Source organism: Bidens hawaiensis, unplaced genomic scaffold (assembly GCF_021521415.1).
Source record: "Bidens hawaiensis isolate Kalapana, Puna unplaced genomic scaffold, B.hawaiensis_p1.1 tig00019791_1, whole genome shotgun sequence".
NCBI classification, from domain to species: domain Eukaryota; kingdom Viridiplantae; phylum Streptophyta; class Magnoliopsida; order Asterales; family Asteraceae; genus Bidens; species Bidens hawaiensis.
In genome coordinates, this window is record NW_027493002.1 from 179 (window position 1) to 72267 (window position 72089).

Sequence of the window (72089 nt, forward strand, 5' to 3'; positions counted from 1 at the left end):
AAATAATTTGTTACATGTACTGAATTAAAAGTTACAATCTAAGTAATTATTTAATGCCTATGCGGATAGCGGATCAGACAGCCACCAGCGCCACAACCAACTGATTTTGGATGTCTTGGTGGTTGTACACGTCTTGGTTCTGGATCTTCGGGTTCATTATCACTTGGTGGACTGGAGCCTTCGGGTTGAGTCAGTTGTAGGTCCAAGCTTGTTTGAACCGAGTTAAATGTTGGTAACGCAGTTGTTGTACACTATGATCGGTATAATCGTAATTCTGGAAGGAGCCCGGCTGGTTTGCATACATCGCATGAATCATATTACAAAAGTTAAAGGGGTTAGTTTGGTTTGTTAAAACTAACTGGGTTAAGTTTGGTCTAACGCCGGTCTCTATCGCTGGTTAAAGGGGATAAATGGTGTTACTCCTAATCCGCTATTGGTAGTGGCGGATTTAGGGACAAAGTTGCGGTGTCAGCTGATCCGCTATTGAGAGACACATATCCAAATTAAGTTACTCCTAATCTGCCATTGCTACCGACGAATACACCTATTTTTTTTTACAACACTGTTATCCTAATTAAATTATTAAAACATCATTTCAAAAAAAATCATGGCAAAAAGAGTTTTGTACTGTAAGACCCTTCGCTATAGGGCGCTGAGGGGGGGAGGGGTGTAGAACACCATAGAGGGGCAGCATCGAAGGGACGCTAAAGGGGCGGCCTCATGAAGACCGACGCTCTTGGCTTTGTTTTGGTGGACCCTCATGCTTTTCACTCTCTCTCTCATATACACATGTGTATATATATATATTATATTTATTTGGGCAATAAAAGGGCCTTAAACCACGGTAAGACGTTACTAAGAAGAACTTCGAAACCCCAATTTTATGTGGTTATGACGTGAAGGGATGGAGGGGCTCCATAGTGAACAACCAAAATTTATCATGCAGTTGAAACTCTTCATAAATATACAGTTTTCAAGGCTTATATGGTCGTATCTCCATACAGAAGTACCATTTATCCTAGCATTCTTATAAAATGATTAGATCTTTGTCATGTTATATCTATCACGCACAAAACTTTTATTTACTCATAATCCATCTAATGAAGTATAAATTATTGGAAACTAAATTTAAAAACTAAAAAATAAATAAATAAATTTTCTATCAAGAATGCTAGTAGAGCTTTACGCATCATCGTTTAGCTATTACGGTATTGTTTTTAATACTATATTTTGCAATGTTTATTGTTATAATGTTAATCGTCGTTTAAAAAAATAGTTTATATAATTCGTTACTCCTTAGGGCCTACTGGTCTTTTATTTCAACTTGACCAAGGTATTTAAATCCTTAGGTAGCGTTTGGTATGCATGAATGACATGAGGAATTGAATGATTCATTATATGGTAATGAAGAAAGTGGTGTTTGGTTGTTTAATAGAATGCAATAATCAATTACACATGGAATCTCATTCCATCAAAACCATTCATTTCCACCCCCCTTCTTTTTTTCATTCCATTCCTCCGTCACCTTACTTTCTCAACACCACCATCACTACCATCGCCACCACCACCACTAACCGCCACCGCCGCCGTCGCCACCACCTCCGTCACCACCACTGGAGCCACCACCGTCACCACCACCTTACTAACGCGCTACCACCGCCACCTGACCATAACCGCCACCACCACTGTCGCTGCCTGACCACCACCTCCGTCGTCGCCACCCTACCATCGCCATCACTACCAATGCTACCACCGCCACCACCACCATCATTTTCGTCGTCGAAGCTACCACCACCACCATTTTCGTCGCCGGAGCTACCACCATCGTCGCCATTTTATTTATTTATTTATTTATTTTTGTAAAAAAATAAATATATTTTGAGATATGAATGTTTTTATTATTTCTATTTCATTCATACAATTTTTTTTGGATACCAAACAACATAAAGTAATTATTCATTTTATTCCCATAGGTTAACTAAACAAGAAAAATGAATGGTAATGATCCATTTCATTCTCTTGTTTATTTCATTCATTTTCTCATTCCATTCCCTCTTCATTCCGTTACTTCCAACCAAACATACCCATTGATGGCCCTGATTGCATGTCCGTTTTCTTATACCCATCCCGTCCTAACCAAACCTCTTTTCTTTACATGACACGGATCATGATTTTCACTTCACCCTTAAAATCGTTAAGCCGTCCATGCTGATCCCTTATCCAAATACTCATCCTGAAGATTTTGTATTTTCTTTGGTTCAGATTCTTTTGTAATCAACCCAACCTTAAACTAACCAATCTAAAAACGTTAAAAATGCTAGCAAATTCAAAACATTCCAGGGTTAACATCGTAAATTTCCACGAGTTGACTTTTTAAACTAGCAAGTCTATTCTCTACAAAGCACACCACCATCTCCTTCCAACAATACAAAAATGGCTTCCGATCACCAACCCAACAACCCGGCACTGGATCCGGACACGGATTCGCCAACCAACCCGGGTCACCAATTGGCCCAATTCGCAGCAGGTTGCTTCTGGGGTGTCGAGCTGGCGTTTCAGCGTCTGGAAGGTGTTGTGAAAACCGAAGTGGGCTACTCTCAAGGTCACGCCCATAACCCTAATTACAATCTGGTCTGCACTGGATCCACCAATCACGCTGAGGTCATTCGGGTCGAGTTTGACCCGAATGTTTGTCCGTACACTAACTTACTATCCCTCTTTTGGTCCCGTCATGATCCCACTAGCCTCAATCGTCAGGTATCTGATTATTTGTTTTAATTGGAAGATAGTTATTGGTCCGGTTTTGACGGTTATTGAAAACCGAAAACCGAACCGAACTGGTACTAACGGTTTGGTTTCACAGTTTGAGCTTATTAGATGAGCTTATATCTTACGGTTAGGTTAGGTTTTATACGGTTTTGAAAATTTAACCGTAAACTAAACTGTTCATTATAGTTTAAACTTTTTGAAACCAACCAATCGAAAGTACATAAAAAACCGACCGGAAAATTACCAGTGTAGGTACAAACACTTATTAGACAAGCTTTTATATTATGGTTCGGTCCGGTTTTATACGGTTTGAAATATGTGAAACTTTAAACCAAACCATTCATTACGGCTTAAATTTTTTAAACCGACCGGCCAAAAGTTCATGGACAAACCGACCGAACAAATGATTGATTTGAACGATTTCATGGTTTTGAACCGAATTGTGAACAACTCTAAATATGAATGCTTGATTAGGTTAAAAAAACACAAATCGATTAACATGTTTGCTGATAATGCGTTCTTGTTTTAGGGTGGTGATGTGGGTACTCAATATCGATCAGGGATATACTATTATACCGAAGAACAAGCTCGTTTAGCGAAGGACTCATTGGATGAAAAACAGAAAAGTATTAAAAACAAGATTGTGACCGAAATTCTTCCAGCCAAAAGATTCTACCGAGCAGAGGAGTACCACCAGCAGTACCTGGAAAAGGGCGGGCGTGAAGGTAACAAACAGAGTGCTGCAAAGGGATGCAACGACCCGATCAGGTGCTACGGGTAAACAAATCAAGCATTATTAAGATCTAAGACTAAGTTACAATAAAGACCAGACTTATGTTGTCTGTCAATCATGTTACTTTGTTGAATCTTTATTATAAGATTATGATCATACACTATAGAAATACTGTGGTTACATCAAGATTATAAATTGTGTGTTTGAAATATGAATTTGTGTTAATTAAAGTTCATCTTTAAGAGATGATGTAAGGGATGATTTGGGGTTGTCTGAAGATTTCTTGATAGGATAAGATGCTTCCATTGCTATGCCACAAAGCCCTCTTTTATCAGATATGTCTCTTTGCATCCTGATGTATCCTTTTTCGCCCCATTCGGCTCCCCATGAGTTCTTCACTATCCAGTATTTAGTTCCGTCTTGAGTTGTGCCGTACCCAACGGCAGCCACCCCGTGATCCAGTTGGGTCCCACACTTACCGGTAAAGACTCCCTGTTACATCACAGAAAAGATTATCTTTACATTTGAATTCTTTGATTCAGTTTCCTTTCTGTTCTTTGGGTGAATGATTGTTATTTCATTATTTAAAATTTTGTTCATAAAGTTTTACATTTGAATTCTTTAATCAAGTTATTGATTTTCAAGAATCTGTGCATAAAATTCTTTGACTAAAGGACTGTTCCAAGTTTCAAGATTTTTACATTTGAACCCGATTATTGAATATCAAGAATCTATGCATAGAGTTATTTGATTAAGTGTAAAAACGGGTTCTTTCAAGTTTCAAGATTTTGTTCACAAAAACCAGTTTTTTTGCATATATGAACTCTTTAATCAAGTTACTGATTGTCAAGAATCTGTGCATAAAGTTCTTTAACTGAATGGTGTTCTTTCAAGTTTCAAGATTTTTTTATATTTTCATAAAGAACTCATTTTAATTAAATTATCAAATTTCAAGGATTTGTGCATAAAGTGCTCTGATTGAATGACTTTCTTTCAAGTTCAAAATTTGGTTCATAAAGAATCCATTTTTTTCATGCAGACCCTTTAATAAAATCCTCTTCTTTAAAGTTTTAAGATTTGTTCACAAGAACCCATTTTTTGCATTTTAATTTTCAATTGAAATTTGTTCTTTCAAGTATCAAAACATGTTTTATTACCTCTGAATAGAACTGGAAATCTTCACCTCCAGCATCAATGGCAACCGAAACAGGTTGATGAGCTACTGCTTTCATTAGTGACTTCTCATTATTCTTAGGTACATCCTCATGTCCATTAATTGACACCACCGGAGCATTCTCCTGAAAAAGTCAGATCGTTAGAATTTACGGTCAACTAGATTGCAAAACTGGTTTATACTTACAAAACTTGTACCTTTTTAGAATCGCATTGCCCGTCTGCAGCCGTGTAAGGATAAACATCCTCCTTAGTTAGACCACCCTTCTTTTTAATAAAGTCAAAAGCCAAGTCCATAAGTCCTCCATTACAACCTTGGTTTTCTGAAGTGTCGCAATCAATTAGTTCTTGTTCAGATAACGACACTACTTCGTTTGTTTTAATCTGGTTTAATCCTTCCACCGCCACCACAGTCGAAAACGCCCAACAACTTCCTATAATACAAAAATCAAAAGGTTAGAACTCTGCATAAAAGTTGTAGTCAAATAGTCAATGCATGGTCAACTATACACTTTATTAAAAATTTACCACATTGGCCTTGATCTTTCACAGGGGTGACTGCCCCTTTTTTTCTCCAATCAACCGAAGTAGGGACATTTTCGACATTTGTGTACATAAACGTCTTGTTACCGATTCAGTCCCCTTTAAGCATTCTTTGATGCTTAATCTTGGAACCGGCGTACAAGCTTCTGAACTCATGGTTAGTCATGTCAGCAAACTTGTTAAGCTTAAGCTTATAAGGTTTATCCATTTTGTTAGTTTCGTGAACATGTAACACATTGGATTTGAACACATTGAACCGCCTTAGCTTCTCGTGGAGGTCTTCCGCCACTTTGTGGTGGCTCCTCCACCGCTCGTACATATCCCATAGCCTATCCTCTGTTTCGAGCTCCTTTTCATGGAAATCAAAGCTCCATGCAACGCTTATAACGAAAGCTAAAGAAAGAGAGAACAAAAGAAACTTACTTATCGCCATTTGATTGAATTCTATTTTGATAAAGATGGTGAAAGTTTGGAACTCGAAGGTTGGTTTATATAAAGGAAAGATTTATGAGTGTTGGATTGATCAGTCTTGATATGGTTACAACTTACAAGATAATCATAGTGGATGAAACGGTTCCTTATGGGCATGAACAACCGTATAATTAGTGTGTAATATTAATTCAAACTAACCATAAATTGTACCAAAAATGCATAGTTGTAATGGTAATTGAGTGTAGGAGTTTGTATGAATTATTATTTGATAAATATTGTTAAGATTTCTAAGAAAATAAAAGATATGATTAGATGAGGTTTATTTGTAATTATCCTTATTGTACTTTGTATATATATTTGATAAATATTTTAATAGGTTTCTGTGTAAAATAAGGATAATTACAAAAGAAAACATAATTAAACAAAACACATTTAAGATAATTGCAAAGACAATTTAATCTAATCATATTTGTTAACTATACTTAAGATAATTGCAATATATATCTCCTCATACATGTCCTAAGTTGAATGGTGTGGTGGATATTATGATGACGTATGCATGGTATACACGTTATGAGGATGCAAATGGGGGGAAGGTGACAAATGGTGTTGCTTTCTTTGTTGTGCACTTTTAGTTTTTCTTGTTTCACATACCATTTTTAGCCTCTTGTTTCTTTCTTTGTTGTTGCTTCATTGTTTGAATCATGTTTGTGGATACTTTTCTAGCGTAGAACAAGAAAACTATTATATTAATAGACATGAATCTGTGAATTTGAGAAGAACCAAAAATTGTGTCGAAAACACAAGAGTTTTCGCTAGTTGACACGAACGCAAGCGTTTAACCAGGATATTTAAATTCTTGAATATAGTACTAATTTTACACAATCGTAATTGTATATAAATAATATATTAAAATTATGAAACATGATACAGATTACTTATTTCTCATTTATTTTCTTTAAATTTTACCACAAAATACAAAATTGGCTTAAATTATCACGTAATAATATATATGTTTATTAAAATTAATAAAGACATGGGCTACAGTGGTCAGCAAGAAAACCTGATTGGTTGATCAAAACACGACATGCTTAGCTAGACCTTTTCAGGTTTAATATCAAATTGGCGTGAACTCATTCTAACGAAACTCTAACCCACCATGTTCGATTTAAGTTCGTGTCGTGTTAATAATACACACCGTTAGACACTCTACTTATGATAGAGTTTTATCTAGTTCGTTCTTTTTTAGTACACCAGTTTTATGACGTGATCACATGAATGTATATATATATATTTTTCTTTCAAACACTTAAAATGGCTAATTGTGTTGGAAACCAAAATGCATTTTTCATCCGAACACCCCTAAATGAGGTCTACAAAAGCGAGATGAAGACCGCATCTAAACCAAGGGAAATGGCTTCAAAATCAACCGAGAGAGAAAAATTTGTTGATAAGAAAATGAAAATAAATTTGGAGGATGTGATGTCAATGAGCAGATAGCTTTAAATAGACTTCGAAAAAGCTCCAACTCTGAAACATTCGGATCTGGCAAGGGAATTAAATCTCGTAACTATGGAATCATATTGATAGTCATTTGGATATGATTGAGATCATGTGCAGTCATAAACCTTCTTGACGGGCGTTTTGTAACACGTGTTGGACACTTTCAATCATTAGACAATTATTATTTTTTTAATGTAACATCCCCAAAATTTCGATCTAAATTTGACAACTTAGAGCATTCACAGTCCATCCCCCATCCTTATCCTTATAATAACACTACAAAACAATACAATTCTCTTTCCTGTTTAATTAAATAATATTTTTTTATACATTTATTATTACAGTTTTCTCTCTCCTCTACTCACAACCAATTCAACAAATATTAAAAAATAAATAGGGGCAAACAATGTTACCCAAATTTATAAAAAATCACTACATTTCTCTCTCCATGCTATAATTTATACTCACAACCATTCAAAACTCTACCCTATAATTTACCAACTCCCCTCACATAATTATGGGGGATGGGTTGGGAATGCTCTTAGGAAACTTGAGAGATCAAAAATAATCTCAAGATAAGTAATGTGAAAAAAAATATTAAATAAGGAGATATAAGAAAAATAAGGAAATAAAAATATTTCCTAAGTTAAGTTTTCATACATGAAAGAAACTCCATCCCACATAGAAGTATGTAAAAAAAATGAAAGCACTTTACTTGGGTATAAATAAGGAAATGGAATCCATCCCACATGGAAAGTGGTAAGGAAATGGAATCCATCCCACATGGAAAGTGGTAAAGAAATGGAAAGCTCTTTATAAGATATATAATTTCCATAGTTATATTCTTTTATGAATATCATGCACCAAGTGGTCCTAGCGGAGGGTGCGTAGCACCCGCACGGGCAAGGGCGATGACGATGGCGAAGGGCGTTGGGCGCAAAGTGGCGCTTTGATGGCGCACTTCGCACGCTCGCATCGCCGCTTTAAGAGCCGCTTTAGTATTGTTGGACAACGAGAATTAGACCAGAAGTGACAAGCTACAAAAGATGAAGGACTGAAAATGAAAAATAATATATATGGACCCATCGCGCTACGCGATGAGTTTAAGAAGACGGCCATCGCGTACCGCGATGGGCTGTGATGACTCAGAGACACGTGTCATATGTGTCAGACCATGTGGCGACACGTGGCAGACGTGTCAGGCCACGTGGCGACACGTGGCATGATCTCAGAAAAGTACTCGTCGCGATACGCGACGGTGTTGAAAAGGGGACCCATCGCGTACCGCGATGGGATCCAAATTTGGCTATAAATAGGAGGGAGTCACGGCTCATTTCACACACACCCACAGCCACTCTCTCACTAGAATTACATTCTCTATACCTCGGTTTGCGTGCCGAACACCGTTTTGCTTGCCACCGACCCGACAATCATTACCTCGTAATCCGTGCCCAAATACTCGGTGTTTTCCTCGAAGTGCGTGCCACCCAAAAGTAACCCGACATCCGCCTCGAAGTACGTGCACGACCCGACGATGACTACACATTGCCTCGATTTGCGTGCCAAGGAAGGTGGATCAAGAACGTCTCGATAAACGTGCGTATAGAGTAGAAGTGTTGCCCGTATAAACTCAGGAATATCTAATTCCAAATACCCGTACGAGGTAAGGGGTTCTGCCTAAGTTATTATTTTATTATTATAAATGGCTTAGACCGTAGTCGAGGGTATAGCCCGAACCTTCATTACAATTAAGAATAATATAACTTTTCTTTAAGCAAAGGTTATAGTTAAAATAATATTTCTTTAATATTAAGAAATATAATATTCAAAGAGTATAGATAAATAATGTTTCTTCTCGAAGAAGAAACTCAGTATAGACGTTTTTTCCTGAAGAAGAAACGTAGCATATAAATGGTAAATAAAGAATGGGACTAAATGTCCAAATGTTTTATATAAACAAATGATTTTATCAAGGTTAAAGCTATACGAAATAGACTAAGGGTCTAAAGCTAGATCGCTGATCTAGTTATTTATACAAAATGTTATTCTCGTACTATAGGTCCGAGGTAACAAAACAAGAAGAAGAATCAGAAAACAGGAATCAGTAAAAGAAACTGATTATAAACAGACAAGGTGAATACGCCCCAAACCTTTTATAATGAGTATGAATGTTTGCATAGGATTTATGAATCCTTAAAACTTTGTGTACAATAATGAGAAACGGACACTCTGATTAAGAGTATACATGTGTCTGGATCCAAACATACATGGTGACTCGGCATTTCCCCGAGGCCATGCATATCATCAACATGCCTCTGAAGGTCTACGGGACTGTTCAGAGAAATGAGATTATGTATATAATTAATTGTACATGGTACTTAGGGTAATTTGATCCCATTTTAGTTGGGTGCCTAATGAGTAGTCACAAAGGTATTATTGTTGGTTTCACAAATGTATTGAAAAGATATTTTTAGAGTCAGCGTTATTCACCAGCTTTGTGCTGACGTATTTTCCCACCCATGTTACAGGGAAACAAGAAATGTTAGAACAGACAAGCAAGAAGGAATAGAAGATTGGAGTTATAGTCATTAAATGCTATCTGGTGGCTCAGATATTTTATTTGAAAATATTATAAAAAGAGTTATGTTTTTATAAATAAATGTATTTGAAATATCAAGCGGGTATTTAAACCCGAGATTTTAATAAGTTTTCAATATAAATATTTTAAAGACTTCCGCTATAAACCGCAACTCTGATATATTTACAAAACAGGTACCAACTATTGGTCACACGCCTAGGCCCTAAGATCGGGGTGTGACAGGTTGGTATCAAAGCCATCAATCTTAGCGAATTAGGTATTTAATTATACCTAGGCTTTGATTAAGGATAAGTTTTGAAAACTTATTATACAAATATTGATACTTAGTTGAAAAGTATCAAGGAATTATTTGAAATTAATACGGATAAGGTATAAAATAAGATAGGAACGTCTTCCTACGTCTCCCTATCCCTAATCTAACCTCGCGCAGATGTCTGTGTAACACCCTTGGCAAACACAACATCGTCCCACTCTTAGGCTATCCCACATCGGCCGTGGACAAGAGAGATCACTGGTTCATAAGTAATGTCCTGCCTCTTAACATCACCAACGCGTTTTGGGAAACCAAAAACAAATCCGTGAGTTCTTCGTGGGCAGAGCGGACAATATTGGTGGTGCGAGGGGCCGGATGTTACAGTTGGTATCAGAGCCACTCTTGTGCCGTTCGGGATGTTGGGACATGCCTCATCGAGGACGATGAGTCCAAAGGGGGGTTGTCTGTAACACCCTTGGCAAACACAACATCGTCCCACTCTTAGGCTATCCCACATCGGCCGTGGACAAGAGAGATCACTGGTTCATAAGTAATGTCCTGCCTCTTAACATCACCAACGCGTTTTGGGAAACCAAAAACAAATCCGTGAGTTCTTCGTGGGCAGAGCGGACAATATTGGTGGTGCGAGGGGCCGGATGTTACAGTTGGTATCAGAGCCACTCTTGTTACAAGGCGTGTCCCAACATCCCGAACGGCACAAGAGTGGCTCTGATACCAACTGTAACATCCGGCCCCTCGCACCACCAATATTGTCCGCTCTGCCCACGAAGAACTCACGGATTTGTTTTTGGTTTCCCAAAACGCGTTGGTGATGTCAAGAGGCAGGACATTACTTATGAACCAGTGATCTCTCTTGTCCACGGCCGATGTGGGATAGCCTAAGAGTGGGACGATGTTGTGTTTGCCAAGGGTGTTACAGTCTGATTGTCAATCTAGCCAAGGATCATGTTAACCTCGATCTGGTAAAGAAAAAGGATTTATGGGAACATATTTTCTCCCAATTCCTATATCTAGCGATGAAAACTCATACCAAACAACAATGGAGGAAGATTCAGATTCATTTGATTCTGACATTCCGTTAGCTCATATAATTCTAAATCAAAACACAGGATCAAGTAGATCCAAGAAACCAATGATGCCAAAGGGAAAAGAAGTAATAAATTATCCGGAAAATATATTCGAGAGCATGAATATTTTCCGGCAACTCAAGATCCATACTTTGCTCTCATTCAAAATGAGAAAACAATGAAAGAAATCAAGAAAGATAGCAAGATTAAGAAATTAGTCATTCGCTGGAAGAAATAGAACCTTAGTAATTATAGAGAGTATAATTGTAACAAATAATATGCACTTTTATAACTATAATAAGATAAATAAAAGATATGTTTTGAATTTTTCAAATATTGAACTTATCTTTTAAAATTTTATTGTAGTATGTCAAGAGAAGAAAGTGCAAACTCTCACAATAGTCCTCCCAAGAAAACTGTGAATGAAGAAAACATTAAGAATAAAGATAAGGATAATGAAATTCTCGCCCAATATAAAGAAGAAATTCAAAAGATGATTAAGGAAGCTATGAAGGACTTTTCTACGAGTCAAAGTCGACCAAAATCTAACAAGAGGAGTCGAAGTAAATCTATTTCTCCAAGAAAGGAAGAAGCTTGTGATAACTTTACAGCTGATAATAATCCAATGAACAAGAAATGAAAAATCCAAAAAGGATGTAACTTTAAGAAATTTAAAGTTTACGATCCTAAAGAATTTTATGGAGACTCGAATGGTACAGCCGCTTTGAGATGGCTAGAAGAACAAGAATCAATTGTCACCATAAGCAAATGCACCGGTGAGGAAGCTATTCAGTACTCCTCACAAATGTTCAAGGGAGAAGCTCTTGAATGGTGGAATACCCTGATTCAAACCAAGGGTCGAGAAACAATGTATAACTTAAGTTGGGAAACATTCAAAAGTCTCATATTAAAGAAATTTTGCCCAGCTCATGAAATGGATCGAATTCAAACCGATTTATGGAATCACAAGGTTATTGGCACAAACCTTAGGGAATATAACACTAAATTCCTAGAGTACTGCCGACTGGTTCCACATTTAGTAACTCCGAAATATAATAAAGTAACTCGTTATATATATATGGGTTACCAAGAGAAATAAGAGACATGGTACGATCCCATATGCCAGAAACAGTTGATTCGGCTATGGAAGTGGCCGGATACTTAATCAACAGTATGATAAGGAATCCAGAAGAAGAAAAGATGAAAGATAAAGAAACTAAGAAATCAAAAGATTCCGGAAAGTTAGAGAAAGAAGAAAGTACTCCCAAGCTAGCATATAAGACTTGTGGAAAGAAACATACTGGAAGGTTTCGACTAGAAAATACAAACAATTGTGCATACTGTAAGAGAGCAGGACACACAATAGAAGAATGTCGTAAGAAGCTAGGAGTATATTTCACATATGGAGAAACGGGTCACTTTAAGACTGAATGCCCGAAAAGAAAAGCTAGTCAAGATTAATGAATGACAAGATCACATCAAGGAAATGTCAAGATAGACTAGCTAACTTTTGTATATTAATTGTAACTCGTTCTTAAACGAGAAATTTTGTAATCAAAGAAGGGTATTTAATACCCTAAGTTATAAATGAAATATTAGCATATAGATCGTGTTAATACACAAAAATGCTTATATTCATTACCTCGAAAAGACAATAAGAGAGCTGGACACCGAAAAGTTTTATTTGGAACTTAGAATGAAAAAGGCTTTTAACCTATCATCTAGGAAGATGATTAGAAGAATTCGTTCAAGAAATACGACTGATGGAATATTATACTACCTAGAAAGGTTGATCATAAAGTCAAAGAAAAAGAGCTTGAAGATATTCAAGAAATATGATCGCTAAGTATAGCAAATAAGGCAAAGTACAAGAGTACTGTTTATATCGAACATCATTAACCAAGATCAAGGATAGAATAGGTTCGATAGATTGAATATAAATAACAAGTTATTGGAATAGATTCGACAGACTGAATCCAAACAACAAAGTAGTTAACATCGGTAAATGTTTAGAATACAAAATGGTAAGGTAAATAGTTAAACACAACTGATCACTGTGTTTATCAATTTATATTTACTAATGATATTCTGAATTATTGACTGGTTACATCACTCAAGGATGTAAGTTAATAACAAAATAAAGACCCTAGTCATTCTGTATTAAGATTATAACAACAAGAATCCGATTAGATAGACTCTAATCAGCAAACGAAAAAGTAAGAACCATTCACTCTTAAACCAACGAATCTCGAGGACGAGATTCATTCTAAGATGGGGAGGAGGTAACATCCCCAAAATTTCGATCTAAATTTGACAACTTAGGAAAGTTGAGGGATCAAAAATAATCTCAAGATAAGTAATGTGAAAAAAATATTAAATAAGGAGATATAAGAAAAATAAGGAAATAAAAATATATCCTAAGTTGAGTTTTCATACATCAAAGAAACTCCATCCCACATGGAATGATGTAAGAAAATGGAACCACTTTACTTGGGTATAAATAAGGAAATGGAATCCATCCCACATGAAAAGTGGTAAAGAAATGGAAGCTCTTTATAAGAGATCTAATTTCCATAGTTATACTCTTTTATGATGCACCAAGTGGTCCTAGCGGAGGGTGCGTAGCACCCGACGCGCACGTGCACGGGCTCGGACGAGGACGAGGACGAGGAAGATGGCGATGGCGATGGCGAGGACGATGGCGACCGCGACGGAGAAGGGCGTTGGGCGCAATGTGGCGCACTTCGCACGCTCGCATCGCCGCTTTAAGAGCCGCCTTAGTATTTTTGGACAACAAGAATTAGACCAGAAGTGACAAGCTACAAAAGATGAAGAACTGAAAATGAAAAATAATATATATGGACCCATCGCGCTACGCGATGAGTCCAAGAAGACGACCATCGCGTACCGCGATGGGCCGTGATAACTCAGAGACACGTGTCACACTCTGGTGACACGTGGCAGCAGGGCAGGACACGTGTCATACGTGTCAGGCCACGTGGCGACACGTGGCATGATCTCAGAAAAGTACCCGTCGCGATACGCGACGGTGTTGAAAAAGGGGACCCATCGCGTACCGCGATGGGATCCAAATTTGGCTATAGATAGGAGGGAGTCACGGCTCATTTCACACACACCTACAGCCACTCTCTCACTAGAATTACACTCTCTCTACCTCGGTTTGCGTGCCGAACACCGTTTTGCTTGCCACCGACCCGACAATCATTACCTCGTAATCCGTGCCCAAATACCCGGTGTTTCCTCGAAGTGCGTGCCACCCAAAAGTAACCCGACATCCGCCTCGAAGTACGTGCACGACCCGACGATGACTACACATTGCCTCGATTTGCGTGCCAAGGAAGGTGGATCAAGAACGTCTCGATAAACATGCGTATAGAGTAGAAGTGTTGCCCGTATAAACTCAGGAATATCTAACTCCAAATACCCGTGCGAGGTAAGGGGTTCTGCCTAAGTTATTATTTTATTATTATAAATGGCTTAGACCGTAGTCGAGGGTATAGCCCGAACCTTGATTACAATTAAGTATAATATAACTTTTCTTTAAGCAAAGGTTATAGTTAAAATAATATTTCTTTAATATTAAGAAATATAGTATTCAAAGAGTATAGATAAATAATGTTTCTTCTCGAAGAAGAAACTCAGTATAGACGTTTTTTCCTGAAGAAGAAACGTAGCATATAAATGGTAAATAAAGAATGGGACTAAATGTCCAAATGTTTTATATAAACAAATGATTTTATCAAGGTTAAAGCTATACGAAATAGACTAAGGGTCTAAACCTAGATCGCTGATCTAGTTATTTATACAAAATGTTATTCTCGTACTATAGGTCCGAGGTAACAAAACAAGAAGAAGAATCAGAAAACAGGAATCAGTAAAAGAAACTGATTATAAACAGACAAGGTAAATACGCCCGAAACCTTTTATAATTAGTCTGAATGTTTGCATAGGATTTATGAATCCTTAAAACTTTGTGTACAATAATGAGAAACGGACACTCTGATTAAGAGTATACATGTGTCTGGATCCAAACATACATGGTGACTCGGCATTTCCCCGAGGTCATGCATATCATCAACATGCCTCTGAAGGTCTACGGGACTGTTCAGAGAAATGATATTGTGTATATAATTAATTGTACATGGTACTTAGGGTAATTTGATCCCATTTTAGTTGGGTGCCTAATGAGTGGTCACAAAGGTATTATTGTTGGTTTTACAAAGGTATTGAAAAGATATTTTTAGAGTCAGCGATATTCACCAGCTTTGTGTTGACGTATTTTCCCACCCATGTTACAGGGAAACAAGAAAGGTTAAAACAGACAAGCAAGAAGTAATAGAAGATTGGAGTTATAGTCATTAGATGCTATCTGGTAGCTCATATATTTTATTTGAAAATATTATAAAAAGAGTTATGTTTTTATAAAGAAATGTATTTAAAATATCAAGCGGGTATTTAAACCAGAGATTTTATTAAGTTTTCAATGTAAATATTTTAAAGACTTCCGCTATAAACCGCAACTCTGATATATTTACAAAACAGGTACCAACTATTGGTCACACGCCTAGGCCCTAAGATCGGGGTGTGACATTTCTTTCCTAATATTATTCTTTTAATTTGCTTTTGATACATTTGTTTTCTGGTCTCAGAGGCTGTGATTTTTTAGTAAGGTTCAACGTGTCGTACACGAAACCTCTTCAGCTCCTACGTCTCAAAGCTTCGTTTTTAGTAGGATTGACTTTGCTATTTAAAAGGGGGTTGCGACGCAACTTGTTGCCCGTTTGCCTGCCACTTTATTGTAATCACTTTTTAAAAAAGTTATTATATAAAAAAATAAGAAAATAATAATAACATATATAAATGTTTTCAACCAATAAGATCTTTTTTAATATAAATAATAGATAAACAGAGGGCAAGATCTTTTTTAATATAAATAATAGATAAACAAAGGGCGTGATCTAGATAACACCGGAGACCAAAATTGCACCCATAACACCCACGTTGAGAGAAGGGGGCGGTGTTTGGGGCGCTATTGGCCATAGTGTTTCCTCAATCATTGGTGCAACCATGCAAGGAATTAATAAAAGCACCAATGAAGTGAACAGCTGGGCTTGGACCCATGGTGTTCATAACAACTTAAAAGTGTAAAAGATCTCACAAACTTGATTACATTCAAGATTCTCATCAACATCTAATTCAAACTAGAGAAACATTTTGAACCTGGGTTAATAAACAAACAAACACACACAAATTAAAAAAACCCCACCACCACCCCTCCTTTCCTCTACACTTTCTGTGATTTTACAAACTTTTTTATTACTAATTTTGAATTCTGTCAATACAATCAACACTCATACGGGGCCAATCGGGTCTGACATCAGTACTACTTCGCGGTTTCTCAATATACTCCACGCTCCTTCGCGACCGCTCCATATTTCCAACTTTCTCATCATTCATTTCAAACTTCAAAGCAAAGGGTTCAAGTTCATTGATGAAATCCAAACTCTCTTTTTTGTTTGTGCTTTTTCTTGGTGTTTCGTAACAGTCGGTACTCTTTCTTCTACTAGAATGATGGTTGTGGCTGCGGGTGGTGGTTGACTGGTCAACTCTTGAATTGTTCCTCCACGGTTTTTCAATGGCGGATAGGAACTTTTTGAGGTGTTTGATGTATTCTGGAAACAGCTCTAAGTTACAGTGTTTTCCGCCTTGGATCCACAATGGTTCGTATTTCTCTTGGCACAATTCCCAAAGTTGTTTCCCGTGTGAACAATCGACCACCTCGTCAGAAGTTCCCTGCATGTATTTGACATGATGACAGTCAAAGGTCAAACCAAGAATCAGCAAGAATGAAAACGGGTCATCATTAAAGCTAGCAATTTCTGACACGACTCGTTAACACAATACGAACTTAAGCTATTTTGGGTTTAAGTAAACAGGTCATAAAAACGTGACTATACAGGTTCAACCTGCCGAGCCCATTTATCTTGTTATTTGTTAACCATGTTAAACAAGTCAGGTCGGGTCGTGTATGTCATTCGTGTTACTGAATGGATTATGTTTAAACAAGTTAAACGGGTTGTGTCGTGTAATCCGTTTATTAAACATGTTTGTGTTTGTAATTAAGTAAGTGACACATAGTTAAACGGATCATGTTCTTGTTTGGCACTCGTTTTTAATCGTGTCGTGTTATGATATGATTAAAATCATGTCTATACGGATTCAACACTCCAGCCGGTTTATCTTGTTAATCATTAACTGTGTTAAAAGGATCGAGTTGGGTCGGGTCGGGTCATCTTATGTGATTCTTGTTACTGAACTAGATATATTTAATTAACTTAAATGAATCATGTCATGTTGTAACCCATTAATCAAACATGTTTGTGTTCGTATTTAAGTAAAGGACATGTAATATTAAAGGAGTTGCGTTCATGTCTGACCCACTTAACACAACTAAACACATTTTGCCAACCATAGACTCGTCACCTAATAAACAATTATTTTACCTACTGAATCATGGTGCTAAGAAACAAATGACTAATCCTAAACAACCTTTGACTTTCTGGTAAATTTTGGACTCATTTGACCTAATATGCTGATTTTGACAAATTGACAACCCCTTTTACCAAACTATTGGTGATTATAATAAGTTAAGAAAGATAATGCTTACATGGATAACAAGAACAGGGCATTTCACTAATTGAATTTTATCGATGTTCTGCACAATACAATCAAGAATATAAAATTCACAAATCAAAAATCAAAATATAAATAAATCTATTAGAAAAATGAAATGAATTGATACCTTATATATGTCAAACCAATATTTGTGCTTAACAGGGTACATGACTCTGAGGCCCGATAATATAGGACTATGCAAAACAACAGCTCTTAATCGAGGTGAACGAGCAGCAAGATACACAGTGGGCCCACTCCCGACAGATTGACCATACAAGATGATATCTTCTTGCTTTGTGTTGTAAGTCTCTTCTAGACACTTATATGCAGCTTCAATATCTGCATATGTGTTGTGCTCACTTGGCTGCGCAAGAAACCACTTTTAGAGTCATTTTTTATACAAATTAAAAAAACCTCACAGTGGTTTAATCATTTATGTACCTTTCCAGAAGATCGGCCGTATCCTGAGTAATCATACCTGCAAAACAACACAGCAATCAAACGTTTGAATATACAATAAGGTGAGCAATAACCAAACTGTTAACCATAACCAAACACAAAACTGATGAAACAGAACCGAAATAACCAAAAACTGAACAAACTGAAAATCGGTATTGGTTTTATTATACCCTCAGTTAACCGAAATTAACCGAACCGAACCATTCACATAACATTCACAAAACCATAAGTAAATATTATTACTCCATAAACCTTTGATAAAGTATAAATTTCCCATGTTGAGATAATAAAAATTATACAAAAACACAATGATTTGAGCTAAAAAAATCCAAGATTTCACCAACAACTTCTTCAAATTATTATTATCATTTTTCATTTTAATAACTTGAAAGCAAAAAATCTAAGATATATAGTGGAAATTAATTTAACCATATTTAATAACATTAATGTTATAAGACTCCTGGATTAATTCCAATATTTTATCATCAATTTCCCCTAAATTAATTCCACAACGCAAATAAAAAAAAAATAAAAATCAAACCTTTTATGTGAGACTTAAACCCCAAATCAATAATTTAGTAACTAATAATAAAATTAGGGCACGAACGAATAATAATAATAATACTAACCCCATGAGATTAACTTTGAGATGAATACTCAAATCAATAAACAACTCATACATCTGACCAATATCCGCAGCATTCCCATGCGAATACAGCACCGTCCGAGTAGCCATCGGGTACCTTACGTACACCGCCACGATCTTATTACCCCTGCGAGTCTGAATCTTCAATACGTCGACGTTTTCCAGGTGCGGAAACTTGTCCAGCAGCAACAACCCACTTGATTTCTCGGTCACCACCTTGTAATACGGTGGATTTGGTGGGAAAAATGCCAGCTTGGCTGCCATTGATGACGTCACACCTCCCATATTGGTGTTATTATTGTTCAGTCTCTGTAAATTGAACTGGGTTTGTTGCTAATTGAAGTTTGGTTGGTGATTTGAAGGAATAGATTGGAGGAGATGATCGGAGTGAAGTGGTGGTTGCCGGAGAAGTGACGACGGGGATGATATGTTATTAATATTATTAATATTAATAATGAATTATTGGCGGTATAAAGTAAATAGTAGGAGGAAAGCTTGAACATAAAAAAAAAAAATATATATTAATAATGAATTAATATTCGTTTCTTTTAAACTTGGTTTGGGTGTGTGAGCTGTGAATTGCGATGTTTGGAATCCTCAAGTGTTAATAAAACAATTAAACAAGGGAGTCATTGAAAACTAAAATAACTATTTTCCTGTAAAAGATTCAGGCACCAATTATTTATGTTTTTTTTTCTATTAATGGAATTTAATATGTTTAATTTTTATTTTTTAAAATGATGATATTTTTGTATTTAATGCTAAATTTGGAGAGCCTCGTTGCCTTTAATCGACCTCACATTGGCTTCAGAATCTTGGTTTGGGTGTTTCCAAGAGAAACAATACCGTCGTCTGTCACTTGACAACCGTTGTGCATTCACAAGGGTATAACTCTCTAACGTAACATACGATGAGACGAAACCCGGATGAGCTCGAGATTCGAACTGACAACCTTTCAGTGTATAGCTCAAGCCAGTCATTATCATGATCCACCAAAAGTGACACAAGTCAAGATCAAACTCGGGTCTTCACTATGCACTAGAGAGTGTTTAATGGATTTGGGTGGTTATTTGAAAAATCAATTAAATTGATAAATATAATTAAAATTAAATTATTTATGGTGATATATGAAACTTTTAAAGTTAAATATCATTTTATGTTTATAGTTTATTATAGTCTGTAGTATATAACAGTTGAAATTATTTATTGTTATATGTCGTATTGATACAATAGTTTTATGCTTAGAAAGTGTTTTAAAACGGGTATTTAACTTTTAGGGGGTGTTTGGTACAGAGAAAAAGAATGGGAAGAAATGGAAATAGAAATGGGAGAGAAATGGAATTGGAGAGAAATAGAAATGGGTGGAGAATTGACAATCATTTCCTTTGTTTGGTACAATAGAGAAATGGGTGGAGAAACGGGAGCAGAGACGTGATTAGGGTTCCGCCTCGGCATCATCATGGTGGAGAAATGGTGGCTCAGAGACGCGTCGCAACACCGCGAACGGAGTAGAGCGTCATCATCATCGCCGCGCAACATCAACACCGCGATTTAGGGTTCCGCCTCGCAACACCGCCTCGCGATTTAGGGTTTCGTTTTGGCTCAGAGACGCGAACGGACGTGGCTGCGGCGTCGGCCGCCGTGCCGGACGTCGGCATCATCATCACCATCGCCGGTCGGAGCATCATCATCATCATACGCGAACGGAGTAGAGCAGAGACGTGATTTAGAAGCAGAGAGAATTCCATTTCTCTTCCAAATGGAGAGAATTGGATTTCTCTACTTTTTGCCTACACCCAATTCTCAGAGAAAACCAATTCTCCGCCCAATTCTCCGCCTAATTCTCCCAAACAAGAGAAACCTAATTCTCCACCCTCAAATCTCTCTACCAAACACCCCCTTAAAAGGATCTTTTGTTTTTTTTTTTTTTGAATAAAGAAAAAACTTTTTTTCTCGTAATTATCCTTCACATACAACTAATAACTTGTAAAAAGTGAGATTTTATTGTTTTTCCTTTTTTAGTTTAATGTGAAGATATATTTTAGGTATATGATAATGAGAATAGGAAAAATAATTAATAATTGGTTAAGTGATAAAATTAAAAGAATGAAAGATATTTAATCAAAGCAATGAAAGATATTTAATTAGGTTAAAGTGATAAGTATCATACACCCACTTGGTGTCTTGGTGTAAAAGTATCTTAGGTTTATTTTAGATGTTTATGACAAATTATAATTTATAGGCATAGAAGTAGATGTATGTGTGAAAAGATAATAATAAAAAATAGTTATTTTAACAAAGTTTTTTCCATTGTAACCGGATATCTCAATGGTCCAGCTCGTTTGCTATGTGCCGTAAGGGGTGTTTGGTACAGAGAATGGAATTGTAGAGAAATGGAATAGAGAAATAGAATTGCAGAGAAAGGGAATTGGTCTGGAGAATGAGAATTGACTGTTCTGTTTGGTAGTACAGAGATTTCAGTAGAGAAATATAGCTGAGAATCATTTCTCTTGTTTGGTACATAGGAAATAAACAGAGAATTATATCAACTTTATCATTAGCACAAGTATTTTTTTCATAACAAATATTTATTAAAAAATAAAAAACATATAAAAAGATGCATAAATTCCAACCAAAATATGCATTGATCAAGCCAATTCACATACAAAACATAGTTTTTAAGCAAAAAACATCAACCATAGTTAAAACCAATTCACATACAAAACATACTTCAACCATACACAACTATCCCATTGAACCATCGGTATACAACTCGACCATCTCAATTTTCTCTTCTATTGTCAACGCAAGAAAAGAACGTCCTAGATCCACATCTTTACCAATCAAATGAGCTGCTTTGAACCATTTTTTCGTAGTGATACCTGGTAAAGCTTTCAACTCATCACTAACCTTTTCATAGATTTCACGAGCCTCCATACCTTCTTTGCTAAGTTGTTCACCCACCATCTCCCCAAATCGAAGCAAAACTTCCTTGATATCTTTGCAAGACTCTCGATATATCTCATCTGCATCCGTGCTTCTACCTCTTTTGCGCGTGCTTATCTAACACATCAACAATATCTTGCTGGTATATTTTTGTATGTCCTTTTCTCACCTTCATAAATTTTATCATTTAACCAATTAATTCATATAAACAATATTAAGTAAATTATATAAAAAGTAACACTTACAGCCATTATTCCAGCTTCATTGACAAGATTTCTTATATCTGCCCCAGAGTACCCAACAGTGCGAAAAACCAACTGTATATAAAATAAACTTACAAAACTTAAACCTAAAATAAAAAAAAAATAAAAAAAATTCCAAGCAATTACCTCTCCAAAATCAACATCTTCAGCAAGCTGTTTCCTTGTACTATGAACACCAAAAATTTGAACTCTTTGATTTGCATCGGGTAAACCTATGTACAATCGGCGATCGATACGTCCAGTATGAACGAATTTTAGATCCAATTCATCCGGTCTATTTGTAGCACAGATGAATATAACTGCTTGTCTTAATGAAAATCTATCAACCCAAGTTTTCACCTTTCTAAAATTCATACAAAATAGCATATATCAAAACAAATCCAAAAAAAATAAAAGGTAATCATTAAATTTAAGAAACTAACTCTCCATAAAGCTGAGAGATTAATGCATCAAATGTTGATTTCCTTCTTGGATCTTTTCTTGCGTGTCTGCCAGCAATCGCATCAATCTCATCTACAAATATAAAAGCAGGGGCCTGCAAATAAAATAAAAAACTTAGTATTACCCTAACTCATCATAAAATGATTATTAAAATTAAAAATCTATAAAACATTTTACATTTCGTCTTGCAACCGAAAACATTTGATTAATTCTCGCAGCGCCACTTTTTTCACTATCTGTGAACTCTGCACCTGAAGCAAAAATAAATGGCATCCCGCTCTCCTTTGCTAGTGTTCTTGCAAATAGTGTTTTTCCTGTTCCCGGAGGTCCTGATAAAAGTACTCCCTGGCACATGTGAGTAAAAAACTTTATTATATAATACACTTGTACAGTTATGGTTGTGTTTTCAAATTAGGCCTGTAAGTGAACCAAACGAACATGAATTACGCTGTCCATGTATGTTCATCTTCGTTCGTTAAACTTTAAACAAACAGACGGTCGAGCACACGAGTGTTCAAGTTCGTTCATATATAGTATAAATGAACGGTTCACGGCTGGTTCACGAACGTAAACGGACATAACTGTACATAGATGAACGAATATAATTGAGCAAACACCAATTAAAAGTAAATGCTAACAATAACCTGTCGTTTGCTAAATGGAAAAAAAAAGAGTTGTCCATGTTCGTGTGTTTACTAATGAAACGAACTTCCTGCCGAACAAATGACTGAACGTTCAGTTCATTTGCAGGCCTATTTCAAATATTTGATCATACCGAATATGGGCAAGCAGGACAGCATGTGAATACAACTTTAAAATCTTTCAAAAAAGAACTTGTATTTTTACAAATCAAAATGATAAATTAAATGATGAAACTAACAAATTAATACACACATACAAGAAATGAGAATTATGTTTGAAAGACAGTGGTGTGATTAGGTGAGATAAAAAGGCTTCAATTTTAACCTACAGAAAGAAGACAATTCAAATTTTCAGGTTTATATGTACCCAAAACCAATTACCTAAAATCATTTTACAAACATAATTTGTATCATTTACTCATGTTACAACTTTATGTATCAAGTAAGAATGAAAAGTACCTGGGTCATGGGTAATATACTGAAACCCCATATATAAAATGGCTTTCATCCTTGGTTCAAATAGATATACAGAGAAACTGATACGAAGATGAAGAAATCGTAGTTATAAAGAACATGTTAATGTGACGGAAGAGTGAAGGAGCAGAAGCAAGCAAAATCGTAAAGTAGGGTTTCAAAAATCAAAGATATGTTGTTAAAGAAGAAGGAGAGGATGGAAGAATCATACCTAGCAGATCGATGGAGGAAACCCTGGAATGGGACTGAGAAATGAGACCCCAGAAATCCAATTCTCCGCTTTTTTTAGAGAAACAAAATCAGAGAAATGGAAATGGTTTATTTCCATTTCCCACCTCTTTCTTTCCTAACAAACAAGAGAATTCTTTCCAATTCCATTTCTCACCCCTCAATTCCCTCTATCAAACACCCCCTAAAGGATTTAATCATTCAGTTTAATCAATTGCGTATACTAGGTTTTAAAAAAAGAGCTTATTTAATTTTGTGTTTGGAACATCCATATTTGTTTATTTTTTTCATGGTTTTCTTTAGAAGCTTTTTTATAATTTTTTTTGTCAACCATAAAATTTGATCAATCTTCATTTAGAAAGATAAAAGTCTTATATAACACATTTGCCATTTGATTCATTTTTACATAGTTTTTTTTTCTATGATTATATTTTAAAATGATTATAATAAAATATTTTATATGTTGTTTAAATTAGTCCAACGAGTAAAGTAATCGATTCGAATCATTTGATAACGCATTAATATTTTTTTTTTAAATATTGTTCATACATGTATAGTTTTATATCATAATGTGAGGTCTATTAGAGATCAGAATTTGTTGAAGTAACATTAAGATCTTTCTTTTTCATCCGTTCAAAAAGTAAAAAAAGGTTAACCGAACATCTTTCGGTTTTTAAGTTACAATCATAGATACTATGTTTTCTATTTGTTTCTTAAACATTTTTTTAAAAAAGTGTTTTATTACCATTGGTTTGCTAAATTCTTGATATTAAAGCTCTTCTTTTTAAATACATGATCCACCAGGTATATATAAAATGATTTAGAATCTCAATTTACTCAAATTGTTCTGATAGCACGATCACGCAAAAACTGGAAGACTTAGTTTGAAATTGACGCCAAATCTGAGCTCTCGTGGGCCTGCTTACTTCAATGTTTTGGGATATGATCCAACGTTTTTTGGTTTTTTTTTTCAATAACATGTTAACAACCAATTTAGTACACTTTTACACGTGTAAAGACCAGAGACTTTAGGTATAATAACCGTTTATCGTACATTGCATATGCGAGTACGCTCAATGTATATGCAAATTACGCTCAAGGTTAAATTGTTAAAATCCAATTAATTACAATGAAGAGACATTTCATTTTTTACAATCCAATATATTATAGGGATCCATAACGTAACGTTGGAGGGTTGTTTTTATATTTTTAATATTTTCTGAACAACGTAACGTTGCATGTTGGTGTTGGTGATTGTGATTATAAAATAAAGAAAGGAGTTAATGTGGTTTAAGGAAAGAATTAATAAAGTTCATCGAGGGGAAGTGGGCAAGGGACATTTGCCATGGCTGGTGTGTGTGGGGGTTTTTGGGGCGGAGGAAAAGGTGGATGGCAAAAACAGGAGCCACGTGAACACTTCATTCTCATAATTATTTTAACTTTTAATACCAAATATATGTTCTTTTCAAATTGTTGAGGGTCTCGGGAGGTACGGACTCCTATTCTCCTACGATCTTACGATATAGGTAAGTTTTACATGTGTATGGCTTTCAAACTATACGGTAATATCATCACCATGTCATGTATGTAAGATGTATTGATTCTAGAAATGTTGGAGAACGAGTAAGTAATGCCCATGGACAAACAAATCACTAGCAACATCTAACCACAAATACCATAAAACTTTTTGTTTTTCTAATTTAAAATAACTAAACAATTAAAAATAATTAAAATAAAAAATATTACATACTTGAAACCCGGAAAAATAAAATACGACAATTCAAACCAAAAAGTTAATGTAAGAAAATTTAAACTAAACGATGTTTTTTCACGTTCATGTCAAACGATTTTTTATGAATGCTCGATGATATTGTCGTGTCTTTCTCTTTAGCTTGATCACTGAGATATTTGAAAATATTGTATGATAGTATCATTTGAGAAATTAATTATTGAGGATTCAAGTGAATAAAAATGGGGGAAGATTTGAGAAAATAAAAATAGTGAGGTTGGTGGTATTTATTTGTCATATAATGTATAATAAATCAATCATTAGTTCATTTAATTATTCAATCACATAAAATAATTAACTTTATAAGGTAAAGCTTTATCATAAAACGAAGTCATACAACCTACTCATATGGAGTACGGTAATATTATCATGTAATTTGAAAACCATATATCCTACTTATATAAGTGCCCCGTCCCTTATTTATCATATTTCTCAAACCCTATCGTTAAAGTATTGTTATGAGTTAGATTTTACCTTTATTTGTTTGGTTAAATTTCGCAATCGTAGTTCGTTGAATGTTAAGAACTGTTTTTGTTTTTTTAACAGTTGTTAGGAACTGTTTTATAATACTAGTAAATTAAATGTTATTTTTTTAACAAAAAACTACAATTCAAAATATAAGTACATTATGATCTATATTTAATACCTAACCATTAAACCCATGATCAACTGTGACGGGGAGGTAGGGAGGTCAATCGTCTTAGGTTCGATCATCCTAGAGGCCCGAAAATTTTAAATAAATAAATAAATAAATATTTATAAGAAAAAACTGTATTAGACCCGATCCAAAATTTTGTATAAACAACAGCCAATAAGGCAGAACCAAAATCCAAATAATATACAATACTCGATTACTTTTTATATGTGAGTTATCGGATTTATATTTTACTTAAGACCCGAATTTATACTCGCCTTTGGCCCAAATATTTTTAAAAATTTTTTGGAGACGGCCTTGATTTAAGCCACGAATCAAACTAAACAAGTTCAAAAGAGGAAAATTAATAAAACTAATAATCATTGTTTAATCATGGGTCCAGATATATACTTAGGTCTTAAACATAGCATAATCCAACTGATCATCTATCTAATGGTTATAAAGAGAAATTATGCACAAGTCAGTTGTGGGCATGAGACAAAAGTTCATATAAATATCTCATCTTTAGGCATACAATGTTAGATGTTGATATTAATGTGAAAAGGCCTTATATTGATAGACTGAAACATATGTTATGTAATACATATTAGAGAGATTCGGTTTCCTATAATATAATTTGAATTTTGTACTTATTGATTTATAAATTTCCATGCTAATTACTTGTCTTTATTTTGTTTGATCTTGGTCTATTGTTATGTCTTGATCTTAGTCTTTTCTTTAGTATATGTAACATACTAACAACATATTGTGAATAAAATATTTAAGTTGGTTTGATAAACTTATTAATCCCTAGATCTGTGATGGTTTGACGCCTTACATATTAAGATACTCAATTCTCATATAATGTAACGTTCAAACTTGAAGTTAAAGTTAGGTTAAAGTTTAACTTCTTGATGGTTCGTTTCAACATTGCATGACATGTGCAAAAGGAACACAGATACATGTAATATGAGTATGTATATGAGTATGAAGTTTAGCCCCTATGGGTGTTTTGAAGTTTTTCATAATTTTTAAGGGGTGGAACATTTGTTTTGACATTGCTAGTATTTGCCTAAAAACTTTTGGGTTAACTATTTTTTATTTTTTTAAAAATAGTTTCTATATGAAAGACTAGTACAAGAAAAAAGAAAAAAAAGAACTTCTAAACTAAGTTATTGCTAATTTTACTAAATTACCCTATGAATGATGTAGAGGTGGGTAAAAAACCCGGTTCCGGACCTGACCCGCGGCTATGAACCAGGTTTCGGTTTTTCGGAGAAATCAGACTTTGACCCGGACCGGGACATGCTGAAACAGGTTCCACCTTTACCCGGTCAAAACCCGGACCTGACTCAAACAAAATTCGATACCAACCTAGCAAAACTAGTAAAAAATCCGACCATGCACATAACTACTTCCTACCTGACCCACTTGTTGACTTTTGTTACCCAAACCTGAAATCAATTCCTACCTTGTTCTGATTTATGAAAAAAACCGGTTTACCCACATGAAGAAATAATGATGTGATCTAGACATAAAATTGGACCTAAAGCGAGTTGCAAACTATAAATGGGCCTGGTCAACTGGGCTTTAATTATCTTGTTTTAAAACATGTTCTCCCTCTGATTTTGGTCATGGGCTTACGCATATTCTACTAGGCCCATCATATGATCTTAATTCTTATACTAAACGTAGGTCTGGGGCTCTGGGCCTGACTTTGATATGTGTTTCTTGTATCTTGAAGCCCACATCAACTTAATTTTGGGCGAATGGTCTAAATCAGTTTACCAAGTCAACCTTGATATGCTTTATTACAATTTACAATGCTGGTGAGTGTGTGGGCTCAACTATTAAAGATTTAAATCAGTTTACTAAGTCAACAGAGAATTATGACAAATGTGACCACTGCACAGCACTATAACCATCCAACTTGATATGAATAAAAGCATAAAAACCATATTATAATAAATAAAATAAATACACAAATGAGAGTTAAAGGGAAGTCTCCTATGTATATTTTAAGCACAAAACATTCATATGATACAAACATGTTACAGTTACCCATACAAATATTTGGATTAAACATAAAAGATGCACAAAGATGAGAGGACAAACTTTTAAGTTGGATGAATTGTGTTTAAAAGACAAGTCTACCTCTATTAACACATATACATTATGCATTAGCATTTATAAAACTCTTAAAATCAGGTGTCTTAATTTACTCTTATCTCATGTTTTATATATATTATAGATATATATAATATATATAAATATAAATAATAGTTTGATTAGTATATTAAATTAAGAGCAAGTTAAAGCTAAGGACATGATTGAACCAAGAAGTCTATATAAAGCCAAACAAGCACATACCATTTTGCTCATCCAATATTTCTCTTCTTAATTTAATTTCTTCTTTGATCATAAATCAAGAAACATGTCTCTAAGTGGTACTTTGGTTAAGCAAACTACCATCAAGTCCGATGGTGATGTGTTCCACGAAATCTTTAGACACAGACCACACCACATATCCGAAATGAGCCCCAGCAATATTAAAGGTTGTAATTTGCACGAAGGTGAATGGGGAACGGTTGGATCTGTTCTTGTCTGGGACTTTTTTCATGGTAAGTCACGTTTTTTTCAACTGTTATCTGTCACTAAAAGTTAAAATCGCTATGTTTTATAGTGTTTTTTTAATAGTATGTTTTTGTGACGTGTTAATTAGATGGGAAGCACAAAGTGGCTAAGGAAGTGATTGAGGTGATCGACGAGGAGAAAAAGTCTGTGTGCTTCAAGGTGATTGGGGGCGATATATTGGAGGCTTACAAAACCTTCTTGATCACGGTTCATGTGGACACACACGGTGAAGAGAACGTGGTGACGTGGACTTTCCATTACGAGAAGGTGAATGAGAATATTGGTGAGCCAGATAGTTTGATGGAGTTCTGTCTCAATGTCACTAAGGATATTGAGACACATCATCTTCCCAAGAGCAACTGAAAGTAAAAACTAAATCTGGAAAGCTACTGGAGCTACTATATTTTTATATGCATCCTTATTCTAGATTCACAAACTTGCATATCACTGGTGGATTTGAGCCAACATCAACCTAACATTTTTACCATCGGGCCTCGCTTTCGGATCATCGCTTGTACAAAAGCAAGCAATCTTAAGAACAAGAAGCATTTGTTCTTCATACCCGCTGCCCAGCAAACTCGGGTCAATCGCTTGTTGTGGATCCTCACCCGTCATCACATTCCTCATCCACTTCACCAAACTTATCTCAGAAGTCCTCTGAAAAAACTCATCCGACGGAAGCCTTCCCATCACCAAAGTGGCCAACAACACCCCGAAACTATAAATATCACATTTATCCGTAAACTTCATCGTTAAATGATATTCAGGCGCGATGTATCCCAAAGTTCCAGCAACATTGGAACTCGTCATGTGCGTGTCAGCATCCGGGATCGATTTTGCCAGCCCAAAATCAGCTATACGGGCTTCCATGTCATCATCAATAAGAACATTGGCAGGCTTCAAATCTCTATGAACTATACGAGGAGTATGGCTCATGTGAAGATACTCTAGCCCGGCTGCCACTCCTAGCGCGATCTTGTGTCGGGCCAACCAATCCAACACTCGGGTCCCATCTTTAACTTGTTGTAAAATATCCTGTAAACTTCCATTGTTCATGAACTCGTAAACAAGGTAATGACAATTTGGTCGGGAAACATGCGCTAGTAACGGAAGCAAGTTTCGGTGTCTGATCTGACCGACGGTTTGGATTTCCGACTTGATTTGTCTCATCTTTCTATTGAGAAGCTTTGTATCTTCATCAGTAAGCTCATCAGCATCTTTTGGAGGCTGTACAACCTTCTTAATTGCAATTGTTTTAATCTTGCATTCGGGTAACTCACGTTTGTAAACTTCACCACAACCTCCTTTCCCAATAATTTGAAGTGATGCAACTTCCTCATCTTTCTCCAAAAACGCGAGTTCTTCCGCCTTAATCTGTTGACTCAATATCGTCGGGCCAAAATCATTCTTTCGGCCCTTAATAGCATTCAGAATCAACTTAAACAGGACCGACACGATCACCCCGCATATAATTCCTGCTAGTGCCCCAACCGAAAACCCGAGGATCCAACGAATGATTTTCTTTACTTTGTTTTTATGTTGTTGTTTATGCACCGGCCCACCAGCAGGCCCTGGGGCCGATGCAATACTATTACTATTATTATTACTAGACTCGGCGAAAATATAACGTTTTGGAACAAGTTTGTTACTCCCCATTGGAGATTCCAATTGGTTCATATCCGGTACCGGACCTTCCAGGAAGCTATTACCGGAGATATTAAAGAACCGAAGGTTGCGAAACGACCGCAACGAGGCGGGTACTTTCCCGGTGAACATATTATTATCCAGGGAGAGTTTTTCAAGGTTCGGGAAATACTTCAAGAAGTTAAGATCACCAGAAAACTTATTAGACGACAGATCAAGTATCCGAAGCCGAACAAGGGAAGATAATCCGGTGGGTACTTCACCGGAAAACTTATTATTCCGAAGGTTTAAAACTTAAAGTTTCCGGCAATTGGATATTTGTGTTGGTATTTGGTTAACTAGACGGTTGTTGGGTAACGAGAGTTCTTTAAGCTCTGATAGTTTTCCGATGGCCGGAGATATTGAGCCTTTTAAGCGGCGGTGTTTGAAGACAATACGTGTGACACGTAGCACGGTGGTGCCGTTGGAGAGTCTGCGTTCACAGAATATTCCGGCGGCGTTGCAAATGCTGGTGGAGCCGGTGGAGATGCCGATGCCTAAGGCGTTGTGGATTGATAGCATGGAATCATAGTCGGTGGGTAGGAGGGTTAAGCGGGATTGGGTTAATATTATGAGAGTTAAGAGGTGGAGGAGAATGAGGTTGAAGACGGTGGCCATTATCGGTGATAATGGAGATGTGATGGTTTAGTGAAGAAGTATAAATATATAAAATATGACAAGGTTTGATTTGGTTTATAATAAGAGTGTTGGTGTTTGTCAGACTTGTGGAAAATTGAAGTGTGGAGACTTGCCGTGAGGAAAAGTTGATGATGTGTAAGGATTCAAAGACTTAGATTTTTTTTTTTATTGTTCAAAAGTTAAACATGGTAAGTTTCCTGCAGCTTGATGCACTTATAATTCCCAGCTTGCCCTTGCTTTATTGCAAATTAACGATTCTACTACTTGTTGTCCAAGGGGACGAGATTTTTTTTTTGTCTAACTTATAACGTGCCAACTAGGGTGAGTAATAACTAATAACCGAACTGGATTATGCACACCTCTAGTCTTAGCTTCCAAATCATTTTGTTATTGATTTGTTTGAAGAAAATAGTATATGTGAGGTATGTCGTGGTTTCAAGGGAATGATATGGATGATGAATGAAGTGGACCATGGATTGATGGAATGAAGTGAATAATTACCATTCATTTGTCTGGTTTTGTTAACATATTATAAATTGAATGAATTATAGATGACAAACATACCCTATCTCCAATAGTTACCATTCATTTGTCTTGTATGTCGTGGTTTCGAAGGAATGGTATGGACGATGGTTGTTGTGGCGGTAGCAACGGTGGTAATGGTCAAACATGGGCAGTGGTGGTGGTGATGGTGGCGACAATGGTGGCACCTTTGTTGTGACATCGTTACTGGTGCGCGGCGATGGTGACAGTTTTGGGGGTGGCGGTGGTGGTGGTCATGTGTGTTGAGAAAAGTAACGTGAGAGAAATTGAATGGAAAAAAAAGCATGAGGTACGAATTAATGTTTTTGATTAAATGAGATTTCTTGTGAAGTGTTTAGTTCATTCATCGACCAACTAAAAATCATTTTTTTTCTCACAATAATCTATTACATTATGTCTATCATTCTTATGTACCAAACACTACCCAACCATCACAAATAATTCATTAGAAGGTTATAGCTTCGAATTTTTTTTTCTTACTATATTCAACTCTTATACCAATTTAAAACATTTAAAAGTTATTATGATCATTAATTATTACTATTTTGCATTGTAATTTTCTTCATATAAATATAAACCCAAAGTGTTCAATAATCGTAATACAAGCTATGATCAATAAAGTGCAAGATATGAACTGATTAATGGACCCGACTTACTTTATGACTAGCAGTACATTTCAAGTGCTAGTTTCGGCTAGGTTGTTATATATGTAAGAAAACTAAATCACACAAAGCGTGTGGCATGTGCTTGAAATTGAATTAAATCTTTTCACACTCACGTTGATGGCAAACATCCCTCGATGGAGGATCATTATCAGGTTCCACGAAGTATATATCATACATAACACAACTTCATTTATCTATTGGCAAAAGAAAATGTTAAAAAGAAATAATCCTAACTACGACATGTTGATAAATAACCGTTCCAACGTCACATTTGAGTGGTGGCGGTCTTAAGTCAACGTGTATATTTTCCAACGGTTTGCAACTAACGCATGGTTAACTCAGTTAGCATGTTGCTTATGTGGCACGTTTAGTGGACAGTTGGAAAAAATACACATTTAGCCAGGACTGTTATTTGCCAATAAGGTATATTTTGATTTTTTTTAAAAGTGGTGTGTATTTCAAATATTTGATTACAAGGGGTGTCAGGTATTATTATTAATCACAAGAGATGTTTTCGGGGTTAGTATTGAAGAATAAGGGAACAATAGGGGTGTAAGAGAGATCCGACTTGTAAACCACTTATTCGCCACTAACAGTTGCAATTTAACTCTTATTCGCACTAGCAATGACAATTTAACTCTTATTCACCACTAGCAGTGACAATTAACTCTTACTCTGACATAAAGCTTTCCGTTCTCTTATTACTCTCTTATTCGCCAATAATAACCCCCAAAACCCTTCTTGTGATTAAAATAATACCCAACACCCCTTGTGATCAAATGTTTAAAATAAGCCCCACTTCTAAATCTTTTTTCACATACTTTGGATTATTTAAAACCAATTTTATTAGAAAGAAACAAATGATTATTAACGTTGGCGTGCCACGTAAACGTAGATTAACATATGGATAACTTCGTTAGTTGAGAACCGTTGGTAAAAAATACACCTTTAGTTGGGATCACCACTAGCCTAGAGTTAAATTAAGACTGTTATTTGCCAATATAACATATAGTTAAAATTATTTAAAACCAATATTCCATGTTCAAAATCGATACAAACTACAACATTTATTGTGAGAGACATCATGATACAAAGGTGTTGGTATTAAAAATCATTCTTTAATTTTTTGTGGCATGAATACGAACACTGTTTACTAGTTATAGACAACCAAAGTGAACATTTTGTGATGAAAACATAAGATCTTTTAGAACAGTTAAATTTAAACTTTGATGTCTTTTAGAACCGTTAAATTTAAACTTTGATGTCACACAGTCATTTTCCGTACAACATCTAAATTCAGATGATCAACCATCGTCTTCTGTTCATTAGAACATTTTTAATGGCTCCTAGTTATGACGTTTTAGGGCTGAAAACACCAGGGAACACTTGCCCCCCCCCCCCCCCCTGCCATTTGGGGGGTTGGGGGGGTCCAACTCATCAGGAGAGTGGCCTTCACCATAGCTAGTGAGATATGAGAACTACAAGCAATTTAGGTATGCACCTTTAATCAATTAATGCGTTCTTGAATGATATGGATGATGTTCTTGAACCCACATGTGTAAACACATTTTCGAGTCAATACAATCATCAAATGTATAGCTTGTCATATTCTCACACGACCAAACATGCACAACCTCTTGAATCACTACTCAACTGGGAAATTACCCCGTAAAATTGACTACCTTGGTTTAAGAGACACTACACAAACACTTGATCCCAACGCACAATCCTCAGTTTTTTCCTATCTTGTCAAAACTCAAGTCGACCGTCAAACTTCTCACAACCACTACATTCAAGCATCTTTGATTCAATTCTAGTTTTACCTCTACTAAAAAGGTTACCTAATACCACAACCCAAATCACGATAATATCTATAAAGGACAAAGTAAATTTAGATTATTTAACACGGTTCAATATCAACATCAGATAATGAAATATATTACTAACATATAAAAATAAATCAACCAAAACCAATCCATACGGCATCCATGTCATTCACACCCCATTTGTAATGAGGGACAAAACAATCAACATTCAACAGCCTTATTATTATGAAAGCAAAGCACCGAAATTATGAGGTCAAGGTCCACTGAAATTATGAAGTCAAGGTCTCCCGTTTACTCGGTCTATGACTATATTACCCTTCTTGCTTTAAATTAAATACTCTACTCCTACCACACATATATATCTAAATAAATTATAGTAATATTCTTGTTTCTTTTCTTGAAGTATCAGTTTTATCTTATTTGAAACTTTTCATATAATAATGAGCACCAAAAATGCATCAATGAAGTGATGAACCACTATATCCAATACACATAAGAGTATCAGTTTTTTTTTTCCTACTTTGTGTTAATGAACATTTTTAACAAATTCGTATATACGTTTCAAGTGATTTCGATTTTGCTGTCCCATTTTCTTATTCTACATGTATTAAAGATTTTGTACTGTATTGTAATATATTGTGCTTGTTACCAAACCCTGCACGGTTAATGTAAGGACTAGGGTAGCACTTCAAAGTTCAAATGAGTAACCTTCCAAGTTCATGATGTGAGATGTTTTCTCATTTAGTTGGATCACGATGCAAAGTTGCAAACTACAATCACAAGAAACCCGTTATAGGGTCTATGGGCTTGAAGCCCAATGGGTATCCTGACCCTCAAATAAGTCAAGACCCATTGTGAACCATATGTAGGTGTAAATAGCATGAAGTGTGCTATAGGAAGGACTAAGGAGGAAAGAAATAACCGAGTGTTATTTTCTTTTCATTCCCTCTTTCGCCCATCACAACCACCTAGTATCACCACCAATGTCGCCATCCACCACCACCCACTACCATCACCACCACCACCTACCATAAGCAGTCACCTCCGTCACTCACCACCATTTTTATTTTATTCTTCGTCTTTTTTGTCTATCAAACATACAACACAAAATAATGATTAATTTCATTCTCACATGATAACCAAACATCTCAATGGAATGACAATGATGAATATTATTCAGTGTCCATTCCATTAATTATGTTGCCTTAATCAATTCATCGTTAATTCCATTACCTCATACCAAACAAACCGTTACCATTTGAAAAAAAGATAATTGTTACTTTACTTAAAAAAACCAACTATTTAGGGTTAGTTTAATTATAAAAACAAATTTAGTTAAAATAAAAGGACTAAACCCTAAAAAGTTAAGTAGAGTATAAAGATACAAACCCTGTCTTCGACTTCCATTTCTCCGGATGATGGAAACCCTAGGTCAACGAGCAACGGCAAACACTTCAGTTCCAGATGAAATAATCGAAGAGATCCTACTCCGACTCCCCGTCAAATCCATACTCCGTTTCCGATCACTCTCCAAACCATGGCTCACCCGCATCAACCATCCATCATTCACCAAACGCCACCTCACTCGCGCCCATCGCACCGCCTTTTTCATTGCCGCTTGCAATTACTTCACTCGCAATCGCCACTTTCTATCCGCAGCCACTGACGGTGGACCCGTCACTCATCTCATCACACTCGACGGCCCTTGTTATAATTATCCTCATGATCTTACCGAAGCTGAACATTTGAACGGCTTAGTATTTTTTACTCACCTCAACTACTTCATGGGCGCTCACGTCAATCACGCTTTCCTCATTAACCCTAGCACGCGTAACATTCTAAAGCTCCCCGATCCTGATGCTGTCACGAATATTGAAACGTGTTACTTTTTTGGGTTCGACGAGTCTAGAAACGAACATAAGGTTTTGCTCATGAGGAAAGAGCTTAAATCGGTTATGATTTTCTCCACGTCAACTCATGCATGGAGAACGATCCATGCAGAGCTCCCGATTGGTTTTTGTTGGGATCGATTTTGCGTCGATTTTTTCAGCCAAAGTGTTTGTGTTAATAGCGTAGTACATCGAATGCTTGAAGACTCGCTTGAAATTTTGGCATTTGACTTACGAACAGAGAAGTTTTCGATAATTAAGCCGCCTCAAGGTGTTTTGTGCTATGACTTTAAAGGTGAAATATATCCTCTATACATCATTAAAGTCAATGACTGTATTGCAGTTTGTTGTTATGATGAAGTGACGGAAACCGAAATGCATATCTGGATATTACAAGACTATGAAAACCGTGTTTGGGTCAGACAAGTCATAAATATCCCCGAGCCTTCGAATGATCAGCAAGAATTTCCTTTCCCTGTAGCTTCTGTTAATATGGACGAGATTATCTTTTATCCGTGCAAGTTATCCAGGAATGTGGTGAGTGTACCGACTTATAACAAGAAGAATAGATGTTTGAAATCATTACAATTCACTTCGGGTCATCAATTTCATTTGCCAAATTTGAAGTTCGATCAGATCAGGTGTTATGTTGAAAGCATGGTGCCTCTATAGGGAACAAAACAAGACGTTATGATCAAATACAGTTCTATCAGATCAGGTGTTATGTTGCTATTTTTCTTTTGGTCTCTCTTTGATGTGTGTTCTACTTCTTATGGAGTTTCAATTTTCAAATTGTGCTTTACATGTCAAACCTTTTGTATCGTGTGTTTCGAAACAAGTTTTGCTAAACTGTAAAACAAACAGTTTTAATTTGTGTTATATTCTACAAGGATTATCTGTATACTTTTCTACAAAAATTATAAATATGCAGTGCTGCTCATAAAAGCAAATCCTTTCTCTCAAACTGAGTGGAAGGAAACCAGTCTTCTGATTTTTATGAACTAGTTATATTAATTTCAATAATCTTACTGATTAAAGATGTAATATAACTTAAACTTGAGTTTATATATTTAAAAGCAATAAAGAAAAGAGACTTGTTTTTCTAACTAGTCAAGCTTGTTTGTCATTTATTAAAAGAAGTCATTATAGTTATCTACATCATAAAGTTATCTGTGCACTCTTACCATACTGACATGGGAAATTGTTGGAGAAATTACTCAAATGTCTTGAGTTGAGCCTGACTTTGCTCTTGATCTCCATACAACCAGGCTAGTCCTTTGTTGACTCAGCTTTGTTGCCTATTTGCTATTTTGAAATTGTTCAAGCCACTCTTCGACAAAGAATGTGTCGCCAATTGAGCCATCTGCTCTAAATTCAGAATGCCAGTTTTACTACCTGCTTCCGGTGGAGCATTATCTTTATTAGGATTGATTTCTTTGTCTTTATTATGAATGGACAAAGCAGCAGGTAATGCTCCCGTTATTAACCCGTGTGGCTTCATACGACTTGTTTGGGGGCAGTATTGGTGATGTATGTTCCCCTTAGTTTGATGTATGTTCTTATGGATCTTCTGTTGTTAAATAGTGCCTTAGAATCTTGTTTTGCTAAACCATACACTAGACTGTTTCAAATCCGTGTTATGTTTCAAAAGGTTACAAAGATTCTGAAATATTAAATATGCATTTCAAAAGCTAGCCCAGTTCTAGATTTGTTGTGGAAAAGGTCATTAATTTGGCATAAGATTTCCATTTTTGTTCGCCAAAGTCCATAGTCAGCTACGGACTTATGTTGTTGAGATTGGAGCCATGGGACTGGATATAAACGAAACATCGAGTGTCACTGTAATATATTTTGAAGTGACTCCAATTAGAAAGTCACTAGCTGATCTAATGGGGGGTGTCCCCTCCAAAGCAATTCAGCCTCGATTCCCATCCCCCGACGATCTCAGCTTCATTTTCCCACCCCTTCCATCGTTTTCAGATTCGATCATGATGTTTCTGTTACTCGTTTTTTGTGTGTTTTAATACTATTTTAATCTGACCTTCAATGACTTTTTATATATCTTGTATCACCTATTCATTATTTCGGTTATCACTCAGTTTATTTGAGTAAGAGTTTGATTATTACTTTCTAGTTTTTAATATAGTGATTTTAAATTGTGGTTTTCTTAATTATTACCTGAAATTTCAGATATCAAGAGGGCCCCGAAATTATTAAGAGTTTTAAACCCTGAGCATTCGATTGATGCTCTAGGCTTTTCCCTAAGGCTTATTTCCGAGCGTATGATTTGTGCTCAAGGCTTATTTCCGATCCAAAGACCCCTCTGGTCCATATATTTTCAAACACAAATGTATAAAACAATTATCATCCAAATTGATTGCAAATGCCGTTTGTAATGGATAATCAGAGATAAAGAGTACATGAGATTCTTAAATGAATTACTAAAGGACAAAATATTAATATGATATAAAACATGTTACATATTTCCATACAAACATTTGGATAGAAGATTAAAGAGGTAAGATGAATAAAATGATACAATTTTGACATAAAACTTGACATGGATAGCAATTAACGCGGGTGGTATGTTTCATCGTTTTCTTGCATCCTTGTTTGCATATAGCGATTTATCGGTCAACATTTTTCTAGCATCTCTACTACTAGGCCTCTCTGTCGGATTATCAAGTGTACAAGAGCAAGCAAAATCAAGAACAAGAAACATTTGTTCTTCATACCCGTTTCCCCTCAATTTCGGATCGATCACTTGTTTTGGATCCTTACAGTTTCTCATCCACATAATCAAACCCATCTCATAAGTGCTCCTGAAAGACTCATCGGACGGAAACTTTCCCGTCACTAAAGCTGCCAACACCACCCCAAAACTATAAACATCACACTTTTCGTTTATTTCCTTCATTTCAAAATTCTCAGGTGCGATGTATCCTAGTGTTCCAACAACACCGGAAGGCTCAACATGCGTGTCAAAATCCGGCATCCATATTGCAGCCCCAAAATCGGCTATATGGGCTTCCATGTCATCGTCAAGAAGAACATTGGCTGGCTTTAAATCTCTATGAACTATACATGGATTATGTTCCAAGTGAAGATACTCGAGCCCCATGGCTACTCCTACTGCGATCTTGTGTCTAGCCGGTCAATCTAATTCGCGTCTACCATCTTTAACTTGTTGTAATATATCCTGTAAACTCCCATTTTTCATGAATTCAAAAACTAGGTAATGACTAAATGGCCGGGGAGGCGGGGAACATAAGCTAGTAATGGAACTAAGTTACGGTGTCTGATTCGTCCGACGGTAAAGATTTCTTTTCTGATTTGCTTAATTTTTTGATCGGTAACCGTTGTATATGAATCAGTGAGCTTTGCAAAGTCTTTTGGAATCTCTAATACCTTCTTTATTGCAATCGTTTTGACTTTGCTTGCTTGTAATTCGGTTTTGTAGACTACTCCACATGCGCCTTTTCCGATGATTGGAAGCGACGCTACTCCGTCACCTTTCTTCAAGAACGCCAAGTCTTCAGGTGTTATCAAGTTACTAAAGGTGATCAAGCCTAAATCGTTCTTTTGTATGAGTTTATAAAAATCTCTCTGTTTCGCTTTCTTTTTGCGTTGAATAATATTCAGAACCGGACTAACGAGGAGGAAAAAGAAGAGAGAGATGATGGCCATTGACGTGGAAATTAAGATTGACCTCCAATCACAATATTATTGTTTGTTGAAATAGTGGAAAATTTAAGTATATTGTCTGAAGAAATTACAAAGAACATAATGGAAAATGACGAAAGAAAATTGACGATATGATAATGATGATGATGATGATAGGACGAGAAAACATAATGGAAAATTTACGTGTGAAAAATTGACGATGATGGGACTAATGAAATGGTGAAGAAATTACGAAGAACATAATAGAAAATGATTGAAGAAAAGGAAAAACACGGACATACGGAATGGAGGAAAGATAACGTGGGACCTAAGTGTAACTAAGCCAAAGTTGATTGAAGGACTAAAATGAAAATATCTAAAAGTTGGATTACACTCCCGTGTTAGGGCTATATAAGAATGGCGACATCAAAAATTAGCCGGACCGTATGATCATGTCAATAATTTTGTAACGACCCGCTATAGAGGTTGAGCCAACAGCCCAACACTACCATTTTTTGACAGCTTGTTGTTAACAACACGACTTAATATTTAGGCTTATCCGGGGTAAGCATGCGTGTGTTGACCTCACTGGGGTGTCCCCGTTGGTGGGGCTGAGAGACAGTGGCTTCGTACCGGGACATGCGGTTTTGAGAGCGGAGTCTAGGAAGGTTGCTAAGCATGAGACATTGTGTTTGGAGAATCAGCACGTGTTCATTCCATTTGCCTTCGACACTTTTGGATCCCTAGCTCCCGAGGCGGTTCGCTTCTTGGAGCGGGTGCAGAAGGTGGTCCACAGTGACTCGCAGAGCCCGAGGAACCAAGGATTTATATTTAGTAGAATAGGCTTTGCGATTCAAAAGGGGATAGTGGCGCAACTTGTTGCTCGCTTACCCATTATCCAGATGTAGTTCGTTTTGTGTTATATATAAAAGGATCAATATTTTCTCATTACCCCTTCATTTATACCCGTCTTTGTTAAAAAAAAAATGAAATTGCACAACCCGAATCTTAACCCAATAAGTTCATTTAAAAATTTAATTTTTAAAGCCAATTGAAAAAAACACCCTTTTATTTAGGTACTAAATTTTTCTTGCCATTGATCCACGATTTTTTTAACAATTCTCGAGGATAACTCTGACGATACAATTTCACATCGATTCGGGATTCCCATCCCCCGACGATCTCAACTTCCTTTTCCCACCCCCTCCATTGTTTTCAAATTCATGTTTTTTATGTTGTTACTCCTTTTTGTGTGTTTTAATACTATTTTAATCTGACATTCGATGACTTTTTATCTGGTACCACTTATTCATTATCTCTGTTATTATTCAGTTTATTAGATTAAGAGTCTGATTATTACTTTCTAGTTTTTAATTTAGTGATTATAAGAGCAATCTCATTTAACCCTCTATTTTATGTGAGGGGTGTTTTTATAATTTAAAGAGTGATTTAGAGTGTTATGAGTGAAGATTTTTTATATTTTAGAAAACGTGGTTATTTTTTTATTATATTTGAAAAGCTACTGTTCACCCAATATAGTTTTTTTAATGTATTTTGAAAGTGGTTGTGAATAAATGAAAGAAAAATGGTAATGATAAATGTATAAAAAGGTACCATTTAATTGAAAACAAGAGAGAAAATACAATGTGTTTTTATGTAATTTTAAATTTAGGGATAAGGTATAGAATGGGAATGCTCTAAATTGTGGGATACATACACACGGGTAGGGGTGTTAATCGGGTCAACCCGATCGGGTTTTGGGTTAGTCGGGTTCGGGTTATTCGGGTTTCGGGTTAGTCGGGTCGGTTTAGTCGGGTTAATCGGGTTGACCATGTTACTTTATAATTTTAAGTTGGTTTTTATGCTTGTAACTCGTGGATTGCAAAATTTCTCATTCCACTCAATTTTCAAATTCTTTCACAAGTAATTATCTAATAATTACATATAGGTTTGTACACGAACCGGACGGACATGCACAAAGGCATGCCCATGTTCGTTCGTTTAACTTTAAATGAATACGATCACGAACATTTAATCGAAAAAATATTTGTGTTCATGTTCGTTAGTTAAAAACTAACATGTTCTTGTTTTTTTATGATCGTTCATTTAAAATCTAATCGAACAGTTCACGAACATAAATGAACACAATTATACAAATACAAACGGACATGACTGAACATGTACATACGCTAACGAAAACAAACATACATAAACGAACACAAATAAACGCATTTAAATGAACAAAAATAAACAAATATAAACATATTGTGGTGATATAATTTCTAAATGCAAATAATATTTAATAATTTTCTATTAATATGTAAACGAACATGAACGAACGTAAACAAACTTAAATGAACGATCATAAACGAGTGTTCACGAACATAGATGAACGAGTGATATATTTGTTCATGTTCTTGCGCTTATTTTAAAAGAATTTCCAGTCTAATGGTTCATGAACAAGCAAAATAATTAACTCCTCTATAAAACTTTTAGTGTTTATTTCACATTTTCATTATTGTATTTGAAGTAAAGTATTATCACTAATCGGGTTATTCGGGTTAACCGAAACCCGATTTCTTTTCAAAAATGAACCTAAAACCCGACCCTATTAACAATTCGGGTTATTCGGGTCAACTCGAATAACCCGATTAATACTTTTTGACCCTATTTAACCCGACCCTAATTAGCTTATTCGGGTTCGGGTCGGATTAGGTTAATCGGGTTTGGGTATTTTGGACACCCCTACACATGGGTAGAAGTACTAGAAAAAGGATGGTAATCTATTGTAGAAAAGGATGGTAAACTAGAAAAAGTTTCTGGTACTCATAGAATGGTACTGTTGTAGTGCTACTATTGCTAATTCGTGCTGTACAACTCCTTTAAAGCCTACATATCTTGACACGTATTAACTTTGCTTTTGGCGTGTCCTTGTATACCTGCCTCCCATGTTCTTAGTTTACGCACTAATGGCAACCAGAAAAAGGAGGCTCGCAGACCTTCGCCGGATGATCACGGCGGGCTGGGGTTTCAAAGTTTAATAGACTTTCTTATTTCCTGGGGCGTTCAGAAACCAACCGTCGGCGATTCTTAGAAACGCAGAACAACTCTTTAGTCGCTGATTTTATATTCATTTTGATACAGAGGAGTTGAACTCTCGGCTTATGGTTTTGTTCACGGCGAGAATTTTAGGTTTTCTGGAACGGGAAATCGGTGAAAAAATTGGAGGAAAATTGGAAAAGTTAGTTATTTAATTGATTATCTGGATGGTAAGGTGTTTGATAGCTCTGATGTTAGTTGGAAAAGCTATACAAATCAGGTTCTATGCCAAAATCGGTTCCGGTTAAAACCAGCTTCAGCTGTTTCATCAGAAGTAAAAAACGCTTATTATAATGTTTTAAGTGTTTATGTAAGTAGATAATGAAAACCAACCATTTGAAGACAAAAATGCGTTACCCATAGGGTTTTTCTCCTATATTGGTTTCTCTGCTTCAACTCATGTTCATGGATCTGCAATCTGCAAGGAAGGCGGACAGACTATAATATCGACATGGTTGCAATATGGAAGTTCATCAGATGCTTTATGAAAGGAAGAAAGAACTAAGTCAGGCTTCCCATTCATCTTCTTTGCTTCTTTGCATCAGGTATATGAGTATATCATATTGTTAAACAACTACGTAAGTTGATTTACCTTTTGGCTAAGTTATTGCCATGTGTTTGAATAATCTGTTAGGATGTTGAATATTCTAAATTTGGATTGATGACTGTGGATGACAGGTTTATGTGTGTAGTTGTACATTTTTCAATTTGTGTAAAATAATAATGTTTCAAATTTCATATTGTAGAGGGAAACGTGAAAAATAAAATACACACATTGTAACTTTTGAAGAACTTTTGAAACTGTAATTATTGTAGGGTGTTGGGTTTAATCCAGGCTGATTCTACTTAAAACCTTAAGAACTCAAATTTATAAATCTTATCTTAGTTGAAGGACCAATATCAATATGTAGCATCCTAAAATTTTCATATTTAATAAAAGAGAGTCGCACTTAGTTATTGGACATAAATAATTAATTAGTATTAACAAAGAAAAGATCATGGACTTGGATTAATTATGGTGGACTAAAGGGTAATGGGCCTTAGGTCCATGGGCTTTAAGGGATATAAATACCCCCTTAAACCACCCTAAAACCCTAAATCCTCATTCCATCTTTCCATATTTGCCTACACATTCCAAACACACACACAAACATAGCCACTTTTTTGTCGTGAGGGTGAGATAGAGATCTAAGGCTAAACAAACGTTGATTCTTGATAGATTTTCATTATACAAGATAGATACAAGATCTAAAGTTCATAACCAAGATAACCGAGGCCTAAAGAACGCATAAAGGTATATTCTTGATCGTAAAGTTTACATTTTTATAAACGGTTAGTCTCGAAATGTAAACCTAGAGTAGATCGGGTATAAACGAGTATTAAAGTAGCAGACTTGATGTTAAAATGAACTTAAGCCTGCGGTTATGAACGGCTCGTTAAAGAAAGAACCTAGATCTAGTTTTAAACGTTTTTAAGCTTAATGGTCCAACCTTTATGCTTTTCCAGGCCGAGTTTTAACCGAAAATGATCAGGGGAATGTTCGCGGGATTAGTTAGTATCATATCAAAGGGTTACACGTTAAAACGGAGATGATTTTGAGGATTAAGAACAAAACCGTAGCTGCTGCTACAAGTTCGCTGAGCAAGTTCGCGTGTATATATGTTCGCTTAACGTATAACTTCGCCCACTGATAAGTTCGCTCCTGTTAAGTTCGTCTGCAGCTAAGCTCGCTTAAGTTAAGTTCGCTTAAGTTAAGTTCGCTTACATTTATGCCCGCTTACATGTACAGGAGAGTTAAAATAAATGAAAACCCTAAGTACGCTAAGTAAAAGTAATCCAGTACTAGACCACGAATCAGGCTGTCGAATTAGGCTTAATTTGCTGTAACGAATGAGTGGGTGAATAAAATAATAATTTGAAATCCTAATGGAAAATACCTTAAGACAATTAATGAGTGGGTGAATAACCCCAGCCAGGGGCTCTGCCTCTTGGACCCCGCTAGGGGTTGCCGCCCCTAGAACCCCGCTGCCAGGGGCGCTGTCCCCGAACCCTCGTCCGTTGAGAGTTATAATTAAACTAGAAATACGATATGGAAAGTGATAGTAATTAATACGTGTAATTGTTATAAAGTTAGTCGTGCTCAATTAAAGAAAGAGATTACAATTAACGGTGAACGTAACCGCATTCAGGTGAGTTTCTAGCCCCACTTCCTTGTTATGTTTTCAGGGCTGTGTGCATACTCGATGTGATTTGTTAATACACTTACCTTAAGTGGTAAGTGTATGTCTTATATAATTTATGTATGAATGAATGCTTGACGATGCATGAACGATCTTCGGATATTGCATGTATCATTAAGGGATAGTTTAAAGATATGATTGGTATATAGGTATATGATGTGTGTACGTAAGAAAGTATAATTACGAATGTAGAGAAAGGTATGGAAGGTATGGTTAGAAAGGGTACGGACCCTAATACTATCCGCGAATGTAGGGAACGGACCCTAATACTATCCGCGAATGTAGGGAACGGACCCTAATAATATCCGCGAATGTAGGGAACAGACCCTAATAATATCTGCGAATGTTTTAGGACGAAGTATATGTATATGTGTATGTGTAACAAGGTAAGAAGGAAAGTATGGTAGTATCAACGTATGAAGGAAGGTAAAGAACTATGTATGTATATGTACCTACGGGTGCGCATATAAGAATGTGTATGGACGTATTGTATGTTGCCTGATTAACTAGAACTCACTCAGCGTAACTGACTTTTAGTATGCAGGCAGGTGAGTAGGATGAGACAGCTCGCTTGAGGGGAACACGTGGCATCGAATAAGAGGCTGGCATCGGAAGACTCAAGACGTTTATGTTTAATGTTGTTTATTTTGAAAGACAAGATGTTTGATTAAGACAAGTTATGTAATATTTTATGAAAGTTTTTATATTTCGCGAATGTTTTTATTAACTCTGATGATTAGAACTATGTTAATGAGTAAATCCAACGTCCAAATGTGAGGTACCGGTAACAGGGCATTACACAATGTAACACCATGGGCCCAAGAATGAATGTCTACAATAGTAATAGTAAATGGTAGGACATTTTTATGAGATCACATGTATTAGTTCTTTCTGTGGGTTATTATTCAAAACATTAGAAATTTAAAATCGTAATATCTAATTTTTGAGAAATACTAAACTTTCTACCAAGTGCCACGCATATTTACATTAGCCTTTTTATATGAAATTGTTTGGACCTCAAAATAGTTAAATACCTATATGATTTTTTCAAATTCTATTATAGAACTACTTGACTTTATAAAAGACAACTCTGGTTTTTGTTGACGTTGATAACATTGGGCAGCTTTTCAGTTTCGCTAAGGAGACAATCAGATTATTTGTTGTGTGATTCGACATTTATCTTCCCATGTAATTGCAGGTACACTTCGTTGATGTAAGAATGCCAGCTTTAACATTTGGTAACGAAGGTGTGTGCTTCATCAACTATATATGCATCAGTGTTGACATTTTGTAACGAAGCCATGTATGCTTCGTCTAATCTCTATGCATATTTTAAATAAGAAATGCATTATAAATAAGAAGTCAACAACATCTGTGACTTTCCTTTATGTGAAACTATGTATGCAATGCTATCTTTAACATTTTGTAACGAAGCTATGAATGCTTCGTCCAGACATCATGTAACTAAACTCCCAACGCACATTTCAATTAGGGTATGCATAATACTAACGTGAACTAACAAAAACAACTCGCAATTCCATGCCCGCGCCGCGAAGCGCGGGTAAACCAACTAGTTAGAACTATATGTGGTTTTCTTAATTATATTTTCCCTGATTGACGCGAGATTTTCGATATCAAGAGGGGCTTGCAATTATTCAAAGTCTTAAAAGCCTTGAGCAAATGGCTGGTGCTCAAGGCTTTTCTCTAATGCTTGTTTATTTCCGAGCGTATGGTTGGTGCTCAAGGCTTATTTCCGATCCAAAGATCCCTCTTGTACACAAATGTGTAAAACAATTATCATCCAAATTGATTGCAAATGTCATATTATTAATGGATAAACAGATAAAAGGTAAAATGGAATTCTTAGATGAATTATTAAACAACAAAATATTAATATATATGATATAAAACATGTTACATATTCCCACACAAACATGATTTGGAATTTTGGATAGAAGAAAAAAGAGGTACGATAATACAATAACATGTGACACAAAACTTCATGACATGGAGAGATATTAACAGCTGAAGGTACTAGTGTAATTTCATCATCATTTTCTTGCATCCTTGCTCTAAATTCACAAACTTGCATATTAGTGATGGATCTGAGTCAACATTATTCTAGCATCTCTACTACTAGGCCTCGCTTTAGGATTATCATGTGTACAAAAATAAGCAATCTTAAGAACAAGAAGCATTTGTTCTTCATACCCGTTTCTCATCAATTTCGGATCAATCACTTGTTTCGGATCCTTACAATTTCTCATCCATGCCACCAAACCCATCTCATAAGTATATCTGAAAAACTCATCAGATGGAAGCTTCCCCATCACTAAAACCGCTAACAACACCCCAAAACTATAAACATCACACTTTTCGTTTACGTCCTTCGTTTCAAAATACTCAGGCGCGACGTATCCTAGTGTTCCAACAACATCGGAAGTCTTAATATGCGTGTCAAAATCCGGCAACCATACTGCAGCCCCAAAATCGGCTATATGGGCTTCCATGTCATCATCAAGAAGAACATTGGCGGGCTTTAAATCTCTATGAACTATACAAGGAATATGGTACATGTGAAGATACTCGAGCCCCGTGGCTACTCCTAGTGCGATCCTGTGTCTAGCTAGCCAATCTAATTCTCGACTACCATCTTTAACTTATTGTAATACATCCTGTAAACTGCCATTTTTCATGAATTTAAAGACCAGCTAATGACAAGATGGTCGAGGAACATAAGCTAGTAATGGAACTAAGTTACGGTGTCTGATTCGTCCGACGGTAAAGATTTCTCTTCTGATTTGCTTAACTTTTTGATCGGTAACCGTTGTATATGAATCAGTGAGCTTTACAAAGTCTTTTGGAGTCTCTAATACCTTCTTTATTGCAATTGTTTTGACTTTGCTTGCTTGTAATTCGGTTTTGTATACTACTCCACACGCGCCTTTACAGATGATTTGAAGCGATGCTACTCCATCATCTTCCTTCAAGAACGCCAAGTCTTCCGGTTTAATGTTGTTACTAAAGGTGATCAAGCCCAAATTGTTCTTTTGCATGCGAATATAGAAATCGCTCTGTATCTCTTTCTCCTTTTTGCCTTGAAAAAGATTCAGAACCGGAGTAAAGAGGAGGAGAAAGAAGCGAGAGACGATGGCCATGAATATGATCGATGTGGAAAGATTGATCCTCCACACACAATATTATTATTGTTTGCCGGACTTTTTGAGGAAAGTTAAAGTATGGTCAGACGAATATTAATATGTGTGTGAAAAAATGACTTTAGGAGAGAAATTACGAAGAAACTACGAAGAAAATAGTGAGAAAATGACTAGCAGTAGCTTTACTCTTTAAAGTTTAAACAGTGAATGTTAAGATGGGCACACGGAATGGAGGAAAGATAACGTGGGAATGGAAGAAAGAAAATTTTGATGATATATATTGTCTATTGTCGGTGGCTTGCTTAAAAATATATCTTGTGTGGTCTGTATATTTCAAAGTTTCTTTTAATGTCGGAAATAAGAAATCTTTTCATTAGAGTCGGTTGTTTATCGCTAAGTATTATTTTTTTTTCATTTCAGCTCGGTTCGCTCACATGCATAACTGAAAGATAAAATCAATTTTCGGTCAAATTTTTATATTGATAAAGCACATCATTTTTCGCATTTCCTAGATTTATAAATTTAAACTCAAATCAAGCAATGCGTTGAAAAAATAATGGGTTCAAAGTCTTGGCATAATAATCGTTTTTTTGTTATAATTTTAAAAACCAAAACTTTGTTTTTCTAGTTCATTTTGAGCTTAAAACTAACCATGCACAACCCTACAACCGTGCGACTATAGGCATTAGTAATGCCCCGTCAAATTTCGTGCCTAGTCTGAACATTTTTTAAAGTCAAGGGACCTAAGTGTAATTAAGTTAAAGTGGAATTTTAAGAACTAAAATGAAAATATCCAAAAGTTGGATTACACTGTTAGTATTAGGGCATACAAGAATGCCGACCTCAAGAATTAGATGGACCGTATGATCACGCCTACAATTTTGTGACGATTTGTCTAAAGGTTGAGCCAACACACTACCATTTTTGACATGCTGTTAATCGCACGACTTCATTTAGGCTTAGCCTCTCTATTTATACTATAAATAGGACTCCCATGTGCGTCCCATTTTGGTTTGATTATTTGAGTTCATAAGTAATTGAGGGATGGGTTAATTTTTGTGTCAAAGAATCTAGCCCCAACGATTATATATATGAAAGCCCGGGTCAATATGTGTTTTTTTGTGTGTTTGATATGTTTAAATGAAGCTTGGTCCAACAACACATTTTTGGTGTGGAGGAGAACGTCGCTGCAAATCAGACTCGCCAACTGTTAGTTTCCCTGGCCACCTCACCATCCCAAAAATGGAAAGAGCTAAAGTTTATTAGCAGGATGTTTTTTTATGTGCTATTTACAAGGAAATAAACAAAATGTTCTTTCCAAAAAGATGAATAAATAAAAGTACCAAATATCAATATTTGTTTAATATTTAATGCTTATCATTTCACTTCAATATTAGTTATAAAGTATATATCCTTTTGTCATTTGTCTTCTTTTATATCGGCTACCTGTAAATACGTAAAAACACAAGTGCATCGCAACGATAAGATAATTAAGTCGGGCCCACTAAAGAATACAAAAGATGCTTTGTTTATTACATATTAATTTCATTTTTAAATGAGAAATTGCAATTTGCCTCCCTGGGTAATATCGGCGGGAGCTGGATCGACCACTGAAAAAGAATTTGCGCATGTTGTACCATTGGATTTCTTGATCGGGTTTTTTTGACTCCTACCGACAGTTGACTTTTCTTTGACCTGTTAAAAATTATTGAAATGACATATTTACCCCTATATCTTCATCTTCATCATGTAACCCATAAATTGATGAACTCCTTTCTTCATCTTCATCATTTAACCCAGAAACTGATGAACTCCTTCATCGTCTTCAATCAACATCCCAAAAACACAACTCTAATCAACAACAACCCAAAGAACCCTAAAAAGTTACAGGTTTTCCAATATCATGGATTACAACCATTAATCATCAAACAACCATCATGCAGTCTTTCTTAATCACCTTCACCATACTCGCCCTATCCGTCACACCCACCACCCACCGGAGAATCCTCCACCACCCATTTTTTCGGCAAACTCAACCACACCGCCGCCACCGACTTCTGACAACCCATTTTTTCACGAAACCCCAAGTCAACAAACCCCATATCAACCACCACCGCCGGAAGTTCCAGCGACCCACCCAATGGCTTCAGCGCCGACGAAAAAGCCCGGGAAGAAAAATTCTGGGTATGGTCACCGCCATGGCTCAGATCTGTAATATGAAGATCAGACAGATATTTATATCATCATCGCCATCTCCGATCATCTTTTTCATCATCATCATAACATTTGCATTCACAAACAAACACACAGTCACGCATATATGTATGTACAGAGAGAGGGAGAGAGAGATTGAGAACAAGGTGGGTAGGTGGGATTATTATTATTATTTATAACATTTGCATTCACAAACAAACACACATTCACACATATATGTATGTACACACACACACACACACAGAGAGAGAGAGAGAGAGAGAGAGAGAGAACAAGGTGGGTGGGTGGGGTTATTATTATTATTATTATTATAACATTTACATTCACAAACAAACACACATCGCACATATATGTTTGCACAGATAGAGAAAGAGATTGAGAACAAGGTGATGATGAAAGTAGATGATGATGATGATGATGATGATGATGATGATGATGATGATGATGAAAGAGAGATTATTATTATTAATATGATTATTATTATTATTATTGTTAAGAGATGAAGACCAAAATGCCCTTGGCATCCGTCAGTCAACTGATGGTCAACTAACGGTAGGAGTCAAAAAAACCCGCCCGAGAAATCCAATGGTACAACATTCGCAATTTCGTTTTCAGTGGTTAACCCATCCAGCGACGATATAAACCAGGGAGGCAAATTGCATATTTCTCTTTTTAAATTTTCATATATTATATTTATAATATGTTTTAAATATTTTTTTTTCAACCCGTGTGTCACACGAGTATATAGACTAGTAAGCCTATTTATTGGGAAAAGTCAAAAAATGTATCATGCTATATTATTAAGATATTCAGTAACCCTGGTGCCTGAAGCTTCTCACTGCAAAAAAAAAAAGATGAAAATGTTGACTTCAGTCGTAGCGTACTGATTCTGGCAAGCATCGTTCTCTCCCGTTATTGCATCTTCGTCGCAATTTATCTTTTCTAGTTGAACGAGCTGTAAACCTTAGGATCTCCTGTACATTATTATTCACACACGAGTGAGGCAGAGCCATAAAGAATCACACTAGTTGTAGCCCGTGGATATAGTTCACATCGACCAAAACAAGTAAATCTCTTGTGTTCATCCTTGATTAGTTTTTCTCTTGCACTATTATTCGTGTTTTTGTGTACTAATCTATGATCAAATCCCTAACATGCTACACCTAAATTTGTTTTTTCTCATCAAAAAACAGACCGATAAACCATGGAATTCATTGTCCATTCCATTATCTCATATTAAACAAACCGTCACCATTTAAAAAACGAAAATTATTAGTTTACATAAAAAAAAATTATTTAGTATTATTAGTTTAGTTATAAAAACAAATTTAGTTAAAATAAATGACTAAAGCCTAAAAAGTTTAGTATAAAGTCGATCACTTGTTTCGGATCCTTACAAATTTGGATCGATCACTTGTTTCGGATCCTTAGAAATCCACATAATTCTCATCCATTCAACCAAGCCCATCTCATAAGTATTCCGAAAAAACTCATAAGATGGAAATTTCCCCATCACTAAAATCGGGAACTGAAGAGGTAGGTCCCAGCAAGAGCCCAGTTGGACCCGCAAGACTCACCTTGAAGAGGGACGTCTGCGCAGAGACCAACTGGATCCGCAGGACCCACCATGCTCAGAGAGATGAAGACCTTACGCGCAGTACGCCAGCTGTTCCCGCAGGAAAAGCCTCCCAATGGTGAAGTAGCCCGCTTGTTCCCGCAGCTGCGGATACAAGCCATCAGGGAAGGCTACCCGCACTAATAGCAAGGCTACACGCACAAGGCACTCTCAAATAATTCAGTAATGTCACCTGAAGAAGGAATGAGCTAGCCGGGAACACTCCCGCACAAAGCCGGGAATACTCCCGCCCAAATGAGCCAGTCCGTACGCTACTGGAGGATCTTTTGTACTATACCTGCCAAGGTATGGACAAAAGATCTGACCAAAGCAGCGACAGCTCACTGACAACAGTACGACGAGGAGCACGCTCTAGTACTTAATGTCACTATCAGCCGCTGCCTACTCACCAACCCTTGTCGTGGCACGTACATAGCCTGCAGTTGGTGGAAAAGGAACAGTACACAGCCGGCCATGTCACTATCAGCCGCTGCCTACCCACCAACCACCAGCATGGCACATGCGTAGCCCACAGTTGGTAGAACAGGAATATTATACAGCTGGCTGTACCTGCTTGGAAACCTACCTTCGGCTATAAATACTCCAACATCTTGGAACGGTATCATTATCTTATATCTTCATATATTATCTGATATCTGCTCTAGCCATTTCTCTTAATATACACTTATATTCAAGAGCAATCTAGTCTGATTCTCACGCCGGAGGGTGGTCACAAGGAGGTACCCCCCCTTCTCAGTGACGAGCTCACGGTGTCTGTTTTGCAGGTCATCAGAAGAATAACAATCTTGCCGGAACTAACCCTCGTGGGAAACATCTACTTGACCCTAAGATTATCCGTAATCTGCCGGGGTCACTTAGTGTTTCTTCAGGAACAATAGCCAAAAACTATAAACGCCACACTTTTCATTTATTTCCTGCTTTTCAAAATACTCAGGCGCAACATATCCTAATGTTCCAACAACATCAGAAGTCTCAACATGCGTGTCGTAATACGAGATCCTTAACGCAAACCCAAAATCAACTATATGGGCTTCCATGTCATTATCAAGAAGAACGTTGGAGGGCTTTAAATCCCTATGAACTATACAAGGGATACGGTACATGAATATACTTGAGCCCCGTGGCTGCTCCTAGTGTGATCCTGTGCCTAGCCAACAAATCTAATTCTCAAGAACCATCTTTAACTACTTGTAATATATCCTGTAAACTGCCATTTTGAATGAATTTATAACCTAGGTAATGGCAATTTGGACGGGGAACATAAGCTAGTAACGGAACTAAATTACAATGTCTGATCCTACCGACAGTCATAATTTCCATTCTCATTTGATGAATTTTTGATCGAAAAATGATCGATGTACATGAATCAGTGGGCTTTGCAATATCTTTTGAAGTGTGTGTTACCTTCTTAATGCAATTGCTTTGACTTGGCTGCTTTCTTGTAATTCGGTTTTGTATACTACTCCACAAACACCTTGTCCGATGATTTGAAATGATGCTACTCCGTCGTCTTTTATCAAGAACGCCAAGTCTTTAGCTTTTATTATGTTACTAAAGATGGTTATACCCAAACCTTTCTCTTTGCGTTGAATAATGTGATAAATGGTAAAATAAACCTCAACTGTATTAAGAATTGAGTTATCTTATATATACAAATACACAACAATCACTCCATTATGTTAGAAGAGTTAACCAATACAATTGGAAACAAATAAATACATCAAGTATGAATAATATTTTCAAATGTCACACCCCGAAAATCTTATCTTAGCAGCGGAAGACTTAACTAAGTTAACTTCGGGTTATGACAGATGCCGATAGCCGAATCACGAAACAGAACGCTTAAATATATTAAAGGACTTGTTTATTTATCAGAGTGCACATGTCTAAATTTACATAAAGTATTATTATTACAAGTCCACACACGTCATAACATCAAAACAACACGTGTTCTTCGTCCCATCTCCTCCCTCACGACGCCTCCAAGGTTCTCATTTACCTGAAAAGTATGTTAAAATAATTTTGTCAACACGAATGTTGGTGAGTTTCTCAACTAAAAATCGAGATGTAACAACACTCGACTTTACATCCTTTTATACATCATTCTTTTCAATGATAAAAATATCATTATTCACCATTCTTTTCAATGGGAATTTAATTTTCACTTTTCCAAATATAGCTATATATTTCTTAAACCAAACGTGTTAGTTGTAAACGAGTAAAGAGTACAACACATGTATGACTATCAATATGATAAACCTGATACATACCAAAATCAAAATATTCCCACCTTTTCAACAGAGCGACTGGAAGAATGGGGGCGTCGCCACGATAGATCTACTAATATTTTTAGGCCCTTTCTCTCTAGGTTAACGGTTTTTCCTTTCAAAATGACTCATCCCATTTAACACAATTTGTAAAATATATAGCCATTTTCTTTACATACTTCTCCCCCAAAACCATTTATAATCATTAAAATATTTAAAGTGGGGATTTTACGAGAAAACTCATCGTTTTTGGTTGATAATCGGTTATTCCAACTTGACTCATAACCTATTATTAAATGGTACACATTTAATAAAAAATTTTATATTCTAAGTTGTTGCACAACTTAAAATATTTCACACATTTTCTTAAAATTGTTATCTTTTTATTTGTGTGTTTATTTTGGTTTTAACGACACATTGGCGATTCCGTTCAAGTCCAATCACTATATGATCACTTAATACACACAAGGTCTCTAATCTTATAAACTTAACCCAGGTAGCAACAAACACATCTCATGTATAAATATTCTATTTAGCAAATAAACAAGTAATAATATATAATAATATTGTTTAATATTATCTAATAATATTAAGTTTTGTAAAATTATATTTTAGTTGCTGGAATATTTATTATTTTATATCTTTATACTGTTTACGTTTTTAAAATCATTTTCCGGTTCGGTCGGTTTTTGTCATTTTTTTTGTTAATCGGTGAACTGATTAACTTTTTTCTTATAAAGTTGAGTTTTTAATTATTTTAAAATACTTTAAGTGTGAAAATACACAAGTTTTATAAGTTACTTTATTAAAATAGTTCATTTCTTATTTTAGTCATTAATTTCACAAAGCTAGTAATTTTGGCGTTTTCGTGTCGGTTTTCGCGACACGAACCGTCAAGGACCAAGTCTTTATCATGTTTTCCTTTATATATATACATTTACTTATGTAAGGTATATATATTTTTGGGGTTTAGGGGCTGTTTTAATATAGTTCCTATAACCATTTTCGGTTCGCGTTAAAAATCGTATTTTTCGACCGTTAAAGCTACCGACAAGCGATTTAAGCCATATTAAACACATCTAACACTTTGTATACTTAATACACTTATTTATAATGTATAATTTGAACCAAATTTCCATATTAAAACACTAAACACAAAACACAAATCTTTTAGAAATTTGCACGTCTAATATGCACAAGTCCTAACTTACTAGTTTTAGCAATATATAGACATGTTATTTTTACTAAGTCTAACATGAATACAATACTCTAAAATTCCAGATTTTAAGTCACATTATAGAATGTCCCTTTCAACTTATGTGATGTCAAAATTTAGCTTTTAACATATTCCTCTTTATTATACTAAAATCCAATATAGAGCATGCATATTCTTCCAATCATGGGGTATCATATTATCCTTATTTTCTTAATTATTTAATCAATCATTTTCCATGTATGTCAAGATACAAAACTTTTATATTTTCATCATGCATAATCAATATTTAAATGTGTTTACTAACATGCATCCTAAGTATCAAAATCTTCATTCAACAAGTATATCTTTCAATAAAGTTTCTATTATTAGTAACTTCACTAAGTTATAAAATTTAGAAATTTGCCTAATGCTTTTGCATGTTATCATTTTCCATTGTAATAACATTTTTATAACAATCTTCCAAGTATTTATATGCTAGACATTCAAATCAATATACAAGTTAATTATGTATTTAGCAAAAAGTTTCCTTATTTAGCAAATCTCTACCATTTTTTTACATTGTTCATTTCTTAAATATAATAACACACTTGCATGTACTCCTTTCTCTCTCATGAAACCAAGGACCTAATAATCATTTTTTTTTTAATTTTTAGCCTTTCACAAGTATCATAGTAAACACATATTCACAACATCACCAAGTTTCTTTCTCATTTCACCTAATTATTACATGCATGTCATTATATATTCATATTAGTCATTAAAACAAAAGAAGATATAAATATCATATGACTATTGCATGTACCTAATTACAACTTTAGATGTTATTCATATATGCATATAAATGTTGGATATCCTTTTACACATATACATAAATATTTATTTTTTGGCTATAAATGCATACACTTAAAATTTTCATTTCCAACTTTACTTCTAAATCACATGTTTATTGACATCAAGTTCCATAAGTAAGTTACCACTTATTTAATGTCCAAAAAGTCCATGGGTTCTCTTGCATGTGAGTATTTTAGTCCATAAAAGTCCATATTTGTCATCTTCTGATCATTACTTTATGCATGTTACTTAAATTCTTTAAAGAACTTTAATATAAAGTCAACTCTTTAGGTAGGTGTGTATGCATGTATGTGGGTTTTAGGTTCCCACACACACCCACAAACACTTATGGTTTTGGATACCTACACACACATGCATGCACTTTTTAGTCCACAATCTTGAGTTTTTAGTTTATTTCTTGAATGTGTGAAACATTTTTATTGCAACATTAGAAAGAAATAAACATCATAAGTGATGTGCTTAAAACAATCAATTAAATATTAACTAAATTAACAAGTAATAAAAATTAGACTTAAGACTCAACTACACAAAACACCGGCAAGTGAACCGGTCAATTGTACTAAAGCTAAGTAAGTCCGGAATATCGAACCCACAGGACTCTATAAATTACGTTAATTAACTAATTAGGCTTGACTTACGACAAAACTATTTATTATTAATGTTTTAAGGGGGATTTTTAAACTAATATTAAACTAAGATTAAACTAAGAAAGTAAATAAACAAGCAAACGAGAGACAAGCAATTAAACACAAGATCGAAACCAATCAGAGAAAGAATCTACCTAGGTAAGAATTCCATGTATCAACAATCATCAAGCAATGGACAAATAACATGATTATGGAAACTGATTTCTAAACATATTCATCTAACAAAACCCTAAGGACCTTTGACTGAATCAAATGAAATCCCAAAGAACAATTATTAGATTATTAAGCAATCAGTATTATTGATTTCCGCAAAGTCATCAATTAGGGTTAATTAATAGTATCTAAAGCAAACAATCTTACGAAACACTAAACCTTAGATAACTTGATAAACTAACATGACATCATGAACATGGATCAACACAATAAGCAAGAATATTGTCACTACTATCCTAGCATGCAATTGACCAAGACACATGAACAACTCCTCACCTTACAGCTATTGGAATTTAGCAAAACATTTAAAACCTTAACCAACTATCAACAAGCTTCTATGATCTAATGGGCCCATTTAATCACAATAATCAAAACACCAAGTAATGATTTAAACATAAACCCTAAATCTAAAGAACACAATCAAAAGATAAAAGATTTATGTAAAGCTATAATTAACAATCAATCAAGATAATAAACATTCATATGCATCATGAAAGCAAAATCAAGTCTTTTACTATTAAATCAACAAACCATAATCAGCATAAGTCCAAATCAAGAATCAAGTCTCAAACATGTTCATCAAACCTAGGTAGACATGAAGTCTAGCCTAGAATCATTATTAAAAACAATTCTAAACAAGTCTTAAAAACAAAGAGAAAAGACATCAAGAATAATGAACAAAGAACGAAAGTTAGAACGATAAAACCCTTTGCGATTGATCTTCAAACACCCGGATGAAAGCTCTCTCGATCCTCCTTAGTTCCTAGCTTCAAATCACCTTCAAAACATTGGAAAAACTCTTGAAATCAGCTGCCAAAAAGCTTAGGATCGGCTAGGGAATGAAGATGTTTATATAAGCTAGAATGGGCTTGGGCTTGCAATTTTTGGCTGACCAGAAGGCCTAGGCGCCCGGCCTAGGCATCCTAGGCATTTGCCTAGGCGCGGCGCGGCGCCCTTTTTAGGGAATTTTCGTTTTTTGCTTTTATTTCTTGTTTATTCATGTTAGGTCCCTTTCTTGAACTCCAAGTAACGATGAGAAACTTCTAGAATTTCTTTTCCTTGACTCCAAAGCCACCATCTACATGAAAACAAATCGAAACTCTAAGTGAACTAATCATGTAGTCATTGACGAGTAAAACGAACAAAACGCGAACTTAACCTTCACATGAAATGATAGAAAGAATTATAGCTTAACACTCAAGACACCAAAAGATATAAAACATAATAAATAGATAAAACTTGACTCAAAACCTTAAATAATAAAATATTACAAAACTCGAACTTAAACGAACTTAAAACATTAAATAAACATAACTTTACAAGGGATTCGAGATGTATAAATACACGTATATCAATAAGGCTTCAACCTTAGGTAATTGGATGGAAAGAAGTGATTAAGAGGAAAACAAATAAGAGTCTTGAGCTTCCAAGTTCTTTTAAAAGCTTACTAGACCTTTAATGCTTCTTTTTCCTTAACCCCTTTAAGCTACTTGGTCTTAAGATACTAAAATGAGGATGAAGATGAAGTTGTAAGGTGAAATGAGGGTGGTGGTGGGTGGTGACGGCTTGGTGGTGGGTGGTGGTAGTGTGTGTTTTTGATATTGGGTTTGTTGTTTTAATGATGAGTGGTGTGTTCTTGTGTTTAAGTAAACTCCATGGATGAGTGTTCTTAAGTTACTTAGAAAAAATAAATGATGGAAGATGAAGAGGATATTGATGTTGATATATATAGAGAGAAAACATGTGCAGGGAGTATGAGTTGTTATAATAGAATAGGTATGTGGAGGATGAAGAGTTTAGTTGACTTGGGTGGCTTTAATGTACCATCTCCAACCCACCATAATAGGCAATCATTGAATTGCATGCAAAATATTGGAAAGAGAACGGATCCTTAGGGGATTTTTGGAAAAGATTTGATAGGATATTGGACATTTAACACAATATCCTTAAATGTTAATTTAACATTTAATGAATTTTAACAATCTAATGATCTCCGTTGCTAATAATTTTTGTCAGACTTTTTCCAATTTTAGATTCCTGATGCAACGAGCCTAAGAACATAATTTTTGGTGATACTAAGTTTCTGGCTCACACGGTGTCCACTACCGGCTTGTAACTGTCAACTTATTGATTTTCGCGTAATGAAAAATTCTAAAATTAAGTTTATCGCTCATGTCAACTATTTTCGCTAGTAATATAGTTTTTCGGGTCGTTCCCGACTATTTTGGACTTTTCAACTTTTCAGGGTATCGCCTGTGTTCGTTACGCGCAGTGTCCGCTACGCGACAAATTTAAACTTTTTGAATATAAACAATTATAACACACATATTTTAAAGACTTTGTAATAAAATGTTATTATTTTATTTATTACAATATTTTGTTCAGATAAGCACTCTTACATTAGTAGCGAGTTAAGGCTAAATTTTCTGTGGTTTCACATCTAATACCCCCTTCAATCGAAATGGTGGCGGTCCAAGACGTAACATAGTACGGAAGGCTTCAAATGGTGCGCATGGGAAACTTTTGGTAAAAATGTCAGTCACCTTAAGATTGGTAGGAACAAAACGAGTGTATAATTTACCCGAGGTAACAAGCTCCCGGATGAAGTGGTAATCCAAGTCAATATGTTTAGCACGCTTGTGAGATACCGGATTATGAGTCATCAAGAGGGCACTTTTATTATCGTGCAATAAAGTGTGCCGATCAGGCGTTAAGGCATTCAACTCTTGTAGTAAGTGAGTTACCCAAACTATCTCAGCTGCAGTATTTGGCATTGCTCTATATTCAGATTCACAACTAGAGCGTGAGACAGTAGGTTGCTTCTTGTCACTCCAGCAGACTAGATTACCACCTAAGAAAATTGAGTGACCATAGGTGGACCATCGTGTTTTAAGGCATCGATCCCAGTCCGCATAAGAATATCCAACAAAAGAGGATTTAAGCGGCCGACTAAAGGTGAGACCAAATGAAAATGTACCTTTGACATATCAAAGTATACGCTTAACTGACTGAAAATGATCAATAGCAGGAGCATGTAAAAACTGGAAAACTTGATTAACATCATTGGATAGATCCGGAAGAGTGACGGTGAAGTAATAAAGAGCACCAACAAGATACCAGTATAAAGTTGGATCTTCGAAAGGTTCCCCAGTTGGATAGATGTTTCATGCAGTGCAAGAGGTGTACCAATCGTCTTGTAATCATAAAGACAAGCACGCTTGAGTATATCCGTGGAATATTTAGCTTATGTAAGAAATAAACCGTTATCTGTATAAGCAACCTCAAGACAAGGAAATAATTTAGATTCCCAAGATCTGTAATAGCAAATTCATCATTGAGTCTTGAGATGAGAGAACTTATCGTCAATTCATTATTGCTTGTGAGAGTAAAGTCGTCCACCACGATCCATCATTCACCAAACTCCACCTCACTCCCTCCCATCGCACGGCCTTATTCATTGCCGCTTATGATTACTCCATTCGCAAACGACACTTTATATGTGCATCCACTGCTGGTGGACCCGTCACTCATCTCATCACACTGGGCAGCCCTTATTATTATCATGGTCCTACAGAAGCCGGACATTTGAACGACTTAGTATCTTTTACGTACCTCAACGAACTCATTTCGGTTAAAATTCACCACGCTTCCTCATTAACCCTAGCACGCGTAACATTTTAAAGCTCCCCGATCCTGATATTGTCACGAATACCGAAACGTGTTACTTTTTTGGGTTCGACGAGTCTAGGAACGAACATAATGTTTTGCACATAAGGAAAGAGCTTAAATCGGTTATGATTTTCTCTACGTCAAGTTCTGCATGGAGAATGATCCATGCGAAGCTTTCGATTGGTTTTGGTTAGGATCATTTGTGCGTCAATGATGACAACCAAAGCGTTTGTGTTAATAGCGTAGTACACCGAATGCTTGAAGACTCGTTTGAAATTTTGGCGTTTGACTTAAGAACAGAGAAGTTTTCAATAATTAAGCCACCTCAAGGTGCTTTGTGCTATGACGTTGAGGGGGAAATTTGTCCTGTACGTATCATTAAAGTCAATGGTTGTATTATAGCCGTTGTCATGATGATGTGACGAAAACCACAATGCATATCTGGATATTACAAGACTATGAAAACCTTGTTTGGGTCAGAGAAATCATAAATATCCCTGAGCCTTCAATCGAGTAAGGTTCCTCTTACCCTGTTGCTTCTGTTAATATGGATGAGATTATCTTTTCTCACAAGCAAGTTATACAAGAATGTGATGAGTGTACCTACTTATAACAAGAAGAATAGATGTTTGCAATCATTACAATTCACTTGGGGCCAGTTTCTTTTGTCACAATTGAAGTTCGATCAGATTAAGTGTTATGTTGAAAGAATGGTGTCTTCATAGGAAACAAAACAAGACTCTATGATAAAATACAGTTCTATAAGATCAGTGTTGGGTTCGTAGACCTTGTATAGCCTTGTTTATTATTTGAAGTCCAAAGGACAGACGGGTGTAGGGTGACCAGACCTAAGCCCGACCAGTTTAGATTTCTTATTTACCAAGATACAAACACTAGTGAGATCTCTATATATTTAGTACTTGTAATCGTTGTCACTCAGTAAAGAATACCCAGTTGTCACCATGAACGTATGTCATTTAGACCAAACTACGTTAAATCCTCGTGTTCGTTTATTGCTTTCGTGTTTGTGTTCGGTTCATGTGTTCATTTAATCCTAAAAAGAGGTATCAAAGCTTTGGCTTAGATCACACGAAGAACATTAGAACCAATTTCTTACACCACCGCGTTACCGCTAGCAGTCGCTAGGGTTCCGTCGTTGTCGCCGTCCGATTCTCTCTGCCACATCAGCCGGCTGTCGCGGTTGATCGCCATCAAAGATTGGTGTGTTTGGGTTTTGTACGAAAGAATTCGAGCACCGCATCACCATTGTTTGACCACCACTAACTCTGCCTTTAACACAGTATCCGATCAGATCGAAAGGCAGTGTTCTTGGTCGAAATCGCATGTGTGATATTTTGAGCAGTAAGAACATCATTTTTGCCATCGATCGAAGAAGAAAATGAGTATAAATCAAATCCGGTTTGGGTTTATATTTTTGTTGAAGTTGCAGATCAGGTCAAAGTAGAAAAGTCATTTTATTTAAGGGCAGAATTCAACTTTTGATAAGAAGCGACAGGAACAAAAGGGTTTGACATAGATTTCAACTTTCTTTTGGTTTTGTCTTGGACCGTGTGCTAGTTTTTTTAAGTGGGCTATTTTTTATTTTTGTTTTGGGCCTAAAAATATAAAGGCAGTAGGCCAAGTTTGTTTAATTTTGTGTGGGCCGAGCCTTGGGTAGTTTATCCCGAAAATAATTTGGGTCAAGATCCTATTTTGCAAGTATGAGCCTAGAACAGTTGAAGACTTGAATCAATATTCTATTTTCGTTGAAGAATAGTTGTTAAGTCAGAAGAAATTGTTTAAATAAACGGAGAACCAGTGTCAACTACGTTTGTCAGGTGTTATCGATTCAGTTTAAAGTCTCGGTTTTCTGATTTACAGTTCGTTATTCCGTTGCATTTAAATAAGTTGATTATTTAACAGAGTTCAGAAGAGCAACTGTTAAGTTCAGGTCCGTACCATTGTTGTGTTTGCCTCTGTTTTTATCCAGATTTTCGTTTTAGTCATTGTCATGGCAGAAGACGGAAATGTTTCGATACAGAAGTTTGATGAACAGAAGTTTGGTTGGTGGAAGATGCAGATTGAGAATTCGTGATATACATCTATTTATACATCTCGAATCCATTGTAAAGTTATGTTTATTTAATATTTTGAGTTCGGTTTAGTTCGTGTTTCGTTTATCTTTTAGTAATTTAGGTTTTGAGTCAAGTATTATATGTTTATAGTGTTTTATATCTTTTTGGTGTCTTGCATGTTAAGCTTTAATTCTTTCTATCATTTCATGTGAAGTTTAAGTTCGTTTTGCTCGTCAATGATTACATGATTGCTTCACTTAGTGTTTGATATGTCTTCATGTAGATGGTGGTTTGAGAGTCAAGGAAAAGAAGGCCTAGAAGCTTCATATCGTTGCTTGGAGTTCAAGAAAGAAATTTATCAAGATCTAACAAGATTAATCAAGAAATAACAAGAAAATACGGCACCCCACCCTGGCACACGCCGCGCCACGCGGTCAGGGAGGCAAGGCCTAGTTGCGTGGCGCCTAGGCATACTAATCAGCCATATTTTGCAAGTCTAGGCCCAGCTCGTTTATATAAACATCTCTTTGTAAACCTAAACGAATTAACAAGTGTTTCCAGCCGATTTTCCAAGGGTTAGAACCAAGATTGAAGGTGTTTTGGAGGCTAGGAAGAGAGAAGATCATAGAGCTTTTATACAAGTGTTCAAGGGTCGATTAAGACGGGTTCTCTCATTCTTTTTCATTGTTCTTGTTCATTATCTTTCATGATTTGTCTCGTTGTTCTTTGTTCTAGTTATATATCTTTGATTATGACTATTCTAGGCTAGACTTCATGTCTACCTAGGTTTGATGAACATGTTTGATGCTTTATTCTTGCTTTGGACTGATGTTTTGGTTATGGTTTTGTTGATTTAATAGTAAAGACTTGATTTTGCTTTCATGATGCATATGAATATTTATTATCTTGATTGATTGTTAACTATTGCTTCACATGGATATTTTATCTCTTGATTGTGTTATTTAGATTTAGGGTTTATGTTTAACCATTACTTGGTGTTTTGATTATTGTGATTGAATAGGCCTATTAGATCATAGAAGCTTGTTGATCGTTGATTAGGATTTTGAATGTTCTGCTAAATTCCAATAGCTGTAAGGTGAGAAGTTGTTCATATATCTTTGTCAATCGCGTACTAGGTTAGGTTTATCCGGACAATATTCTTTCCTGGTTATTGTGTTGATCCTTGTTCATGATGTCGTGTTTAATTTATCAAGTTATCTAGGGTTTAGTGTTTCATGAGATTTCTTGTTTAGATACTATTACTTAACCTTAATTGATGACTGTGAAGAAATCAATCCAACTGGTTGCTTAATAATCTAATATTCATTCTTTAGGATTTTACTTGATGCGGTTGAGGGTCCTTTAGGGTTTGTTAGATGAATATATTTAGAAATCAGTTTCCATATCATAATTGGCTGTCCATTGCTTGATGATTGTTGATACATGAGATTCTTACCTAGGTAGATTCCTTCTCTTATTGGTTTCGATCTTGTGATTAATTGATTGTTTTCTAGTTTAGTTGCTTATTTAATTTCGTAGTTTAATATTAGTTTAAAAACCCCTGTTGGGCCTAGTTTTGTTGTTTGAGCTTAGTTTGTGTCAATCCTAGTTTAGTTGGGCTTGGTTGTTGGGTTATCATGTAAGCCGAGAACTACTACTGGTTCTCGGTGGGCTTATTGGTTGTTTTGGGCCGTCTAGTTAGTTGGTTCCCTATATATAGATGTATGATGTATAGGGTTAAGGTTGTTGATTCCAAGTATTTTGTGCAAGTATTGTAAGTGTTTAAGCACCCGACGTATTCAATAATATACGTGTGTTTTGAAGCAATCGTGTGTTATTTACTAGTTCTTGTTCGTGTTCTTGAATCACCAAGTGTTGGTATTCCGCACCAATACTCGTTTAGTTGATATCATATTGTAGTGATCCAGATTCGGGACTTACAATTGGTATCAGAGCCTTGAACGAATTCAGGCTCGTTATTGTGATATCAACGGATTCAAGATATCAAGGTTGGGTGGAACTTGTGTTTTTCCGGCGAGTTTCGATCGAAGAAGAAGATCAGACGTGAATTTGAGCAAAGTCTGCTATATTTTTGGAAACAACTTTAAATCCCACTAAAATAGGGATTTAGTTGTTAACAAAATCAGCAGGTCAATTCAGTTTTCTGGTGTTCTCGGCTGACTTTTATAGTTTTCGGCCTCTGGAGCTCTCGAATCAGTAGTTCTCGGCTTCTCTTTGTTCTCGGCTCCTCGGTGTTCTCGGTTTCTCGCAGTTCTCGGCCAATCAGTGTTCTCAGTTTCTCGTAGTTCTCAACCAACTGAGTTCTCGGTCAACATTGGTCAATACCTTAGTTCTCGGTCAACGTATTTCAGTGTACTCAGCCCAGTCTGTTAGTTTGGGCTTGTTTTCTTGGACTTAGCTATTGGACTTATTTTTAGTTGGACCTAAAATAATCAGTAACTTAATTTCAATGGCCCAGTTAACTAATGGCAGCAGCTCTATCAACTCGTCACTTCACCAAGAACTTGACTCCATCATGGGCACCGCTACTCGTATACCCCGTTTATTGTCCCACGAGGGGTTCAGTGAATGGAAATTCCGTTTCGAACAAATGCCAAAATGAAAGATGCGAAAATTTGGAGAAGCATTGTGAGGGGACCTCAAAGGATCACTTACCAATGGGAGAATTCAGACGAGGTTCTTGTAAAGCCGGTTGCTGACTATAATGATGATGATTTTGCTAAGGTTGAAGAAGATGAGAAAGCTCTTACAACTCTAACCATGGCACTTTCACCCGAGATTGCCCTTCAGTTTAGAGAACTCCAAACAGCTAAGGAATTGTGGGCCGCACTGATAGAGGTTTATGAAGGAAATGAGGAAATGAAGAGAAGTCTCCAAGATCTATTGCGACAAAAGTTTAACATTTTCAATCATGTCTTGGGAGAAACATTGGAATCCCAACTACAAAGGTTCATATCTCTCGTAACTGAAATGAGAACTGCAGGAATTTTTTTGCAAACCTCAGAAATTAACAACAAGTTGGTGAACTCTCTGCCGAAAAATTGGGACATGAATGTTGCGGTTATCAAAAAGACCAAGGATCTGAACAGAATGAGCATGACTGAAATGATAGCCACCATTAAAGCCTGTGATATGGACGATAAGCAGCGGGCAATAAATCACGCTAGTTCTTATAGTGCTGCGGGATATAATGTTGCTTCTAACAGTGCTCTTATGTCTCAAGATAGTTTTTCACTATTCAAGCCTACTCAACAAACACCATAGGGAAACTTTCAGATGTTTTCGTCCACTCTAGGTCAATTATCATCATCTAGCTCGCCCAATCCAGCACCGGTCTTTTTCACAAAATCTAGCCAGTCTACAAATGATTCTGGTAAAACCATTCCCAGTCCAAACTCCAGCCAGATTTCCACCATACCTAAAGAAACTCAAGAGAATATCGCTCTAATGGCGGGATTTATGAATTGTTATCATGCCTTTCTGGTCGGAGACTTGGTTCAACTGGTAGTTACTGCTGAGCTAGATCAGATTCATCCCAATGATGTTGAAAAAATGGATATCTCGTGGCAAATTGTCATGGCCGTTTTTAGTGCAAAGAAGTTTACTAAGAGGACGGGTAGAAATAATTGGAACATGCCCAATACCCAAAAGGTGGGTTTTAACAAAGAGTCCCTCAGATGCTACAACTGTCACGAGTCGGGTCATTTTGCTCGTGAATGCACTAATCTAGCTAAAAATGGAAATACAGAAAGGGCATTGGTTCCATTTGGAAATGCTCGGGGTGAGGTTGGAGGCAGTTCGGGTAATGGTGAAAGAGGTATGGTTGCTCAAACGTTCTCTCGGGAAGGTCAGATGGCTGCGTTAAACATTGGAAATCAGACTGCAAATTTCGCAACTGTTGAAGATCTTGAAGAAGAAAACACTGCTGAGGAGAAGGTCAAGGAGCTCCAGTTTGCATACATGGCGCTCACTTCTCCAGATTCATCTGAGGTACGTTTTCAACCATGTTCCTTAAATTGTGGTGAGAAAATAGAAATGTATAAACTTCATAATGACAGTCTAAGTAGAAATATGGAAAGAATAAAATCAGAGAATTTTAAACTTAAGAAAAATGAAAAGGGATTTTTAGACAAAATTGAATCTCTTAACAAAGACATTAAGAAACTTAAATATGATTTTAGCATAAAGAGCTGTCACCATCGTGATGCTAAACAAGAAATCGCTGATCTGACTGCTAAACCGGAAGCTTCTAAGTTAGAAATCTTAAATCTAACTAGCAAGTTTGAAAGGGCTGAACTTGATTTTAAAAAAATTCGATGGTTCCAGTAAAGTAGTTGATTCAATGATTGAAAATCAATTGTGGTGGAAAGAAAATGAAGGTGAGGGCATAGGATTTAGTCAGGTTCCCCCACCATATAATCACAATTATGTTCCTACTCCTGTCACCAAAGAACAGGAAGGAAAGATAAAGGGTATGAAGTATGGTAAACAAGACAAAGGTGATGGAACCAGCTCTGCTAATGCTGGTTCGTCTATTTTAAATATGAACGATTCTAATGTATCTACTTCATGTGCAGAAAGAATAACTGTGAAGGAATGGACTGATGAGGATGACGACCCGTGTTTTGATTTTGATAATAATGTTGTTTCTGATATTTCTTTAGAACTTCCTGTTTTGAATTCTGTTATTCCGACTGTTTGTGTGGGCTCTGTTTTAAAGAGCAAGGATTCTTGTGTGGTTGATTCGGTTGAGATTTTAAACTCTAATAATATGGTTCCTAATAAAAAAAAAACTTCAAAAATTTCAAAAACATCAGAAAAATATGTTGCACCAAAGTTTGTTAAGGAGGGATGATCTAATGACAAACAAGGTGATAAGTTTAAAAAGGGGAATATGAATTCTCACAAATCTAAGCGGACTGATCCACACAACCAGTCCAGACAAGGAGCTGCCCAGAATGAGTTTTTCATAAAACGTCAAACATGTTTTAACTATGTCACTCCTGGTCGTATTGCCAGAAACTGTCCACATCGTCCGTACATTCCCTACTACGGATTTTATCAAAGGAATATTCCATATGTGCCTCGTAATGCGTACAGACAAGGATTCAAGCATTATCCAGCTAGTTCCCTTGACGATGATTGGAATCGAAACAAATCTGGCAGGTTTAGTCCTCATCAGACCAAACCTAACAGGTCCAAAAGAATGGTCAGAAAATATGTCTCAAATTCAAATTCTAGTATAAATACTAAGACTAAGTCCAAACAGGAGAAAAGGGCGGATTCGTCTCCTCCCACGTCCAAATCACCGGAGGTTACGACAACCATTCGTACATATAACTCCAAGTCACACAGACATAGATGGTTGCCTAAATCTCTGGCAAAAGATTCAACAAAATCTATTTTTGATGATCAAAAGGATATGTCCTGGCAATCTGTGACAACTATAGACGAATCAGGGTTACCCAGTGTTCATATGGTCCGGGTACCAAAAACTAACTAATCCCGCGTTTTGTGTAGGGACAACTATGGAGGAATATCATCAGACCTTGGTATGTAGATAGTGGCTGTTCCAGGCACATGACAGGAGACATTACCCAGCTGCACGACATTCAAACATTTAATGGTGGGTACGTGTCTTTTGCGGGAGGAGAAAAAGGAAAGATCACTCAGAAGGGTACTGTAAGTAACGGTGTTTTAAAGTATGAAAACGTTAATTTTGTTCCATAATTGAAGGATAGTCTTTTCAGCATGTCACAAATTTGTGACAAAGATTTTTCAACTCATTTTACTAAAAAGGAATGCTTAATTCTGAAACCTGGTATAATCATACCAGAAGATTGGATTCTTGTTCGATCACAACGAAAAGATAATGCTTATGTGATCGACATGAACAAAAATGTTCCTGACGAAATAACATGCTTGTTTTCAAAAGTGTCGGAACATAATGCGATGCTTTGGCATCGTCGGCTTGGTCACGCTAATACTAAAAACTTGAATCGTCTTGCTAAAAACAATTTAGTTCGTGGTTTACCTATCAAGGATTTTGTGACCGTTGAAAAATGTGTGGCTTGTGCTTTGGACAAACATCATCGAAAAACTCACAAGCCAAAATTGATTAATACCATCTCATATGTTTTTCAACTACTTCATATGGACTTGTTCGGGCCAGTTCATGTTTTAAGTTTGTCTCGTAGCTCTTATTGCCTTGTTATTACTGATGACTACTCACGTTTTACTTGGGTGTTTTTCTTGTCAAATAAGAGTGAAACTGCAGATCTGATCAAGAAGTTTGTGGTGTTAATGGAGAATCAACTGAACTTAAAACTGAAAGGAATCCGTTGTGATAATGGAACGGAATTCAAGAATGCAGTTTTGAATCATTTTTGCTCAGAAAAAGGGGTACTACGTCAGTACAGTGCTCCGCGGACGCCTCAACAAAATGGTGTCGCTGAAAGAAGAAACAGAACTCTAATCGAAGCAGCAAGAACGATGTTATGTGACTCGTAACTGCCACTGTTTTTCTGGGCAGAACCCATTAATACGACCTGTTATGTTCAGAACCGGGTGATAATCAACAAGTCCAAGATGAAGACTCCGTATAAGATTGTTTATGGTCATCAACCTACTGTCGCACATTTCAAAGCTTTTGGGTGTCCGTGCACGTTGCTAAATCTAGAAATCACTCCAAAGTTTGAGGCCGCAGCAGATGAGTGTTACTTCGTTGGATATGCGGGAAATACAGCATATAGGGTCTACAACAAGTCGACTAAGCAGATTCTTGAGTCCTATGAAGTTCGTTGGTTAGAAGAAAATGAGACCGATGCCCGTGTTGGTCCCGATTGGTTATACGACTACAATGAATTTTTTAAACCCTTCAATGTATTTCCAGTTATCAACACAGAATCTCAATATGGTCCCACAGTGGAAGTTACTCAAGACAGTTCTTAGTCACTATCTCATATTTCTCCGTTACTGGATGATGAGGTTACTGAGCCAGCTAGTACTTCGACCACAACCGATAGTAAGCCTAAACAATCTTCAGAGACCGAGTGTTCACCAATCTCGTCTGAGAATACTGCAAATGCTGAGGGGGAGAGTTCCGTTCGTCAGATATTCAGGAGCACACTGTTTCCCGACGCCATTCCAGATGAATACATTTCCGGCACCTCATACTCCCACAGTACAACAACATCTGGCTGGAAAAACCCTCTTACTGATTCCGGGGAGAACGTAACAAATATTCAACCCAACAGTGATGTTTCTGATCATTTAATTCCATCAATAATCCAAAAGAATCATCCGATTGAAAATATCATAGGTCCCATTGAAGCGGGTGTGTCCACCAGAAGTCAGACCGGACACATAAACAGTTGTATGTTTTCCTATTTCATATCTCAAATCGAGCCAAAAAATGTTGAGATCGTCCTTCAAGAACCTAGTTGGGTTGATGCTATGCATAAAGAATTGAACCGGTTTGATAAGTTAAAGGTATGGAGATTGGTCAAACTGCCGGAAGGAAAGAAAGCTCTTGATACAAGATGGGTTTTTAGGAACAAGCAAGATGACATAGGGGTTATTGTTCGTAATAAGGCACGACTGGTAGTTCACGGGTTTCGCCAGGTTGAAGGGTTAGATTACACAGAAGTCTATGCTCCAGTAGCTAGACTTGAGGCAATTAGAATTTTTCTGGCATATGCATCGTATATGGGGTTCACAGTATATCAGATGGATGTTAAAACAGCGTTTTTGTATGGTGAGGTTAAAGAGGAGATTTATGTTGATCAACCACCGGGTTTCGTTGATTCCAAGAAACCAAATCATGTTTACAAATTAGACAAGGCTCTGTATGGGCTACATCAGGCTCCTCGGGCGTGGTATGCTACGCTGACCGCATATCTTCTTGATCATGGCTATAAGCGTGGAACGATTGATCAAACCTTGTTCTGGAAAACTGTCGGAAAAGATTTGATTCTGGTCCAGATCTATGTTGATGACATTATTTTTGGTTCCACCAGTGCTGATTTGTGCAAAGAATTTGAAAGTGTTATGAGGAAAGTATTTGAGATGAGCTCGTTTGGTGAAATGACAACATTTCTGGGTTTACAGGTTCGCCAAAGTCTGACAGGAATTTTGTTTCATCAAGGAAAGTATGTTGAAGATATGCTGGCTAAGTTTGAGCTTCAAGACTCCAAGGTGCTAATACTCCAATGGCAGAAAGACCGTTATTGTCATCTGATCCTGAAGGAAGTCCCGTAGATCAAACATACTATCGATCGATGATCGGGTCTCTGATGTATCTCACAGCTAGCCGTCCTGACATAATGTTTGCAGACTGCCAATGTGCTCGCTTCCAGGCTAATCCTAAACTTTCTCATTTAATTGCTGTTAAACGTATTTTTAGATATCTGAAGGGACAACTGAATTTAGGTCTTTGGTATCCCAAACAATCAGAATTTGATCTTTATGCTTTTGCTGACAGAAATTATGGTGGAGATGACATTGACAGGAAATCCACGTTAGCCGGTTGCTAGTTTCTCGGAGACCGCCTCATCTCATGGCAGTGTAAGAAACAACAAACAGGGTCCACCTCAACCGCCGAAGCAGAGCATGTTGCCGCATCCGCTTGCTGCTCTCAGGTTATCTGGATGCAAAACCAGTTGCTGGATTACGGTTTGGAATTTCTTGACACTCCTATTTTCTGTGATAATGATGTGGCCATTGCCATTGTGAAAAACCCAGTCCAACATTCTAAAACCAAGCACATTGATATCAAAATTCATTTTATTCGTGACTGTTTCGATCGAAAATTGATTCATCTTGAACAAGTCCACACCGATAACAACGTGGCGGACTTATTTACAAAACCGGTTGGAACAGAAAAATTTATTGTGCTTGTGAGTTTTCTCAAAATGCTTCGTTTCGATGAT

The 72089-nt window shown here is 36.2% G+C and overlaps 4 protein-coding genes and 5 pseudogenes across 6 annotated transcripts; 3 read left to right on the forward strand and 6 right to left on the reverse strand.

Annotated features, from left to right (window-relative positions):
• Positions 1-2412: 2412 nt before the first annotated feature.
• On the forward strand, positions 2413-3739 carry LOC143559215 (peptide methionine sulfoxide reductase-like). Its single transcript, XM_077047867.1, has 2 exons — positions 2413-2757; positions 3299-3739. The coding sequence occupies exons 1-2, from the start codon at positions 2434-2436 to the stop codon at positions 3548-3550; spliced, it is 576 nt and encodes a 191-aa protein (XP_076903982.1). The 5' UTR covers positions 2413-2433; the 3' UTR covers positions 3551-3739.
• On the reverse strand, positions 3587-5783 carry LOC143559216 (vignain-like; annotated as a pseudogene). The gene is made up of 4 exons (XR_013139898.1): positions 5204-5783; positions 4874-5109; positions 4648-4800; positions 3587-4057 (listed from the first exon to the last, which is right to left on the reverse strand). The product of XR_013139898.1 is annotated as a vignain-like (transcript).
• Positions 5784-16107: 10324 nt separating this feature from the next.
• LOC143559217 (uncharacterized) lies at positions 16108-19224 on the reverse strand. Of its 2 annotated transcripts, XR_013139899.1 has the most exons (6): positions 18878-19224; positions 18231-18267; positions 17917-18153; positions 17782-17829; positions 16376-16907; positions 16108-16334 (listed from the first exon to the last, which is right to left on the reverse strand). XR_013139899.1 is itself a non-coding variant. In XM_077047868.1 (5 exons), exons 1-5 carry the CDS (start codon positions 19177-19179, stop codon positions 16434-16436), a joined length of 1098 nt encoding a protein of 365 aa, XP_076903983.1. In that variant the 5' UTR covers positions 19180-19224; the 3' UTR covers positions 16108-16433. The 2 variants fall into 2 exon arrangements, 1 of the variants encoding a protein (XP_076903983.1); XM_077047868.1 differs by having other exon boundaries at positions 16108-16907.
• A 2710-nt stretch (positions 19225-21934) lies between these two features.
• LOC143559226 (ATP-dependent zinc metalloprotease FTSH 12, chloroplastic pseudogene) lies at positions 21935-22457 on the reverse strand (annotated as a pseudogene).
• A 6265-nt stretch (positions 22458-28722) lies between these two features.
• Positions 28723-29318, forward strand: LOC143559219 (kirola-like). Its single transcript, XM_077047869.1, has 2 exons — positions 28723-28931; positions 29033-29318. The coding sequence occupies exons 1-2, from the start codon at positions 28745-28747 to the stop codon at positions 29305-29307; spliced, it is 462 nt and encodes a 153-aa protein (XP_076903984.1). The 5' UTR covers positions 28723-28744; the 3' UTR covers positions 29308-29318.
• On the reverse strand, positions 29317-31382 carry LOC143559218 (leucine-rich repeat receptor-like serine/threonine/tyrosine-protein kinase SOBIR1 pseudogene; annotated as a pseudogene).
• A 4336-nt stretch (positions 31383-35718) lies between these two features.
• LOC143559210 (putative F-box protein At3g10240) lies at positions 35719-36861 on the forward strand. Its single transcript, XM_077047865.1, has one exon. It carries the CDS (start codon positions 35719-35721, stop codon positions 36859-36861), a length of 1143 nt encoding a protein of 380 aa, XP_076903980.1.
• Positions 36862-37224: 363 nt separating this feature from the next.
• Positions 37225-39876, reverse strand: LOC143559211 (leucine-rich repeat receptor-like serine/threonine/tyrosine-protein kinase SOBIR1 pseudogene; annotated as a pseudogene).
• Positions 39877-47248: 7372 nt separating this feature from the next.
• LOC143559195 (leucine-rich repeat receptor-like serine/threonine/tyrosine-protein kinase SOBIR1 pseudogene) lies at positions 47249-48391 on the reverse strand (annotated as a pseudogene).
• Between the last annotated feature and the right edge of the window lie 23698 nt (positions 48392-72089).

What these genes read in the sequence shown, in the direction of transcription:
- LOC143559210 (XM_077047865.1), top strand. Translation starts at nt 35,719, where the DNA reads ATGGAAACCCTAGGTCAACGAGCAACGGCAAACACTTCAGTTCCAGAT.
- LOC143559217 (XM_077047868.1), bottom strand. Translation starts at nt 19,179, where the DNA reads ATGGGAGGTGTGACGTCATCAATGGCAGCCAAGCTGGCATTTTTCCCA. An exon ending in CTCAAAGTTAATCTCATGGG is followed by an intron (nt 18,268 to 18,877) that starts GTTAGTATTATT and finishes GTTGTTTTGCAG; the next exon opens with GTATGATTACTCAGGATACG. An exon ending in GCCCTGTTCTTGTTATCCAT is followed by an intron (nt 16,908 to 17,781) that starts GTAAGCATTATC and finishes AAATACATGCAG; the next exon opens with GGAACTTCTGACGAGGTGGT.
- LOC143559215 (XM_077047867.1), top strand. Translation starts at nt 2,434, where the DNA reads ATGGCTTCCGATCACCAACCCAACAACCCGGCACTGGATCCGGACACG. An exon ending in CCACTAGCCTCAATCGTCAG is followed by an intron (nt 2,758 to 3,298) that starts GTATCTGATTAT and finishes TTCTTGTTTTAG; the next exon opens with GGTGGTGATGTGGGTACTCA.
- LOC143559219 (XM_077047869.1), top strand. Translation starts at nt 28,745, where the DNA reads ATGTCTCTAAGTGGTACTTTGGTTAAGCAAACTACCATCAAGTCCGAT. An exon ending in TGTCTGGGACTTTTTTCATG is followed by an intron (nt 28,932 to 29,032) that starts GTAAGTCACGTT and finishes CGTGTTAATTAG; the next exon opens with ATGGGAAGCACAAAGTGGCT.